The sequence below is a fragment of the Balaenoptera physalus genome, assembly GCF_965194825.1.
Source record: "Balaenoptera physalus genome assembly, chromosome: 4".
Taxonomy (NCBI): domain Eukaryota; kingdom Metazoa; phylum Chordata; class Mammalia; order Artiodactyla; family Balaenopteridae; genus Balaenoptera; species Balaenoptera physalus.
Window position 1 is genome coordinate 60,278,269 of NC_138891.1, and position 72,089 is coordinate 60,350,357.

The 72,089-nt window shown below is 37.7% G+C and overlaps 1 long non-coding RNA gene across 1 annotated transcript; it reads left to right on the forward strand.

The window, feature by feature from the left end:
• The first annotated feature begins 14,651 nt into the window (after positions 1 to 14,651).
• On the forward strand, positions 14,652 to 32,608 carry LOC309660594. Its single transcript, XR_014263492.1, has 2 exons — positions 14,652 to 24,403; positions 24,444 to 32,608. It is a non-coding gene; the product is annotated as an uncharacterized lncRNA (long non-coding RNA).
• The last annotated feature ends 39,481 nt before the right edge of the window (positions 32,609 to 72,089 follow it).

A 72,089-nucleotide genomic window follows, 5' to 3' on the forward strand; every position in this document is an offset into this window, starting at 1 on the left:
AGATCGTATAATCTTGTTCTTCAAAATTCAAAACATATAAAAGATTATAGAGTGAAAACCCTTTGTCTTCCTTGGACCTCCTATCACTTAATTCCTCTTCTAAGAAGCAATAAACTTGATTAATTTCTTCTGTTATCCTTCCAGAGATATTTTATATTTTTCCAAGCAAATTTATATAAATACTTTTTCTTCTCTTTTACATAAATGATAGCATAACATACTCACTGTTGTGCATCTTGCTTTTTCACGTAACACATTTTAGAACCCTTTCTTTATTCATACAAAAAAGGAGTCCCTGTTCTATTTTTATGGTTACATGATATTTCATTGTGAGAATGCACTATAAATTATTTAATCAGTTGAATATCGATAAATGTTTAGGTTGCTTCCAATCTTTTGTTCTTATATAAATGTAAGAAGCCTAGTGCATTGCTGGTCAGAATGTAAAATGGTGCAGCCGCTGTGGAAAACAGTTTAGTGCTTCCTCAAAAAGTCAAACATAGAATTGCCATATGAGCCAGCAATTCTACTTCTAGGTGTATAATCAGAAAAATTGAAAGCAGGGACTCAAACAGATACCTGTCTATTGATGTTCACAGTAGCATTATTCACAATAGCCAAAAGGTGGAAACAACTCAAATGTCCATCAATAGAGGAATGGATAAACAAAATGTGGTATACACATACAATGGAATAATTATTCAGCCTTAAAAAAGGAAGGAAATTCTGATACATGCTACAAGATGAATGAACCTAAAAACATTATTCTAAGTGAAATAAGCTAGACAAAAAAGAACAAATATTGTTTGATTCTACTTAAGTGAGCTCCTAGGTTAGGCAAATTCATAGAGACAGAAAGTAGAATAGTGGTTACCAGGGACAGGGAGGTGGGGATGAGGGAAGTTTAAAAACGTCTGGAAATAGATAGTGGGGTGGTTATACAAAAATGTGATTGTACTTTAAATTGTTTTAATTTAACTTTAAATTGAATTATAATTGACAGATAATATTATAGTAGTTTCAGGTGTACAACATAGTGATTTGATATTTTTGTACATTAAAAAATGATCACCATAATAAGTCTGGTTACCATCTGTCACGATACAGAGTTATTACAGTATTATTGACTATATTCCCTGTGCTGTACATTACATTCCTGTGACATTTATTTTATAGCTGGAAGTTTGTACATCTTTTTTTTTTTTTTTAATTTTTTTTTTTTTTAATGCTATTCTTGTCTGCTTACATTCTTTTTATGTATGTATGTACGTATGTATGGCTGTGTTGGGTCTTCGTTTCTGTGCGAGGGCCTTCTCTAGTTGTGGCAAGCGGGGGCCACTCTTCATCGCGGTGCGCGGGCCTCTCACCATCACGGCCTCTCGTTGGCGAGCACAGGTTCCAGATGCGCAGGCTCAGCAATTGTGGCTCACGGGCCGAGTTGCTCCGCGGCATGTGGGATCTTCCCAGACCAGGGCTCGAACCCGCGTCCCCTGCATTGGCAGGCAGATTCTCAACCACTGCGCCACCAGGGAAGCCCAGTTTGTACATCTTAATTCCCTTCACCTATTTTGCCCTTTCCCCTCTCCTCCCACCCCTCTGGCAATCACCAATTTGTTCTCTGTATCTACCAGTATGTTTCTATTTTTTGTTTGTTTGTTTTGTTTTAGATTCTACATATAAGTGACATCATATGGTATTTGTCTTTCTCTGTCTGACTTATTTCACTTACTGTTATACCCTCTAGATCCATCCATGTTGTTGCAAATGTAAATATTTCATTCCTTTTTATGACTGAATAATATTCCATTGTGTGTGTGTACACACACACACACACACACCACGTCTTTATTCATTCATCTGTTGATGGACACTTAGATTACTTCCATATCTTAGCTATTGTAAATAGTGAACATAGGGGTACATATATCTTTTCAAATTAGTATTTTTGTTTCCTTCAGATAAATATCCAGAAGTGGAATTGCTGGATTGTATGGTAGTTAGTATTTTGAAGAACCTACCTAGTGTTTTCCATAGTGGCTGCACTAATTTATATTCCCACCACCAACTGTGCACAAGGGTTCCCTTTTCTCCACATCCTGGTCAACACTCGCTGTTTCTTGTCTTTTTGATAATAGCCATTCTGACAGGTGTGAGGTGATAGCTCATTGTGGTTTTGATTTGTATTTCCCTGATGATTAGTAAACTTGAGCATCTTTTCATTTGCCTGTTAGCCATCTGTATATCTTCTTTGGAAAAATGTCTACTCAAGTTCTCTGCCCATTTTTAAAAAATGGGTTGTTTGTTTCTTTTGATATTGAGTTGTATGAGTCCTTTATATATTCTGGATATCAACCCCTTATCAGATATATTGTTTGCAAATATTTTCTCCCATTCAGTAGGTTGTCTTTTCATCTTATTGATGGTTTCCTGTGCTGTGCAGAAGCTTTCTAATTTGATATAGTCCCATTTGTTCGTTTTTGCTTTTGTTTCCCTGACCTGAGGAGGCATATCAAAAAAAATATTGCTAAGACAGATGTCAAAGAGTTTACTGCCTGTAATTTCTTCTAGGAGTTTTATGGTTTCAGGTCTTTAATTCATTTTGAGCTAATTTTTGTGTATGGTGTAGGATAGTGGTCCAGTTTCATTCTTCTGCATATGGCTGTCCAGTTTTCCCAACACCATTTATTGAAGAGATTGTTTTTTCCCTGTTATATATTCTTGCCTCCTTTGTCATAGATTAATTGACCATAGAAGCGTGGGTTTTTTTCTGGGCACTCTATTCTGTTCCATTGAGCTATGTGTATGCTTTTGTGCCAGTAACATACTGTTTTGATTACTGTAGCTTTGGTAGTATAGTTTGAAGTTAGGGAACATGATGACTCCAGCTTTGTTCTTCTTTCTCAAGATTGCTTTGGCTATTCAGGGTCTTTTGTAGTTCCATACAAATTTTAGAATTATTTGTTCTAGTTCTGTGAAAAATGCCATTGGTATTTTGATAGGAATTGCATTAAATCTGTAGATTGCTTTGGGTAGTATGGACATTTAAACAATATTGATTATTTCAATCCATTAGCATGATATATCTTTCCATTTGTTTGTGTCATCTTCAGTTTTTTTCTCAATATCTTATAGTTTTCAGAGAACAGGTCTTTCCCCTCTTTGGTTAAATTTATTCCCAGGTATTTTATTATTTTTGATGTAATTGTAAATGGGATTGTTTTCTTAATATGTCTTTTTGATAGTCTGTTATTAATGTATGGAAATACCACAGATTTCTGTATGCATCCTGCAACTTTACTGAATCCATTTATTAGTTTTAATAGTTTTTTTGTTTTTCAATATATAGTATCATGTCATCTGCTAACAGTGACAATTTTACTTCTTCCTTTTCAACTTGCATGTCTTTTATTTATTCTTCTTGCCTAATTGCTGTGGCCAGAACTTCCAATATATGTTGAATAATAGTGGCAACGGTGGGCATCCTTGTCTTGTTCCTGATCTTAAAGGAAAAGTTTTTAGCTTTCCTCTGTTGAGTATGATATTAGTTGTGTGTTTGTCATATAAAACCCTTTATTATGTTGGAGTACATTCCCTCTAAACCACTTTGTTGAGAGTTTTTATCATAAATGGATATTGAATTCTTTCAAATGCTTTTTCTGCATCTATTGCAATGATAGTATGATTTTTATTCTTTATTTTGCTAATGTGGTGTAACATGTTGACTGATTTGTGGATGTTAAACCATCCTGGCATCCCTGAATGAATCCCAGTTGATCATGGTGCATGATCTTTTTAATGTATTGTTGAATTTGGTTTGCTAATATTTCGTTGAGGATTTTTGCATCTGTTTTCATCAGGGATATTGGTCTGCAATTTTCTTTTCCTTCTCTCTTTTTTTTTTTTTTTTGATGTCTCTTTGGTTTTGGATCAGGGTAATGCTGGCTTTGTAAAATGAGTTTGGAAGTGTTCCTTCCCCTTCAATTTTTGGGAATAATTTGAGAAGTATAGGTATTATCTCTTCTTTCAATGTCATGTGGAATTCACTTTTGCGTTTTGGGAGTTTTTTGATTACTAGTTCAATTTCATTGCTAGTAATCAGTCTATTAAGACTTTCTATTTCTTCATGATTCAGTCTTGGAAGAGTGTATGTTTCTAAGAATTCATCCATTTCTTCTTCTAGGTTGTCTAATTTGTTGGCATATATTTGGTCATCTTGTTTTCTTATGATCCTTTGTATTTCTGTGGTATTGGTTGTGATTTCTCCTCTTTCATTTCTGATTTTATTTATTTAAACTGTTTTTTTCTTGAGGAGTCTGGCTAAAAGTTTGTCAGTTTTGTTCGTCTTTTCAAAGAACCAGCTCCTAGTTTCATTGACTTAAAAAAAGTTTTTTTAAGTCTCTATTTCATTTAATTCCTCTCTTATCTTTATTATATCCTTCCTTCTATTAACTTTGGGTTTCACTTGTTCTTTTTCTAGTGTCTTTTGGTGTAAGGTTAGATTGTTTATTCGAGATTTTTCTTGTTTCTTGAGTTAGGGCTGTATTGCTATGGACTTCCCTCTTAGACTGCTTTTGCTTTGTCTAATAGATTTTGGAAAGTTGTGTTTCCATTTTTATTTGTCTCAAGGTATTTTTGACTTGCTCTTTGATTTCTTTGTTGACACATTATTTAATAGCATGTTGTTTAGTCTCCATGTATTTGTGTTTTTTCCAGTTTTCTTCTTGTAATAGATTTCTAGTTTCATACAGTTGTGGTAGGAAAAGATGCTTGATATGATTTCAGTCTTCTTAAATTTATTGAAACTCGTTTGTGGCCTCACATGTGTTCTATCCTGGAGAATGTTCCATGGGCACTTGAGAAGAATGTGTATTCTGCTGCTTTTGGAAGAGTTCTGTGTATGTCTGTTAGGCCCATCTTGTCTAATGTGTCATATAAGGTCAGTGTTTTGTTATTAATTTTCTGCCTGGATATCTATCCATTGATGTAAGTGAGGTATTAACGTCCCCTATTACTATTGTATTGCTGTCGATTTTTCCTTTTATTTCTGTTAATATGTTCTTTGTGTATTTATGTGCTTTTATGTTGGGTGTATAAATGTTTACAAATATTATATTCTCTTCTTGGGTTGACCCCTTTATCATTATATAATGTCCTCCTTTTTCTTTTGTTACAGTCTTTGTTTTAAAGTCAAAGTTGTCTGATATAAATATTTGCTACCCTGTTTTCTTTTAATTTCCATTTGCATGGTATATCTTTTTCCATCCCGCCACTTTCAGTCTATGAGTGTCTTCAGGTTTGAAATGAATCTCTTGTAGGCCACTTATAGAAGGGTCATGTTTTGATCCATTCAGCCATCTTATGTCTTTTGATTGGAGAGTTTAGTCCATTTACATTTGAAGTAATTATTGGTATGTATGTACTAATTTCCATTTTGTTAATTGTTTTCTGGCTGTTTTGTAGTTCCTTTCCCTTTATTCTTCTCTTTCTCTCTTCCCTTGCGGTTTGATTATTTTCTTCAGTGTTACATTTTGATTGCTTTCTCATTTTCCTTTGTGTATTTACTATAAGTTTTTTCTTTGTGGTTACTAAGAAGTTCACTTATAACATTCTATGTATATAACAGTCTCTTTTAAGTTGATAGTAACTTAATTTTGAACACATTCTAAAGTTTAATATTTTCACTCTCCTCCCCACCTTTTATATTTTGGATGACACATTTTATATGTTTTTATTTTATGTATTCCTTCACTAATTATTGTATTTTCAATTAATTTTACATTTGTCTTTTACTCTCTTTACTTGCTTTATAAGTGATTGACCCGCTGCCTTTATTATTTATTTATCTCTTCAGGTGAGATTTTTACTTTCATATGTTTTCTTATTATTAATTAGTGCCTTTCTTTTTTAGCTTAGAGAAGTCCCTTTAACATTTCTTGTAAGGCTGGTTTAGAGGTAATGAACTCCTTTGGCTTTTGCTTATCTGTAGGACTCTTAATCTCTCCTTCAATTCTGAATGATAGCCTTGCCAGGTAGAAAATTCTTGCTTGGCAGTTTTTTCCTTTCCACCCTTTGCCTATGTCATGCTACTCCCTTCTGGCCTGTAAATCTTCTGCCAAAAAAATCTTTGATACCCTTATGGGGTTTCCCATGTACATAATAATTTGCTTTTCTCTTTCTGTCTTTAAGATTCTCTCTTTATCTTTTACCATTTTAATTATAATACGTCTTAGCGTATTTCTCTTTGGGTTCATCTTATTTGGAACTCTCTGGGTTTCCTGGACCTGGATGTCTTTTACGTTCCTCAAATTAGGGGAAATTTTAACCATTGTTGTCTTCAAATAATTTTTCTGGCCCTTTCTCTCTTCTTCTTCTTGGACTCCTATAATGCAAATTTTATTCACTTGATGTTGTCTCAGAGGTCCCTTAAGGTATCCTCACTTTTTATAATTCTTGTTCCATTTTGCTGCTCTCTCTGGGTGTTTGCCATTGCTTTCTCTGATTCATGCTCCTATTTCATCCATTTAGCTGTTGAACCCCTCTGCTGTATATTTCAGTTCAATTATAACTTCAGTTTGGTACTTTCTTACATTTTCTGTCTCTTTGTTCAAGTTCTCTGTGTTCATCCATTTTTCCTTCCTGAGATTGGTGAACATCTTTATGACAATTACTTTAAACCCTTTATCATGTAGGTTGTTTATCATCTCCATTTCACTAAGGTCTTTTTCTGGGGATTTGCCTTGCTCTTTGGTTTGGAACTTATTCCTCTGTCTCCTCATTTTGCCTGTCTCTCTGTGTTTGTCTGTGTGTATTAGGTGTAATGGCTACCTCCCTTAATCTTGAAGGAGTGATCTTGTGATGGCATTGTTTTGTGTAGCCCCAATGCACAATGTCCCCTGGTCACCAGAGCCAGGCACTCTATCAATATTTCTCATGTGGGCTGCATGTGCCAGCTACTGTGATAGCCTTGGGGCTGCTACATGGGGAAGGTGGGGCTCAGGGTACTCACCTGGCCTGTTTGCAGCTCAGCTGCTGAGTGGGTAGGGTGGGGTTTGAGTTGCTTACCTATCCTGGTTGCAGTTTGGTCTCTGGACTGGGTTTTAGGTTGGCTGCCGTGTAGGGATAGTGGGGCTCAGGGTGTTCACCTGGCCCTGTTGTGGCTTGGCTGTTGCATGAGGAAGACAGGTGCTCATCTGTTCTGGTTTTGGCCCAGTCTTTGCATGGTGTGGATGGGGCTTGGGGCACCTGGCCAGGCCAATTATTGCTCTGCTGTCGGGAGGGAAAGGTGGGGCTGACTCATCCCAGCTCTGTGTCAGGTGGCGCCTGATTTATTCTCAGTATGCTGAGAATAAATGCCCCTGTTGCTGAAGGTGTGCCGAGGCCTGTCAGTATTCCAAGGAGAGGAATCTCATTTGGCACCTAGTTTCAGGTGATTGGATGCCAGACCCTCAGGCAGCAGCTGTTTTGTTTTTTGGCCATTCCACATGGCATGCGGGATCTTAGTTCCCCAACCAGAGATCGAACCTGTGCCCCCTGCAGGGGAAGTGTGGTGTCCTAACCACCAGACTGCCAGGGAACTCCCCAGCAGCTTTTAAAGTCTATAGATACATACAGTCCTATGGGGCTGCAATAGTAATCCCTGCTGGCCTCCAGACCAGGAGATCTGGAGGTGTCCTGTGGGTGACAGTTGCAAAAATTGGAGCTCCTGATGAGTGTATAAGCTCCTTTCTGGGAAGTCTTATTGAGCTGTGCAAGGCCAAGGGGATGCACAAGGATGGTGTCTCCCTGTTTACTTTCCCTGGGCATTCCTCCCTATCCTCTAAATGTGTGGGAAGCCTAAAGCTGTTCCTCAGAGTGAAGCTCCAGGTGAGTAAGTAGGCCTTTTTCACAGAAAGACTGGGTTGTATTTCAGTCTGCTGTCTGTGCAGTGCCCTGAGGGTGGTGCCAAAAATTGTCTTTCCATTGTTACAGTCCTATGGAGCTCAGGAATGCCAGCCCCCTTGGCCACCAGGCCAGGTGATCCCGGGGCATTCCCTGTGTGGATTGCACATGCCTACTGGCTTTAGCTAGGAAGCTGGAGAGTGTAGGGTGTAGGGCTTTTTCTCTTGCTTCAGGAAGGCAGTGGGAAAATGACCTGAGTACGTATGCCCAGAGGCTTCAGTAATGCAGCATGAGAGTGCCCTGTCTGTGTGTGCAGCCTTTGACTTTAGGCCAGGAATGGGAAAGTACCTCGACTGTTTGTGCCTGCCTGCTTCAGCAAGGGAGTAGGGGAACACTATAGCTGCAGAGCTCTTTGGCTTCAGCAATGTGGCGGGGTAGGGCTGTGGTTGCTTACCCCCACATCCAAGGTTGCCCACCTGTGCTAGCAAGTTAGGTGGGGAGCACAGCAATGGCATCTGATAGTGCCTCTGTCTCTGGGAAATGTTTCCATCATCCCCTGGCCTTCCAGCCAAATCATGTAGATTTGCAAATTTCCTTCACATGTAGTCTTGGCACTTTCAAACTTGCTGGGTCTTAGGGCGAGTGAGACCACATGTGAGCCCTTTAAGTGGTGAGTCTCGGTCTCCTACGCACTTTGAGACCCTTGGATGTCAACCACATTGGTTTTCTAAGCCAGGCGTTTTGGGACTCATCTCTCTGTGTAGATCCTAGGGGCCGGGGTGCCTGATGTGGGGCACCAACCCCTTGCTCCTCTGGCAGGGTGCCTGTCTGGTGCGATCCCTCCCTATGTGTGCCGCCTTGCCGGGTTTGGCGCTTTGGATGAGAGTGTCTGCCTCTCCTACCCATCTTGATGTAGTCCTTTTCATTCTTTGTGGTAGAGTCCTTTTTATTCTTTGTATTCAGCTAGTTCTCAGGTTCTTTTCAGAAGGAATTAATTCATATGTAGGTGTATATTTATTGTATCCATGGGAGAATGTACATTCAGGCTCTTCGTATGCCAACATCTTGAACGAATAGCCAATGTGAATGTATTTAATGTGACTGAATTGTGTACTTTAAAATGGTTTAAATGGTAAATATTATATTGTGTATATTTTACCTCAATAAAAAATAGCCCCAAAATGCAATAGTGAGCAACCTTGTATACCATATTTTGCATTCATGGAGTATAATCCTCTTGATAAATTTGTAGGGTGTGCAAATGTATGTGCATTTTGATAATTATTTACCTTTCTACCACTTGTGTAGATTGCCTGTTTCCTCACATCTTAACAATGTATTAAATTAAACTTTTCTCTTTCTGGCATCCTGATAGGTGAAAAAAAATCAATTGCTTTTTCTAAGAATAAAAGGGAACTGTATCTGTAAACTTCCTTGAGGGGCTGGAATTGGGATCTCATTGGTCTTATGTATATGAATGGGGAAGATGAGGCACATTAGGACTTTTAACCCATGCTCTAATGAAAGCGGTATTTGAGCTGACAATGTATCACTGACTGAGTGATACATTACTCATTAATTTTTAAATGGCCTCAGCCAGAGGTGGGTTAAAAGGTTTGCCCAAATGACTTATATGGTATTGTTTCAATGTGTATACTTTTTAATTTGGGGGAATTTCAACTTGTTTCCCAGTTATTAACTTATCAAGCACTTAACAATAAGTGAGTCATAATGCCTTCCTTGAGGAGCTTGCAGTGTGATGGAGGAAGCTACCCAAGTAAATAGGCAATTGCAATTGCAATGTGGGGGTGAGTGTGGATTGTTATAGAAATATGAGCAGGTGTGATATTACCCCAGATCTGGGTGGTGAGGGGCAAGGAAAGCTTTCCTGAGAAACTTGCATGTGGACTGAGTCCTTTAGGATAAATAGGAGTTAGGTAGGTGGAAAGGGGGAGGAGAGGGAGGGGTGGACAATTTGAGGAATCTGGAAAAGGAAAAGACACATTCATGGCAAGGTTCTAAGGCAAGAGAATGTGTGGAACCTTGAGAGCATTCCAGGTAGTTCAGGTGGGCTACAGCCTGGAGTGAGAGTTCCTCTGATTAACATGTTTTCTATTCTCTTCGTTAAGTCCAGACCTTACAAGTCTGAGGCTCTTTCTCTTGCCTGTAGAGTTTCTTCTGAACCTGGAGCTTGACAAGGGCTTTTCACTTTCACCCTTGGTTGACAACAATGTTAATGATAATTCTTTTTCATATTTTGAAATTCTCTTGACATCAGGGCCATAGTGTGTGTGACAAGCCTACCTCCCCTTTCCTTGTCGTCTCCCTATTTCCCTGACTTCCGGTTTTTTTTTTAAATTAATTAATTTTATTTGTTTATTTTGGCTGTGTTGGGTCTTCGTTGCTGCGCGTGGGCTTTTTCTAGTTGCGATGAGCGGGAGCTACTCTTCGTTGCGGAGCACGGGCCCTAGGCATGCGGGCTTCAGTAGCTGTGGCTCGCGGGTTCTAGAGCGCAGGCTCAGTAGTTGTGGCGCACAGGCTTAGTTGCTCTGCAGCATGTGGGATCTTCCCAGACCAGGGCTCGAACCCGTGTCCCCTGCGTTGACAGGCGGATTCTTAACCACTGTGCCACCAGGGAAGCCCTGACTCCCGTTTTTTTCTCCTTGACTTGCAACCTCTTACTTTTTTTTTCAGAAATCCCACCTGCATTACCAAGCCTTTCTCCAAAGCATTTCCTAGTTCTGCCCACCTCTTACCTGTAAACCATTTGTTTCTTGTCCAATAATTTATGGAGCATTGCTTTTGTGCTAGACACTGAGTAATATGCTGAGGATACAAGGATGAATGAGACCAGTCCTTGCTCTCAGGTTAATACTCTCTCTGAGTATTTCATTACCTTTGTTATAGTGCTTGTCACAGCCTGCCTTGTATTACAGGGCAACCTACTTAGTCTGAGAGCATTTTGAGTTTTGTGGGTAGTCTTTAGCCATAGCACAGTGCCTAGGACAGAAATGTGTATTGTCCAACCATTTCAGTTAGAGGGGGCAGGGGCGTTTGAGAGAGAGAGAGAGGGAGGAAGGGAGAGAGAGAGAGGAGAAAGTTATTGAGCATTAAGTCTATGCCAGGCACTTGGTTACCTCAGCTATTATCTCATTTAACTTTTCTCCAAACACCATGGAGCAGGAATGATTAATTTCTCCATTTCATGTGGTAGGAAACTGAGAACCAGAGTCCTTAGATAACTTGCCCCAGGTCACAGTGTTAAGAAGTGGCAGAGCCAGGATTCACCCCCATAGAGTCTAATTGCAGGGCTCTTGCTTTTGGCCACTGTGTTATAGTGATTTTCTTCTCGGTCATCATTCCAGTGAACAGATCACACAATCAACAGAATAACTGCAGTCTACTTGTAATTTTGCTTTACTCATTTTGATGTCCCTGAGGTTCAGTGGCCTGTGTTTGTATGCTCTACTAAATGTGAGTCCACAGCTAGGTTGTAGCACCCAGCCAGTGAGCTCTGGACAGCAGGGGTAGCATCTACACATATCTAGTTTTCCATGATGCTTATAGACAGATGTCCACATGTGTGTGAGCTTTTACATGGCATGCAGTGATGATGATGATGAAGCTGATTTATGGCTGCGTACCACATGGCCCCCAGGGCTGCTTGGAAACTGGCATAAAATCAAAGGCAACTTGCAGATAGCTGTGATGGGACAGTTGATCTCCAGGGCTCTGTTTAAGCAAGCTTTTGGTGTGGTTTGGGCCAGGGCTTCACAAACTTGCCCACTGAAGTCTCCCTATAGCAGTTGGCAGTGACACATATATCCCTGCGATCTGGTGGTAAAGCATGGAGTGATCCAGGAATGCCATGCTTTGAATTCTCCAGGCTTTATCTTAAAATTAAGTGCTTATTTTAATAACTAATAATAAATAATAATATAATTAAATAAACTATTCATGCTTATTTTAAAATGACAAATGAGTATTTACTGTCAAATACAATGGGCATTGCAGGACGCGTGGTGTTATATTCTGCAAGCCCGAGGTCTCTCTGGCACACCATCTTGTCAGACTTCACTTGGAGGAGCACTGGCTAAATAAAATCGATGTAGTTTAGAATATTTGAAGGCCACTTAAAACAGTTATTGTCATATCGAGTCATGACAATAATGTCATGAGAGGGTTCACAAGGCAGTCTTTGCCAATCTGCAGTCTAGGGCTGACTACTCTTTCTAACGGCTGCTTTCAGTCAAGGTCGCATGATGTCCCTGTGTGTGGAGACAGATGTGGGCTCTTCTACAAGCAATGAGGACAAATGCAATGCTACTAAGGTGATCAGTGGTATCTCCCTGCCCCTGAGATTCTAAGTTAATATGACTTGGACCCCAGTTCGCAGTGGTTCCCATAATTTCTTTACATTTCTGCAGACTTCTTTTCTTTTTCTTTTTCTTTTTTTGGCCTTGCCGCACAGCCTGTGGGATCTTATTTCCCAGCCCACCCCAACCACCAGGGAACCCGCGCCCCCTTCAGTGGAAGCACGGAATCTTAACCACTGGACCGTCAGGGAAGTCCCAGGCTAATGTTCTTGAGGCTTCCTCTGGTTTAGCATTTTGCATCTGCAAATGTTTTCTGTTTTTTGTCCACCTGGATGCAAAATTCAGTGCCTCCACTAGTTTACTGCCCCAAATCCACTCACACCAAGCATTTCCTGAGTTTGTAACTTGATTGAATATCTGAGGACTTCAGTCTCCCAATTTCACTAGCTCCCCCACTTCCCTCCCTGCCCTGACTTTTTTTTCTTCCACTCCTTCCCTCTTAAAAGCACACAGATTTCTCTCTCTGTCTCATGCCATGTAGTTGGACCCTCTCTTCTGAATCCTTGGCCTCAGGTGACGTTCTGGCCCTGCAGCACTCATCTATTGCAAGTGGGGCTACTAAAGCATTTTCCCAACAAAGGCAGTTCTCTCACTAAGAGGAATCCTCATACCAGCTGCCAAGAGAATAAACTGTTCTTCGTCTAACCCCCCCTAATAATAAAGTAACAAAGGTTGAAAGTGATTTATTTTCTTTTACAAAATAAATTAGAACAGAGTCAAGGTTATCTCAGTAATAATAGCACTCTTTCTCTCCCTTGCATTCCAATATGCTGTCTTGAATGGGAGAGAAAGGCATGAAGTTATACAGCTTGCTCAAAGGGAATTGAGTGTAGGGGTGCTATCTGTGTATTGCAGGGGACAAAAGAGCTTCCCTACTTTGCTTGACTCCTGAAGACTCATTATCTAGCATCTGCTTCTACATCCCCAAAGTTGGATTTACAATTTCCTAGAGCAGCACATAGTTCTTTGGGCAATACTGACAATTTAGAAAATTATTTTTTGTATTGAACTGATATCAGCCTTTTGGAGCTTCCATATTTGTATTCTAACCCTATTTGCATGAATTCAGACCTGACTAATTTGATTTGAGTTACATTAACCCAGTCTTGTATACACTCCAACCTAAAACATATATGTGAGAAACCACTTTTCCTGCTCAGATTGTCTTGGTGGCTCCCATTACCCAGAGAATAAAATCTTATCTCCTTAGCATAGCAGTGAATGTCCTTGGTAAGCTTGTTCAAACATCCCTTTTCATCTTAACCTTCTGCTTTCCCCTTGTCTTGTGTCTCCTGCTGTTTGAGTTCCTCTAATTCCCTAAGTAGATATATCACTTTATTTGGTTTTGTTCTGCTTTCCCACCATTATGAAAAGCTTCCCAAACTGCCCCGTCTCTGCTAGTCAGCATCTTATTTATTTTCCAAGGTACTTTCACCGTGAAGCCTTCCTCGAATTCTCAAGTGCAATGAGTTCTGCTCTCTGGGCTCTTTATTTTTACTTTAGACGTGTGCTGTCCATTACTCTAACCACTAGCCACATGTGATTCTTTCTTTCTTTCTTTCTGGCTGCGTTGGGTCTTCATTGCTGCCCGCGGACTTCCTCTAGTTGCAGCGAGTGGGGGCTACTCTTCGTTGCGGTGCACAGGCATCTCATTGCGGTGGCTTTTCTTTGTTGCAGAGCACGGGCTCCAGGCGCACAGGCTTCGGTAGTTGTGGCATGCAGGCTCAGTAGTTGTGGCACGCGGGCTCTAGAGCGCAGGCCCAATAGTTGTGGCGCACGGGCTCAGCTGCTCTGTGACATGTGGGATCTTTCCGGACCAGGACTCGAACCCATGTCCCTTGCATTGGCAGGTGGATTCCCAACCACTGCACCACCAGGCAAGTCCCCACGTGTGATTCTTGAGCACTTGAAAGGTGGCTAGTCCACATTTTTTGAGATATGTGGCTAGTTCAAATTGAGAGGTACTGTTAAATATAAATGACATACTGGATTCAAAGACTTCTTAGTACAAAAAACAGGATATGAATATTTCATTAGTAATTTTTTACCTTGATTTTATGTTGAAATAAGATTTTGGTTATATTGGTTTATATAAAATATATTATTAAATTAATTTCACCTTAAAAAACTTTCAATGTGGTTACTAGAAAATTTAACATTAAATATGTGGCTCACGTTATAATTCTATTGGACAACCCTGCTTTAGACCATTATATGGGATTCAGTGCTAAACACCTTGCAGGATCACTTTGAGTGCGTTTCAGTCCCTACTGCTAGAGTTTACATTCCCTGAGCTCAGGAACTTGTAACCTCCTATTCCTTACTACTCCCCACTTTCATTCACTGGATGTGCAATATATGCTAATGAAATAAAATAGAAAACGTTTTATCAGAAGAGGTAAGGAGCTCAAATGCCTACAGAAACCAGGCAGGTAGCATAATTATATGAAGTGTGCTGGGTATAACAAGGATCTTGGTGTCAGGGACACAATAGGATTCTGGATTGGTTAGCAGGGACCATGGTCAACTGGAGATTGACCGCTCTGTAAAAGTGGCAGCCACTTCTCCCTATCAGCTGAATTATTACCACATAGGAATGTAGGCCCAGGGTTGCCAAAGTTTCCAATCTTTCAAGAGAAACTGGATATCTGGACTCTCTGGACTTTTATGTGAATTTAACTGATTTTTATATGTTGGCTTAATTCTAAAAGCTTTGTGTGGGCCAACCAAAACAGGTTAGTGGCCTGAATAAAGCCTGAAAGTTACTAGTTTGTGCTTCTCATTTAGAGGGCAAAATGAAATTTACCTGTAGTATCACGGTAGTAGAAGAGTAAAACAAGATTCATTATTGTGGCTTTGATCAAGAAGGGACTAGAATTTGGACCCTTAAATCTGCAGAAAACTATTGGTAGATGGTATTTCCAAACATTCCCAAATACTTGAGATTAAAAAATATACCCCTCTGCAGAATTTCTCAAGACTTAGGCCCTTAAGGAAAAAAAGGGGGAGCTGTAAGTTTATTGACAGGAGAGTAAAACTGTCAACTTAATGCAAAAGGGAATAACATGTCTCTCATTCTTAAGTCTTTACTTGTTTAGGGTTCAGGAAATGGTTAAAGAAAGTATCACTTTCTGAATTTTCAGAGCTCTTGTGACCTGTGTGTTTACAGAGGAAATCTTGTGGTTGAATATTTAGCATACATGAAGTGACAAGGTGAGAAGGGGCTGAATGCTAGTCAGAATAATGTTATTTTTAAATGACAGGGTGCTGCTTCTGAGGTAGATTAGCAGCAGCCTTTCTTTGATTTTCATTTCTTTGAAATCCAAAATCAATAGACCAAGTAATGCAAAGGAACTCTGGCTTAGAATTGTATCACCTGTTGAACTATTAGTAATTTACTTTTTTGGGTCATTTTTTAAATCTCAGTAACCTGCAGTCATAACAATATCAGAATTAGTTTGCCAAAGGGGTCATTATTCTATTGAGTAGGAAAATAAGTGAGGATCTGTATAACTGCACTTCAATTTCAATTTTGTTATTTTGCATGTAAACTGAGCACCTGAAATCAAAGATTATATTTACAGAATAGAATTCTGCAAATTCTCTGGAAGTCATGTATCATGTATAAATGCGTAGTTTAAGAGTTTAAGAACATTTCCTAAGCAAATAGAAAGAAGGAGCATGTTATAAGATATGAAATCATGAATCAAGATAATAGTGTTCCCTTTACTTAGGCAAATTATGCTGTGTGTTAAAAGCTAAGAACAGTTGGTATAGAAACCTGAAGTGTATTTATGTTGTTAGTCAAGTAAGTATCAATGACTTGTAAATTCATTCTGACTTGTGGTTTGCCTTTGAGTAAGTCCCCAAATCTTTCTGTTTCTCAGTTTCCCCATTTCCAAAGTAATTATAATAATCCCATTTATTTCTTAAGCATAATCATATACTAGTATAGAAGATGGTGCTACTCCTGGGAAAATGTCCTGAGATCTGGGCAGATAGATGTGGTTGTTATTTCCACAGTATATTGATATAGCAAACATATTTTATAAGAGCAGCCTGGGTTGCTTTATAGCATCTTATTGTTTACAGAACCAACAAGCAGCTGTTATATTATTATTTAGCTCCCCAAACTTGTTACAAAGAGTTGAATAACCATACAAATTAAGATCATCATATGTCAACTATATATTTGCATAAATGATATAGTAATAACATTAAGGGAAATCTCTTAATGGGAAAAGACACCCAGATTTCCAAATAACAAAAAACTGTCCTATTTCATATTTCCTTCCCTAGTCCCAATGCATTTGACTGTTCCATGTAATTGTAATTATAATACAAATAAAATTTAGTGTTGTCTTTTGTGACAACATACTCTATTTCCCCATATTTCTGAATAGTTTTTAGCACTACCATTTTATATGGCTGTGTAATTATCCATTAAATCTAGGCATCATAATTTACTTAACCATTTTTCTATTGCTGATAGATCTGGCTTTATTAACTGTCTGAAGTAGATATTTCAGAAAGGAATAGTGAAAAGTTAAAAGTATTCCAGCTTAACTGGTGGGAGATAGGTTGATGATGAGGAAAGGCTGTGGGATGTCTGTTACCTCTCTAAGTCCAGGATCACCTGCACAATCCAGTGGTCTTGTACATTCAAGTGTAGCTGAGGACACTGGTGAAGATGCAGATTTGGAAGACTTTCACATATAGATGGTCATTCAAGACATGGGACCCTGATGATGTGAGCCAGGTTTAGTGTGTATAGTTCAAAGAGTAACTGAGGGCAGGACTCTAAAGGACAGTCACATTTAAAGGACAAACAGAGAGAACAAAAGGCAAAGGAAACTAAGAAAGGATAGTTAGAAAAAACCAGTAGTGTCATAGAAACCAAGAGACACTGAGGCCAGCAGTAGCGTTATGACTTGCACAGGGGCGGAGCTGACTCTGGATCTGGGACTGTTGATTTCTCCTTCACACATAGTTCCATCACCCTGTGGACGGGCATAACTGCCTCCTTTAACACTTTGTGTTTTCTGCCTGGGTCCAGTCAAGGACAGGATGCCTCCATGTACCTGGATCTGTTTCGATTGTTTTAAATTGTGTTAAACTAACTCAATCTGAACTCATTAAAATCTAAGAACAGAATAGCTTGGTTTAAAAAAAGTTGTATTGTGTATTTCCACTGCTGTCTTTTAGCAGTGATTTCCAAAGGCTGGTTCAAGGACACCAGAGGATATGTTTCAGTAGATTTGAGGAGGCCTCAAGGGTTTGCACTTTTAATAAGCTCCCAGGTGATTCTGATGTATGTTAAAGTTTGGGAACCCTTGATTTTTTTTTTTTTTTTTTTGGTCACCTCACAGGTGACTTATTAATTTCACAGGAGAATCGTACCTTTATTTATTTATTTTTCCTTCTGCTTTTTTATTTATTTATTTATTTATTTATTTTTGGCTGTGTTGGGTCTTCGTTTCTGTGCGAGGGCTTTCTCTAGTTGCGGCAAGCGGGGGCCACTCTTCATCACGGTGCGCGGGCCTCTCACTATCGCGGCCTCTCTTGTTGCGGAGCACTGGCTCCAGACGCGCAGGCTCAGTAGTTGTGGCTCACGGGCCTACTTGCTCCGCAGCATGTGGGATCTTCCCAGACCAGGGCTCGAACCCGTGTCCCCTGCATTAGCAGGCAGATTCTCAACCACTGCGCCACCAGGGAAGCCCAACCCTTGATTTTTTTAACCAGAAATCATAAAACTTCACAGAGATTTAGAATGGGACATCTAGAGATTTGCCACACCAGGGGTAAATAGATATGTGGCATGGTCCTAGTTTTCATGACAACTTATTCTCATAAAGAATTGGTCCAGAGCACCTATATCTGTTGAACTTTTTCTCTGTTCAGAATATTAGGCAGAATTCTGAGTAAATTAAAAAGAAGATAGCATGAATGAATGATTGAATGCACTCATAATCTACAGAGGGAATGAGATCCTTAGTGGATATTTGTGAAAAGGAATATGCTTCAAAGATAATCACAGCCAATGGGAAAGGGAGAGAGGTATTAGAGGATGCTTCTTTCCAGACTCCCTCACCTGTGTACTGCTTCGTTTCTTGGCCTTCTCCATGGGAACCATGTGTTACATTAGTAGAAAGTGCCTTAGACTTGGCATGACATGCTTTGATTTGGGATCCTTCTCTGCCCCTTGCCAGCTAAGTGACCTTCAGAGAGTTTCTTAACTTTTCTGAGCCTGGGATTCTTATCTATTAAACATGACAAAAGTGGCATGAGAAATGTTTTGACAATGTAAACATGCAATAATATTATTCATGATGAACTCTGAAAGGAGCAATTTCTAGTGTGCCTTCTTTCTATGAATATTTGTGACTTATCAACATTTAAAATGTTTTAAAATGATTCATTTTAAATATTCTTATAATGTTTGGGGGTGGTGTGTATTTAACTTGGTGTCTTATAGCGGTGATTCCTAAAAGCTGCTTTAAGGACACCAGAGGTTCTGGCTTGGTAGATCTGGACGGGGATTTTTTTAATCTATTTTTTTTCTTAATGAATAAAAAATTTCACACTCTAATGTTATATGAAATTTACAGATAAATTTAAATTCATGACTAAATATTAATGATTGGTTTTGGAATATGCATTAAAATTTGCACCTCCCATTATTTGTTCCACTGAAAATTGCTGGACTTTAAATTTGATTTTTTTTTTTGCAGGAATACTTGCCTTTTAAAGTCTTTAATGCCTTTTCATTCTATTAATGGTTTCTTTCACTTTGCAAAAACCATTTAGTTTGATGTAGAAAAGGCAATCTACTGAATGGGAGAAGATATTTGCAAATGATATGTCTGAAAAGGGGTTAATAACCAAAATATATAAAGAACTCAGTGAATTCAATATCAGAAAAACAACCTGATTTAAAAATGGGCAGAGGACCTGAACAGACATTTTTCCAGAGAAGACATACAGATGGCCAACAGGCACATGAAAAGATGTTCAACATCACTAATCATCAGGGAAATGCAAATCAGAATCACAATGAGGTATCACCTCACACCTGTCAGAATGGCTACTATCAAAAGGACAAGAAATAATAAGTGTTGGCTAGAATGTAGAAAAAGGGAATCCTCATACACCATTGGTGGGAATGTAAATTGTTACAACTATGGAAAACAGCATGAAGTTTCCTCAAAAAATTAAAAATAGTGCTACCATACAAACTAGCAATTCCACTTTTGGGTATTTATCTGAAGAAAATGAAAACACTAATTCAAAAAGATATACACACTCCGATGTTTATTGCAGCTTTATTTGCTATAGCAAAGATGCGGAAGCAACCTAAGTGCACATGATAGATGAATGGATAAAGAAGATGTGATATATATGTGCAATGGAGTATTACTGAGCCATAAAAAAGAATGAAGTCTTACCATTTGTGACAACATGGGTAGACCTAGAGAGTATTATGCTAAGTGAAAGAAGTCACTTAGACAAAGACAAATACCATGTAATTTCACTTATATGTAGATCTCAAAACAAAACATTAAAAAACAAAACGAAAACAGACTTAAATGTAGAGAACAATCTGGTGGTTGCTAGAGGGGGATGGTTGAAATGGGGGAAGGGGATTAAGAGGTACAAAATTCCAGTTATAAAATAAATAAGTCACAGGGATGTAAAGTACAGCATAGGGAATATAATCAGTAATGCTGTAATAACTTTGTATGGTGACAGATGGTAACTAGACTTATCGTGGTGATCATTTCATAATGTATAAAAATATTTAATTACTATGTGGTACACCTGAAACTAATATAATATTGTAAGTCAAGTGTACTTCAATAAAAAGTAAAGTTTAATGAATTATTTTCTTTCATTCACGTTTATTCTTTTTAGCTAAGCTAAAAATATGACGTTTTCATTGCTAATATAAATGCCTATCTTTAATTCTTTTGTTCTGAAAGAGATGGTTTTGGTTTTATTATCAAAGCTTGTTTGCTTTTAAAATCTTTCCTTCAGTCTTACTATTCCCTTCATTTTATGTGGCCGCTTAGAAACAACAGGTGTTTCTTTGTGGTGAGATTTGACATAATTAAAACTGAGTGAAAGGAGAGGAGAAGCCTGTTCTGGTAGGTTTGGTGTACTCAGGAGGCTCTTCCGCAAGCATTGTAATGAACCTGTTTCTATTTGCTGAGTGAATGGATCTTATCTTTATTTAGAGACTCCCCTAGATGGGAAGAGTAATACTGAAAGACTTTGCTTTAAACAATATCTTAAAGCTAAAAAGACCAATTTGAGTAACTGATCTTTTCCCATTGACTTAGGATTTAAATTCGTGAATACTCTACCACCATTTTTCATTGCCAGTGATTTCCTGGGGACTCTAGGTGTAAGGCTTAGTTCTGTCATTTGTTTGAGGTCTCTGTCAAGTTGTCTGGTACATGGCTAATGACTTCACAATTTGAAACTTATGGTTTAAGTACATATCTTAAAGTATGAATAATATTCGAATTTTCTTTTGGAAAGCTCAATTCCAGAGCCTTTAGTGGCCCTCACCCGCCTCAGGCTGCAGTGCAGAGGCCTTCTATTTCATCCTGCTTAAAACTACACTTGCTCCTGTCCCTCCAGGTCCCGTTTGCATGTTTGGTGACTCCTGATACATTTGAAAGTTGTTTGCTTACTAGTTTTTTGTCCCTCTCCCTCCACTAGAATGTGAACACTATGAGATCAGAGATTTTATTCACTGCTGTATCCCCGTGCATAAAACAATGGTTGGTACTCAGAAATAATTTGTTGAATGAATAGATGCTTTATTTTATTTTAATAACAAGGTACACCTGTTTCCTGAGTTGTCTGCTTTCTTATGTTTTGAATAGATTTTTTTCTTTTTGTAATCTGGAAATCTTCCTTCATTTTAAAGGGCTTTACCATCTGCTAAGGGTTGCTAAAATTCTGATTTTCACCTGTGTAGAAAGGCCAGCGGGAAGCCCTACTGGGTTGAGTTCACTGCCAAGGGTGCTTTACTCTGGTATGGGCCTTGGTCCTCAGGTGTGTAGCAGCAGAAACATGAGTTGGCTAGCATACTGGCAGCAGATTCATCTTCAGGAGCAAACATTAGCCAAACTGTGACACTGATGAATAAAACTAGAATGCCAATTGTTTGAGTTAAAATGAGAAATATAGAACTAGAATTCAATAAGCCTATCATATCCTTTCTACATTCTACCTCAGCAAACCGTTTTCCCCTCTATCACAGCATTTGTCACATGCTGTATTCTAATCATCTGTCTACTTATCTCAGACCACAGTGCAAGGTTGTTGAAGACAAAGGGCAGGTTTATCCTGTTTGCCATTGAATATCCAGGGTCTGGTACAGTGCCTAACACTCAGTGAAGTGCTGGATAAATAAATGAAGAGGTTAAGGGATTAGAAAGCGAACTGAGACTAAAACAGGACAAACATTCCCCAGTGATCAGTATTGGTTGCTCTTCTGTGTGGTATACTCTTTTAAAAAAAATAAGCATTATGTATGTGTGTGTATGTATGCATACACATATTAAAGTAATACATACTATGAAAAAAATTTTAAGACAAATAGTATAGATGTATATAAAATCAAAATTAAAATTACTACCCAGCACTATTTATTTTCCCTTAGGCCCAATCCCAATTCCCAGAAGTAGTCACTCTTAATAGCAGGGTATATTGTTTTAGATACATTTTGTGCATGTAGAAAGGCATATGTATATATATACATATATACATATATTCATTTTTTTAATACAAAAATATTGTTATAGAACTCTCTTACTTTCACTTAGCACTCTTGTGGCCACATATTGGGCACATATTAGAACATGTAGATTTATGTTATTCTTTCAAATAGTTGCGAAGTATTTCTTTGTATTGATATGACATTTGTTTATTAAAGAATATTTACTAGGCTCTATTATGTACCAGGAACTATAATTATTTAAACAAGTCCCTCATTGATTGATTTATGTTGTTTCTAGTTTCTTATTTTCCACTATTGCAATTAAATATTCACATACATATATTTCTCTATGTATAGTATGAGTAGTTCTGTTTAGTACATTCTCTTAGGAAAACAGGGTGCGTGAATGTGCATATTTTTTTCTTTTTTTCTGAGAAAACCATTGAGCTTCAAACATGAGTTATTTCTAATGGAAAGTGAAGGATGATTCAGGAGGTGGAGCCAAGAGCCTAGAAGGTGGAACCAGGGGCTGAGGAAAATAGTGGGTAATGGGACGGTGTCCAGATGGTAGAGCCAGGCCTAATCAAGGGAAATTCTCTACCTCTAGAGCAAGAGTACCTGAAAACCTGTGTCTGGTTGGATTTCAGAATTAGACCTGTAACTGCTGTGTGCCTTATGTTTCGACATCCCAGTATTCTATCGATCAAAGCAAGGTATGGAGCCAACCCAGATTAAGAGGGTAGAGAAATAGACTTCACCTCTCAATGAAAGGAAATGTCATAATGCAGGAGTGTGGACACAAGGAGCCCTGATTCATTTGAGGGCTCTTATTGTAGTCATCTCTTTTTTCTCTCTCTCTCATATTTATATAATGTAGAATTATTTTTATTTTAAGTAATACATATGTATAGCTAAAAATCAAATAGTAATACTAATGGTCTTGTATCAGAAAACTGTGGCCTTCTCTTTCCTCGTCCCTCTTTACAGGCACACTACCCAGAGCCAGTCACTTTAAACACTTTAAGTATTTCTTCTGGTATTTCTTAATAATGTTCTTATATTGTAATCTCTTGAATTATCAATTAGGCAGTCTACTCACTTCCTGCTTGACAGTTGGGCGTTTGCTCTTCCATTTCTCCTATACCACATTTTTTGCTTAAGTCAATAGTTAGAATTTATAGTATTAAGACTATATGAATATGGTTCACTGCTAAGCTAAGCCAGTGTACTCTAATTATATTCTTCTCATTCAAATTTCAGTTTTTCTTCTAGTTTAGGTATCGGCAAAGTAGGCCAAATCCAGCCGGTCACCTTTTCTTTTTTTAAATAAAATTTTATTTGGACATAGTCATGCTCATTCATTTACATATTTTCTATGGTAGCTTTTGTGCTACAACAGTAGAACTGTGTGACAGAGACCATATGGTCTGCAAAGCTTAAAATATTTACTCTCTGGCCATCTGTAGAAACAGTTTACTGACAGTTACTCTAGTTATTTATTGTCTCACTTTTTTATGTGCTTAGTTTGTATAAAATATTTCAGTTCAAACTATTTTCTATTTTTCCGTGAAATTTATTTGACCTATGATTTATTTATCTGAGTGTGTTGCTTAATTACCCAACATTTGGGGATTTTCTAGTAATTTTTTGGCTGTTGATTTTTTGCTTCATTCCAGTATGGCCAAGAGAATATAATTATATGATTTCTATTCTTAAAAATATATTGAGATGTGCTTTATGGAATGATATATCTGCCATAGTTTGCTTTCCTCTCCTTTTTTGCCTTTATTTAGAGTAATCAAGTGTCTTTTTATTATTGCATTCCTCCCCCAATTACTTCTTAGTAATAAATATTTTCCTATTTTTCTACTGAGTACTCTAACCATGAACACATTTGATATAAATTAATATTTTTATCACTACTCTAATACTTTAACTTCATTTATTCCAATCCTACCTTTTCTGTTATTATTTCATGTATTTTAATTCTGCACATATTTTGGGCACCATGAGACAGTGTTACTTTGTTTTTTATTTAAAATTTCCCACATATTTATCTTTTTTGTTGTTCTTTAGTTCTTCTTGAATTTCTGTGTTTCTGATGATGTAAGATTTCTTCTTCCTGGAGAAATCCGCTTAGTGATTCTCTTAGTATGGGTCTTCTCCTGATAATTCTGTCATTTATGTCTTTCTGGAAATGTCTTTATTTCACCTTCATTTTGAAGGAAATTTTTGCTGGGTGAGGAATTCTAGGTTGGTGTATTAGTCAACTATTTTCTCATAGTTATAGAGGCCAGAAGTCCAAGATCAAGGTGCCCCCAAGGTTAGTTTCTGGTGAGGAATTTCTTCCTGGCTTGCAGATTGTTGCTTTCCTTCTGTGTCCTCTTGGGGTCTTATTTGTGTGTGTGTGTGTGTGTGTGTGTGTGTGTGTGTGTGTGTGTGTGTGTGTGTGTGTGTAGAGAGAGAACTCTCTGGTGTCTCTTCCTTTCCTTATTAGGACACTAGTGCTATTAGATTAGGGTCACCCTTAGGACTTCATTTGACCTTAATTACCTCCATAAAGGCCATTTCTCCAAATACAGTCACACTGAGGGTTAGGACTTCAACATATGATTTGGGGGGGGACACTTCAGTTCATAACAGTTGGCAATTATTTACTTTCAACACTTAACAGTAGTCATTCCATTGTCTTCTGACTTCCATTATTTCTGCAGGAAAGACAATTGTTTCTCTGAGGATAATGTCTGTTTTTGCTCACTGAAATAAGAATATGATTTTCTCTCCGTTTCTTATTTGCAGAGGTTTACTATGATGTCCCCAGGTATGCTAGTCTTTGTATTTATCCTACTTGGAATCATAGTTGACATCTTTTTTCAGTTTTAGAAAATTCTTGATCATAATCTTTTCGAACACTATTTCTTCCCCATTCTCTTTCTCTCCTCTCTGGTACACCAGTTACAGATATAGTAGATATTTTCACCATATCTCATACGTATCTTAAGGCCTTTTCTGTATTTTCCATTATCTTTCTAGTCTAGATATTTTCACTAACTTATTTCCTCGATCACAAATCCCTCTCTTTAGCTATATCTAATCTTGTGATAAACCTATTCAGGGCATTACTAATTTTATTTGTTTTATTATTAAGTTCTATAAATTGCATTTGATTATTTGACATAGATGCCAGTTCTCTAGTAAAATTTTCCATCTTGGCATTTGTTTTCCTAAACATATTAATCACAATTATTTTAAAGTCTGTGTCTGACTGTAATTGCTGGGTAGTGCCTTGTATAACTGTCTACAGTCTGTTCCCCCCACTAGATTCTAAGTGTAATGAATCTCTCTCTCTTTTACTGCAGTTTTCCAGTGTCTGGCATGTAGAGCTTGGTCAATAAATGTTTGTTAAATATGAAAAAAAAAATGTCTGTGTCTGACAATTCTAATACCTGGATTATCTGTGGGTTTGTTTCTGTTTTAAATTTAAAAATTTTGATCCTTACTCTTAGTATTAAAAATCATAGAGTTTCTGGATGATTTCCAGAGGGGATTTTCTTCAGCTTCTGGTAGATATATAGAGTAGGAGCAGATCACTTGGACTATACTAATATTACTATGTTATTGTGATGATTAAGGTTTGGATCGCAGTCTTTGTAGGTCAGGTGATTTCCATTTTATCCTTACTTCTAAGGTGGAATTTTATAGGAGTTCCAGCTGAAAATCTGGGATCTTTACCAAGGTCTTTTCTCTTAGGCAAACCGTGAACTCAAGTTTTCATTTCCCCAGTCCTGTGAGACTAATTAAAACTCTTCTTAGCTTCTCAGAATCTTTGAAACCGTATTTTTTTCTGCTTTTCTGCCTCTTGACCTGTGCCATTTATGAATTGGTGAATGCCTTGGGAAGAAAAATGGCTTAAACTATTGGTCTCATGTCTCTGAGCTTCCTTTCTCTCTGAGACATCATTCCTTTACGTTCTGACTGCCTTTGTAGTTCTGAACCCTAATTTATGTCTCCCCAGCTCCTTGAGGCTACAAAAACCTCTGCTCATCCTTACCTTCTCTTCCACTTAGTTGCTTTTTTCTCCTAGGTTTGTCAACTTCATTGTCTGTGTTGCCTATGAATTCTGGCAGAAGATATGTGATTCCCGGGTCAAAGACAAGGAATGGTTTATTACTTACAGAAATGGCAATAGCTAGAGTATCATCATTTTCTTGTGCCAGTTCCTCAAGCCTCAGTTCCCACAGGGCAATATGACAAGTAGTCAGGTGACACCTGCACACACAGTGGGTTGTATTACAGTAGAGGGATCCTAAGCTTTGGGAATCCAGTCTTTTATAGTGGGTTATGAACAAATTTGTCCTTTGTCCCAAAGGGAGACATGATCTTTATGATAATGGGCAGTAAATAAAGTTGCCCTTTGCTATGGAGGGAGAAAATCTCTCTGCCTTCCAAGACACCTGTCTTCTAGGTGACTTTCTTCTTAAATTTCTATATTGTCCTTTCTACTTAGCCTTAATTCAGGTATAGCAGGTTGTATTAATGATTGCACAGACTCCACTTAGGGATGCAAAGAGGAAGTCTAGGACAATTTTATCACCCATAACAACCTTGGCTAATGAATCGAACCTGATCTGAATACAGAGCCAAGATGATATCACTTGAGCAAAAGTCAAGAATAGCTTTCTAACTGGAAGACTTCCATTATAGAAAAACTGCTTGTTGGGTGAATATAAATAATGAGCCAGTTACCCTTTGGAAGCTCCTCAGAGCAACCAAGGGAAGTCTCATTTTGGCGAGATATTTTCAGTCTTCTGGGGACTACATTGACCTATTAGTTATATTTCTTTAAAGACTTGAAAGTCTTTTGCACCTTTAGATGCAAGTCCCTGTGTGAGAGGCAAGTTAATGTTTGTCTTCCACACAAGAAGTTGCAATTGGAAAACAGTCCTGGGGACACACATGGTACTCTTGGAAAAAAAGGTGTTGTTTACAATTGTTGCTTCAGGTGGCAGAGTGGAGATAAAGTTTCCCCCAGAGGGATAGCTTTTTTTCATGTATAGCTGAGATGCAGCTAAGGCTAGGCCAGCAATAGGCTTCTGTATACCATTTCCATTTGACATGTAAGGCTCGTTTGGCCTTTTGCACCATGTTAGTCGTTAGGTCTGAGTTTACCCAACCTCAGAATGAGAATACCAGGCCAGAGAGTCAGAAGACCTCCATGGGTCAGAAGTTAAATTTTGACAAGGTCCTAATGGCAAGCTAATAGCTGCTTTTCAGAAGGAATGTATCTGGTATCTGCGTTAGGGAAGCAAGGAGTCCAAAACCCCCGAGGCACCTATGAGTGCAGGCTGCCTCCCTTTGCTTGGGCTCCAGTAGGCCAATCATTAGTCACAGACCCTTGTAGCTCAGTAGATTCATTAGGGTGGAAGAGCTCCAAACGTAGAGGGTGTGCCACAGCTTTTTTATTCCTTAGTCTCAGTTTCTAGGTTGAATGGAGAGACAGAGTAAGGATATTTTCCTTTTTCTAGAGGCCTCAGGCCAAGTGATAAGATACAGAGAGCCGAGAGAAAAATGAGACCTTAGACAAGGGCATGATACTGGCAGCTTAGGCCACTTCTGGCTTAGGTCTTAATTTAAAGGTGAAAAATAAATCATTGAGTTTATTTCAAGTCCAGGCCTTCAGGGTTGAGGAAAATATGTGCATGGGGGTCCAATGCTCCAGCCGGGAAGTAGTAAGGTGGTGTCATTTGCCTGAAGTGTCTCCTATTCCTCTCTTTCCTGGTGAGGTTAGAGTGTGACTTCTTTAGAGTGTGACTTTATGTAATAATTTTTTTTAATTGTAAAAATATCTTTGATATATAAGTACACACACACACACACACACACATTTCCAGCAGAGAAGGAACATTCTACAGATTGCATTTTGGAAATGCATTAATGAGCTTCTCACTCATGCTAGACCTTCTAATTTCTTTTAAATGGTATTACAGCTATAAAAGTGCTTTCATCCTTCTTTCTTTGAATTTTTCAGAAGTTTTGTATGATTTAAATGTATTTCAAAAAATATTTTTGGATTATCAACCTTTTCCCCCAGCCAAACAAGTACACACAACCAATTTCTGGACAAGCAATATTATTGCCAATTATTTCCCATGTCACTTATGTCAGAGAGGATCCAGTTTCACCACCAGTCTCCTTGTCCCAGCTTCACTTATCTCCTTTTTGCTGATGTCTGGTGAATCTGTATCCTCAGTTCATGGTTCTCTCTTGAGATCCAGACCATTATATCCAACAACTTACCAGACATCTACATCAGGACATGTATCTCTAAAGTGGCATTAACAAAATAAAAAATTCACTTCTCCACCTCATCCACCTCCAAATCTATTCCCCCTTCATTTTTCCTTCTCATAGGCATCACCCACTTCATTAACCACATCAGAAGTTGGGTGGTAAAAGTACTTCCCATGTCCAAATTGGTCACTGATTCTTGCCAGTCCTGCCTTCTGATAATCTCTCACATCTATCTTCTCCTTGTCATTCCCATGGCCCTTCCTTAATTCACACTCCCATCTGAACTATCTAATAACCGCCATGATTGCTGGGAATTGTCCATTCCATTATCCACCCTGCAACCCAGGTGATCTTTCTAAATATAAGGTTGATCATTTTACTTCCCTACCTAAAATTCCTTAATGATTTTATATCAATGGAAGGATTAGACTTCAACTCCTGGCTTGGAGCTACTGGCCCTTGTTTATCTTTTTTGACTTATATGCTACTATGGTGCCTAATGCTGAATTTTTTCCTATTAACCCAGTATTCCTATTAACCAATATGTGTGAAATGGAGTTTGACATGTGAGAATAGAACACTATTTTATATTTCCACATTTAAAATGGAGAAAATAGAGGTTAATTCATAGATCTTTTGAAATGACTCAAAAGTCTGATAAAAGGAAACTGTGATAAAAATGACTGTATTTTTAGAACTGAATACAGGACATATATTTTGAAAAAGAATTTTTCCCTGTTTTATGTAGACATTTTTATAAAAAGTATTGCTAAGATATAACATTATTGTTTAAAGCAAATATATTTTATTAAAATGGCAAGAAATTGGGATTAATCCTCTGAGGAAATTTAAGATTGATGATTATCAAACCTGAGGAAAGTTTAATGATTTAAGGTGATTGTGTTGTTGGAAGTATAAAAAATGATTTGATAAGGATTTATAAAAAGGATATATCAAAAGAAATGTGTAAAATTCAGATGTTCTAGGATTCCTTAAGTAGGACTTAACTAATTTAGATGTTCCTTATAGCCTAATAAAATCTGTAATTCTGAAGATCATGTGGAATTTTACATGGTTCAAAATTTCAAGATACAATACAGATTTCAATTTAAGAAATAATTTATTCTTTTAAAATGTATTTTAATGTGTGATACACTCACATATTTCAAAATAAAAATATATAAAAACTTGTACAGTGAAGTCTTTCTCTACCCTGGGTTTCATCTGCTCAATCCCCTTTTCCCAGCCTCACAGTCAGGAAACCATGAATATTAGTTTCTTATGCATCTTTCCAGAGTTCCCTTATGTATACACCAGTAAATACAAATATGTATTTTCATTTTTATCCACTTCTAATTCAAATGGTAGTATAATGTATACATGATGTCCTACACCCTGTGTTGACATGTTTTCTGCACAGAAAACTCAGGAACTGATTTATAAATGCAGGATTTCATGGAAATATTAAAGATTTCTGGGATATGTGTTCTTAATATACACTTACCTGCTGAAGGATTACCTGAGGCAAATATTAAGTCTGAGGTTGAACTCCCCCAGCCCCTGAGCAGGCTTCTGAGACTTCTCCCTTCCCACCAACTTGCTTACATTTCTTGAATAGAGATTAAGTCTAATGTTAAGCTACAGAAACAAAATTGAAAAGGTAACGTTACAACTAAGAACAGCAAATGATAACATAAATTTCTGGCATTAAATATGAATGATATTTATATTATCTGGAACAAAGTGCAGCTGTGGACATAATTTAGCATGTTCACATTCTAATCATGTCAGGGTGAGTTTTACAAAAGTAGGCCATAATCACTCCCACCCCTGCCACCCACCCCCAACCTGTGCTGCTGTTGAGGACTTTCATGTGCAGGGGACATGCTCATCCAGATGCCCCAGGTACCCTCCCAGTCATGTGCCCTGAGGCAAGGACCCAGACTAGGTCATATGAATCAGTGCAGGTTGGAAAGAGGGCCGTGGATTTGGAGTCTAAAGTGTGGGTTCTAATCCTGGCTCTGCCTCTTACTAGATAGGTAATCTTGTCAATTCATATAGTTTTTAAAAAGTTTTGTGGGACCCAATATTTCCATCTGTAAACGAGGCTGATAATTTCCATCCTACCTTCCCTAGTAGGTAGTGGGTAATACCAAACATGAAGTGTTAACACGCCTCATGCCCAGCACAGTGCCGTGTGAATGCTGTTGCCGCCGTGACTTCATTGGGATCTCTGAGGAGGAACAGGTTTTCCTAGTAACACTGTAAATGCTTGTGCCCAGCAGTGGGAGAATAAGAAATTTTCAGGAAAATTAACCTGAGGGTTTGCCAATAGAGTTTTATTAGGTTTGTAATATTTGTTTTGTTGTTGTCCTTTAGTTTTTCTCTTAGACATATCCTGTTCACTCTTTAACAATATTTTGGTTGTATTTTGGTGGCAAATTTACCTCTTTTTGTGGGCTTTGACTTAGAATAGCCTTTTAGCAGTTACTCAAAAATGTTTAGGTCGTTTCCAAAGGCCACTCTCCCTTTAAGATATGATGCAAAACCCTGGGCATGCCAATGGGACCTGATATTTACTTCACTGGGATCCTCCCCTCTCTACCTGACTAACGCTATCATCTACGTCAGAGCTTCTCAAACGTGAGTGCATTACTATCACCTGGTGGGCTGTTAAAACACTGATTGCCCCATCTCACTATTTCTGTTTCACTGTCTGGGGTGGAAGTCCAAGAATTTGTTCCTAGGTGATGCTGTTGCTAATACTATGGGTTCAGGAGCCACACTTTAAGAACCACTGATCTAAAACCTAGGGCAGGGTTTCTTTAAGTAGGTTTTAAAAGGACCGCCTTGTTCAGTAACACCTGGAGCTTGGTAAGAAGGCAGATGCTTGGTTCCAACCACAAGTCTGAGGAAGCAGATTCTCTGGGTTTTGGGAGCTCCAGATTCCATCTCATGCATTTTAATGTCTGAGAACCACTGATTTACACATAACAGTTCTCAACCCTGAATGCACATTAGAATTATGTGGAGAGTTAAAAAGCTCCCAATATCCCTCCTCCCACACCCCTAGAAACTCTGTTTCAAGTGGTTTGGGGTGGGACCCAAGCACCAGTATTTTTTAAAAAGCACCCTAGTGATTCTAATGTGCAACCAGGGCTGTGGACTGATGAGAGGACAGGTTGAGCTTATTGTTCTGTGTCTTGGGGTGTTAAGAATCTGTGGGAACTGGCCGGGGTCTTCCTGGTGTTCAAGGTTGTTTGGGAATGCAGCCCAAAGTGATGGCAAACTTCATTTAAGGTTAAGACTGCTAGTGAACAAGTACCATAGGAAAAGTTGAAAACAACTTTGAAGAGAGTGCTTTATTTATCTGTTTGTAACTATAAGTTTATAATTGATATTGCAAGCTATAAATCTGATGTTACTTTGCTAACTATGTTTTGCTTAGTCTGAGATTTAATTAAGTGTATTTGTCTTATTCTATATTAACTGGTGATGTGTCTGGTAGCTCTGTTAAGTATTTTAGGGACTCTCCTGTGAAGACACTTAAATTTATTCCCTACAGCAAGGAAGAGATAGGTGGTCAGATTTCAGTTTAAGATAACAGAGGAGATCTGTGGAGGGAGTTTTAAGCAGAGACTGAATGATTAAGGATGGGAGGAGACTTGGAGAAGTAAAAGCAAATATAGGAAGTGGTCATGTTTAACCCTTTAGAGACAGGATTCTAAGTCCATGGGAATGTAGGGAGCAATGAGGGGTCAGGATAGCTCTGACTGAATTCTCCTGAATTTCCCTGGACATTTAGAACTTGCTCTTAAAGACACTTTGTACTTCTAGCTGCTTCTTTAGCCTTGGAGACCTGGAGCACTTCCAGAGGGTCTTGGGACATGAAGCAAACAGTGCCCAGCCGGGTACCTGGAGTTGAAGCTTCTCAGGACAGTGTCTTGTAACCAATGTGAGTCTTGTCCCTGCCGGGATTTCACTAGGGCTCTAAGTGAAGCTCTGAAGCAGCAATTGTAGACATAGGGCGTTAATGAAGTTCTCTGGCCTATTTATTTTGGAGGTGGCAGTCAGACAGTTCAAGTTATCTTATCTGGGGAAGTCACACTGAGAGCTCAGTGACCTTGTCTTGCAAACATACCGCCAAGTCACAGGCTGTTTGAGGCTGATGAGATTGTGGATGTGAAGGGCTCGTGTAAACATGGGGTGCTCCTCAAGGGTGGGTGTTCCTGTCCCTAACCAATGGTATTCTGGGGCTGCATTTATGGGTGAGCAGTGTTCAGGGCCATTCACAGGGGACAGCAGGCTCTGTGTCCATCACTTCCTTATAGAATCAGTGCAGCAATACATAATGTTTATTTCTCTTCAGTCTGCGGGGATTTTTTTCAGCATAGATTTTACACATCTGGTCCTGAGAGAATCCACACTGTTGCTACTCACCCGGCAGCCCTGACCACAACATTTGCAGTGTTTTTGGAATTCTAACAGACGAAATCAACTTTTTTCAATAGACATTTTCCTACCTGCTTTGCATGTTGGCTCTAGCTGCACCCCATGCTCACTTGACAGATGCTGCTTTCTCTGCATCACTGGACTTTTCCAGGCCTCTTCTCTTTACACTGACCCTTTAAGCAGACATTTAAAGCAATTGTTCTCTTCAGTTTCATTACTCCGCTCTCACAGCTATTGCAGTAGTTCACTTGAAAGAGAGCCTGGTTGCATTCAATTTTGTGTCTGCTTCCTAGTTCCTGGAGTGACACCTCCACCCCCTCTCATCTCTGCTCCTACTACTATTCACCTAAGCTCTCTTTCTGTTGCAGGAAAGCAAATGGAGCACCCAAGGCCAGGTTTGCCAGGTACAGTCAGTCTGTTCAGTACGATAATTTTTCGATTAATGGTCTACTATTTTTAAATATCATTGAGACCATTCATTTTCTCTAAAACATCTTTTGTGCTCTAACAAACATTTTCCATTTCTTAGTACTTTATAATTCTGATTGATTTTGATTACATATTTGTAGAGGTTTTTTTTTTTCCCCCCTGAAGAGACATAAAAAGCCCTTAAACATTTTCTTCTTTCTTCTTCTTTTTTGTTCAGGGAGTCTCTGAGGTAGTCACACTCACACATAAATGAATGAATAACTGAGAATGATTGTCCCAGATGGGAGGCTACTAGAATTTTCTTGCTCTTCCAACTGCCTCTACTTGGTAGTGTCCTTCCCATCGACCACTGTAGACCCCAAAGCTTCTTGTGGACTTTCCCCACCCTGTGGAAGGCCAGCTTTTGCTTCCTGATCTAACTTTAATGCAATCCAGGGCAAGGTTTGGTGCGGGGATGGGGGGGCGGTGTGGAAGCGTGGTCAGCTTGAGAGTAGCAAGGAAAAAGGGAAGAGGAAGCACCTGGGCTTACCTGCTCCTTTGGTCCCAGGACAGTCTTATTCTGGCCTCTCCTTCCACAAAGCCCTCTTCCTGGAATCCCCTACTCCAGCACTTGCCATAACAAGGGACAGCTGGTGCTTTGTGGACTCCCTTTGCAATGTAGAAACTCTTACTCCATTCATGGTATCCCACGTGGCCTACTGATGACACCTAAGTAGTCTATATATCCTTGTGGGTTTAAGTCTCCATGCATGGTCTTCTGGAAGTCCAGAGACCCACTGAAACTGTACATAAGAATTTGTTTAAATGTGTATACATATATACATTCCTGTGAATATATATTTTCCTGGGGAGAGAGTCCATAGCTTTTTATCAGATTCTCAATGAGTAATATGACCCAAAGATATTTTAAAAGGTCAAGGAATAACCACTGATGTGGCAGTGGATGGCCTGGAGGCAGTGTTTAGTTCAACAACAAATATTTATTGAGTACCTATAAAGTGCCAGGTACTGTTCTAGGCTCTTGATACATCAGTGAACAAAAAACTCCCCCTAATCCTTACCTCACGAAGTTGACATTTCAGCTGGGGGAGACAGACAGCAGGCAGTACACATAACACATTCTAAAATATCTTAGAGGGTGTAAAGTGCCATGGGAAAATAAAGCAGAGTAAGAGAGATCAGGGATGTGGCAGGGTGAGAAGGGTTGCTATGATTTCAGGGTAGGCCTCGTTGAGAAAGTGATATTTTAGGGAAGTCTTGAAGAGGGCAGGAATCATGTGGTTATTGAGGGAAGAGTTTGCCAGGCATAGGCAACAGCCAGTGAGTGACTCTAGGATGGGAGTAAACGTGGTGTGCTCAGAGTGGTGGAGTGGAGCAGGTGAGGGAGCGTGGCAGTGAGTCAAAGGGTAATGCGGGGGGGCTGTGTGCATGTATTTTTTGGATGGGTTGGGAATGCATTATTATTTTTTTCATTTAAGACAATGAAATGTAGTCTACTATTATTTGATTGTTAGTTACTAAAGATGCTTTCAGCAGTGGCTAGGTTTTGGATAATAAGGGATGCCGGAATTGGGAATTCAACAATTGAGGGAGGCGTGAGTTTGAATTATTTGGGTTATAAGGATACATCCTGTTTCCTTGATTCAAAGACCCTCACTCCCAGCCATTTAATGTTTCTGAGATTAGAGTGTGTTTTATAACCATTATATACATTTAATATGATAATATTATTAGGGTTTTTGATATATTTCAATAAATGGTGCCCCTCTTCTTTATCCGTATTCAAAACCAGTTGAAAAGTAAGACAATAGAATATGCAGATGGAGAGCAAATCTGTCAGTTTTTTTGGTGATAGACTGGAGGACATAGCTTACTTTTGAATATTCTAAGCAGTAACACTTTCCTAGGTTGATATCTCCCACTGAGCTGGCTCGAGAAAAAAGGAGGCTGAGATCCAGTGCCCCCTGCCTGGGGCTTTGGCTTAAATTAGCTTCACTAAACTGAGAAATATTGTCCAATTGCTCTGGTCCTCCAAGTGACTAACTCACCCAACCTCTAGGGTGAGATGTGAGGGGGTCACAATCCAAAATTTTCCTCTCTAGCATTGTGGGTGCCAGAGCCACTCTGAGTGTCCTTAAGAGAATAAGATAGCAACTCCCTTTTGATGGGAAAATGATTCAGTGCCTCCTGGAGGCCCTAAGGTTAGCCAATTTTTGGCAGAAGGGGTAGTTAGGGGCCCTTATTATCCAGGAAAAGAGATGTAATTCCTAACTTTAATGTTTTGAGTATCTAAAAGGGGATATTATCTAAGGAGGCTTTGGGAGAGAAGGTGGGAATAGGTGAGTATCTGATTGTCCTTGCTGCCTTTTTGAAAACTAGTCTCAGTGCCAGAATATATTTATTAGGAAATCATAGGCTCCTGTGTATGTGCATGTTTGGGGAGGGGTTGGTGATTGAAGGGAGAGATAGGGAGAAATACAAAGATATTTTATTACTATTTTTTTTATTTAAAATGAACTTCTAAATAAGTGTGGCTTTAATTATTTTTAATTCATTTTAAAATAGGAAATAAACACACATTACAAAAGAGAATAAAAATAAGTTCTCCCTACTTTTCTCTCAAAGTTCCCCTCTCAGAGGTAACCACCATTGCCAGGTTTTTGTGAATCCTTCCAGAGATATTTCCGCATAATAAATATTTTGTTTGTTTTACATAAATGATTAATGTTAAAGATGCTTCCAGAGAAATACACTGGATAGTTTTAATTAACCTTAGATGCATTTGTGATATATAACCTCAGTATGTGATACCTGACTATAAAGAAAAACCCTTTTCATTAGGCATACAGTTACATACAATTGATGACTTAAAATCTGTTAAAGAGAAAAGAATCCAGGTATAATGGTTATTGAAAGGGGAATCATTTGTACCTAAGTGTTTCAAAGTGTATATTTTAGATTTGTTTTTCCTGCAGTGTCTGTGATATATGCTTCCATGGTTACCAGGTAATAGACATAATGGAAATAAAAATGTATAGAGAACTGAAATGGAAGTATTATAGCAGATTTCCTCCACAGAGGACATTCATTGTCACCACTGTTTCCTTCGGGCAATTTGGAAACTTACAGGTCCTGGAAATAAAAGGTAGACATATACTTATTGGGTAGCTGGTACTTTTCTCTAAGTATGTCTTCACTTACTTAGGAATTACATTATATTGTCTCTAAAAGCTGAATTTGCAGTAAGCAGTGGAGTTAATTTGTAAGTAAAAACGTTTATTGCATCTCCAAAAGTACAAATTCAGGCAGAAGTGCTGTGAGAATGAGATACAAAGGACGTCACAAAAAAAAATTTTAGATTCTGTGCTTAAAAGCAAGTCGAGACAAAAGTTGCACACCTTCCTACTTTCAATATTCTGAGGTTTAAAAAAAAAAGATTTCCCAACCATAACAACTGAAAGCAGGTAAGGTGGGGAAGTAGCTTTGACAAATGGAAAATGCTCTGCCGTAGAAATAGTTGTGAGTTATTTTCCCAGCTTTGCTGTCACATGTATTACCTTAATCTTGACCAGATATTCGGCCACTCCTGGTGTCAAGTTTTCCATCTGTCAGACTGAGTAAGTAATCTCTCATGTTTCTTCCAAATCCAACATTGTATCCTGTTAGGAAAGGACTTCAAATATTCCATCCTCTCAATTCTACATTGAGATTTTTGTCTGATAATTTAAACTACTGCATCTCAAAATACTTAACAGCTGGGTAGTCCTGCTAGTAGTAGGTCTTACCTAGTTATTCCTCAGCAGCACAATTAGATAATCACAACTAGTAGCAACTGAAAGTTTTTGGTTAGCTGCTGAAATCATGGCGACAACTGTATGAATTTCTCATGTATTATATATTTTCTTTATCTTTTTTACTTACTGCTTCCCTCACAAGCCACAGATGGAGATTAAACTGAGACTTTAGGAATTAGTTTAGGAATTTATTATTGTTGCTGAGTACCTTTTAAAAAATGACTTAAGTACATTAAAAATTTATTAAACTATAACACAATATAGAAAAAAGCACAAATCAAGAATTTAGAGCTCAATGAATTATCATTAGGTGACCATGGCCATGTAATCACTACCCAGGTCAAGAGCTAGAACACTGCCAGTGCCCCAAAAACTTTCCTCATGCCCCCTCTATACCCTTTGATCTTTTAAACAAGACTAAACTCTCTTAGGAGGACTAAACCCATAGAGTAGTCTTGCCTGTTTTTGAAATTTATGTATGTGAAGTCATATACAATGTATCTTGTATCTAACTTCTTTCCCTCAGCATTATGAGATTGTTCATGCTGTTGCATGTATTTGTAGTTCTTTCATTTTAATAGTTGGCATTCTGTTGTATGTCACAACAATTTATACATTGATTCTACTGTCAATAGACATTAGGGTTTGTTTTAGTTTGGTAATATTAAGTATAGTGCTTCTGTGCACATTTTTGGGCATGTACTTGGGGCACATGTGCACAGTTTTATACTGAGCATATACCTAAGTATGAGGTTGCTGGATCATAGTATACATGTATGTTCAAATTTAGTAGAATGTCAGTCAGTTTTCCAAAGTGGTTGTTTTAGTCAGTTTGGGCTGCTATAACAAAGTACCCTAGACTGGGTGGCTTATAAACAACGGAAATTTATTTCTCACAGTTCTGGAGGCTGGCAGTCTGAGATTAGGTTGCCAGCATGGTTAGGTTCTGGTGAGGTTCCTCTTCCGGGTTACAGACTGCCACTGTCTGCTATACCCTTATGTGGCAGAAAGAGAGCAAAGGAGCTCTTTAGAGTCCCTTTTATAAAGGCACGAATCCCATCATGAGGGCTCCAGCATCATGACCTAATTACCTCCCAAAGGCCCCACCTTCTACTACCATCTCACTGGGGGTTAGGATGTAACATATGAATTGGGGGGGGGGGGACACAAATGTTCAGTCCATTGTAGTGATTTCGCTAATTTACATAATCATAGGTGGTATATGGGAATTTTCATTGCTCCAAATTCTTGACGACATTTAGGATTGATAGTCTTACATTTTAGATATTCCCATGAATGTGTAGATCCTGTGGTTTTAATTTTCATTTCCCTGATTACTGGCAAGGTTAATGTACTAGTCAGGGTTCTCTAGAGAAACAGAACCAGTAGGGCATACATAATAAGATTTATATTTATATATTTTTATTTTATAATATATTATATTTATGAATATACACTTATTTATTTATTGTGAAGAACTGGCTCATGCGATTATGAAGGCTAAGATGTCCCATGATCTGCCGTCTATAAACTGGAGACTTGGAAAAGCCGATGGCATAATTCAGTTTAACCTGAAGGCCTGAAAACCAGAGGAGTTTACGGTGTAAATCCAGTCTTAAGGCCAGAGAAGAGACGAAATGTCCCAGCTGAAGTGGTGAGGCAGGAAAAAGGGGACAAATTCCTCCTTCCTCCCCCACTTCTATTCAAACCGGAAAGGGATTGGATGATGCCCACCCACACTGGGGAGGGCAATCTACTGAGCCCACCAATTCAAATGCTAATATCATCCGGAAACACCCTCACAGTCATACCCGGAAATAATATTTAATCTGGTTTTAGTGTGGCCAGTCAAGTTGATGCATAAAATTAATCATTACACTTAAGTCAATTTTCAGAAGTTTATGGGCCATTTATTTTGAATTAAATTTCTTTATAATCTGATGACATAAACATCAGGTTCTGTGATACTTTCATTTAATATACCAATATTGGGTCTAAATGGTATTCTGTAAATGCTTAAATTGGTATTAGCCATGATCATTCTAACATCTATGATAAATACTAAGTAAATAAGGTCATATATTTAAAAAAATTATTGGCCATTTATATTTTCATTTTTGTGAAGTACTTGGTCAAATTTCTTCCTATTTTTCATTTTCTTTTTGTCAGTTTTATGTTTTACAGATATCCTTTCCCATAACTTGACTTTTCACTCTTGTGTGTGTTTCGATGAGTAGAAATTCTTAATTTTAATGAGGTCCAATTTTTGAAATTTCCTTTTATTGTTAGTGCTTTTTGTAACCTAAGAAACCTTTCTCTACCCAAAGCTCAGGAATATACTACTAATCTATTGCTTCTAGTAGTTTCATTGTTTACTTTTCATATTTAGAGCTTTAAACCACCCAAAACTGAATTTTTCTGTTAAGTGTGAAGAAGGGGTCAAATTTCTTTTTTTTCTATATGGATAGCCAGTTGACCCTGCATAATTTTTTGAAAAGTTGATCATTTTTCCCACTGCTCTAAGTATTGTATTTGATATCATTCAAGTATTCACATGTATATGGATCTGTTTTTCTATTCTGTTACTTTGGTTTGTATGTCTATGCTTATACCAGTTCTACCCTGTCCTAATCAACATAGCTTTACAATAAGCTATGTATGTCATCTGGTAGAGTAAGGTCTCCCACATCAAGAATTTCTTGGTTATTTTGACCATTTTTATTTTCATGTGATTTTAAAGTCAACTTGTCAATTTCCATACAATAAACTGTCAGGATTTTGAATGGGATTTTACTGAACCTATGGATGAATTTTGGGAGAAATGTCATTCTAATGATATTGAATCTTCCAATTTTGAACATAGTCTATCAATCAATTTATTTAGAGTTTAAAAACTTTCTCCCAATAAAATTTAGTTTTTTGTTTACAGATATCTTTTGTTAAGGTGATTCCTAGGTATTTGTTTTTTTTTTTTTAACACTATGAAAGTGGGTGTAGTTCCTTGATTTTTTTTTTTTAAGAGTATTAGTCATTTTATTTTTATTTATTTATTTATTTATTTATGGCTGTGTTGGGTCTTCTTTTCTGTGCGAGAGCTTTCTCTAGTTGTGGCAAGTGGGGGCCACTCTTCATCGCGGTGCACGGGCCTCTCACTGTCGTGGCCTCTCTTGTTGTGGAGCGCAGGCTCAGTAGTTGTGGCTCACGGGCCTAGATGCTCCGCGGCATGTGGGATCTTCCCAGACCAGGGCTCGAACCCGTGTCCCCTGCATTGGCAGGCAGATTCTCAACCACTGTGCCACCAGGGAAGCCCTGATTTTTTTTTTATATAATTGCAAATAGTGTCTTTTAAAAATTTTCACATACTACTTGTAGCTAATATATATAAAACAATTTTCATATATATACTTTATATCTGGCAATCTTATTTATTCTGATTCTAATAATTTATCTGTAGATTCATTTGTATTTTCTGTCTATACCTATATTGTTTGTAAATAATGATTTTTTATTTCTTCTTTTAGAATACTATGTCTCATTTCTTTTGCTTGCTTTTTTGTTCCATGTGTACTTGAAAAAATGTGTATTCTTTCAATTTTGCATTCATTATTAAAAATACTAATTAGGTCAAAAAATATATATGTAAAATATACAGTTGACCCCTGAGCAACATGGGAGTTGAGGTGCTGACCCTTTCTCTGTGCAGTTGAAAATCTGAGTATAACTTATGTTCAGCCCTCCATATACGTGGTTCCTCAGTAGCCATGATTCTTCTGTATCCATGATACTACATCCATGGATTCAACCAATCATAGATTGTGTAGTACTGTAGAGTTTACTGTTTTTAAAAATCTACATATAAGTGGACCCACGCAGTTCAAACCTGTGTTATTCAAGGGGCAACTGCATATGATAGGTGTATATATATATATGCTAAGCTTATTTTTATATATTAATATCATATATAATTTCTAGTAATAATATTTGCATTAAGGCCTACTTTATTGACTCATTTACTCATATAATAATATATAAACTTTATAAATTTTCTTTTGGCTAGTGTTTGCATGGTAGGTATATTTCCACCCCTTTACTTTCATTGTTTCTATATTCTTATGTATAAGATATATCTTTTGTAACAAAAAATATATGTGTTTTTCAGAAGTCTAGAGTGATATTTTTTGTCTTTCAATTGAATGATTTAGTGCATTTACATTATTATAATCACTGATATAAAAGTGTTTAAATCTACTGTCTTAATATGTATTTTCTATTTGTACCATTTATGCTAAGTTCCTTTTAACTCTTTTTGTGCTTCCTTTTGTATTGAGTATTTTTTATTACTTTATTTTTTTCCTTATTATCTTAGTAGTTCTATAACTCTTTTTTTAAGCTTGATAGTTTAAATCACTTTTTAATTTGCATATAGTAAAAAATTACACTTTGGGTGTACAATTCTATGAGTTTAGGCAAATATATAATCATAAAATCACAACTGTGATCAAAATAGAGAATATTTCCATCATCTAAAAAAATTCCCTCATATAATCATTTTAAATAAACTGCTCCTCCCACCACCAACCCCAGGAAACCACTGACCTGTTTTCTATTCCTATAATTTTGCCTGTTCCAGAATGGAACCATACATTTAGTAGTTATATATTCTTTTACTCTTCTTTTACTGGTAAATATAGGTATTATAACATGAATATTTGATTTAAATTCTAATTTAAATTTATGCTATTACCACTTCCTGGACAATTCAAAGATCTTAGTATACTTTAACACCATTAGTCCCCCTCTCAATTTACCCATTTATTTACCCCTTTCAGTGTTATGTCTGAATCTCTGCACATCCATCTGAGATTTTTCTCTCTAAAGAATACCTTTTAGCATTTCTTTTAAAAAAAAGTTTGCTGGTGATAACTCAGTTTTTATTTGTCTGTTAATATCTATATTTCACTTTCATTCTTAAAGGATATTTTACTAGCTATAGACTTCTTGGTTGGTGTTTAATATTCTCAGTTTTCACAAAGTTTGGGACAAAAGGTGCTTGTTTAAGTTGTAATGGGGAGGTTAAGGAAAGATGTTTGATTTAAAAAAATTATTGATCATGATGTAGCATGTCTTACAGTATATTCTGCAGACTGCTAATTCCATGGGCTTCCCTAACAGAAAAGAGGACTTCATGACCTCAGAATTTTGTGAAAACACGCTCCTCTATCACTTTTGTTGAAATTCACAGTGCATTTTTAGATCCTGAAGAGGCTGCTGTGATGAAGTCCATTTAATTTTGTTAATTCAACATTACCCAAAAATATTTGATCAGGAAACCATTGTTCTGGGTGATCTCTAATAAACATTTCAAGTACTTGGTGATATGAAGCTTGCATTTTGGGAGAGCCTCTTTAAGGGCTCCATAGGCCTGGGATACAAATAAAACATTTCTGTGTGGGATTTTGTTTTTTTAAGATTAGGATATTCTGTGCCTTGAAATACTCTTAAAATCTGTTGTTCCAATTTCTGGCTATGGACAAAGTCTACCATGCAACTGAATTTCATAACTGTAGTCACAACATAATGTAACATAGTAAATAGAAGGAGCTCTAGTGCAAGTGCGTAAAGCCCCTATAAACTGAGATTTGTACTGGGTTAGAGATATCCATAATCTGTGCAGAGAGGGGCATTCTGATAACCCTTATGTTACACTTTTTGTAAAATAAGGAAACAGGCAGTTATTCATTGCACTCTGAGGACTTCAGAAATTCAGGAAGGGCATGCAGGAAGCAGTAAGTCAATCTTATCTGGAGATCTGGTGAGATTTATTTATAGAGCAGTATATTGTGTCTCTTTTTTTCCCCCCAAGGACCTGTGACCCTTTCATTTAAGTCTCTGTGCAGAACAGGACATTTTTTCTATCATCTTCAAGCCCAACTGGCATTAAGATCTGATACTAGAAATTACCAATAAAAACACCCCGAAGTTGATATATCCGTAGATCCCACAGAGGAAGCAGAGGCTGTCACACTGGGTGTACATGGACAATGTTGTTGGTGACCTTGAGTGATTAGAGGACCAAGGGAATGGCTTCCAGCAACTCAGCCAACAAAAGAGCTGCTTCATGTGTCATCACGTGTCTGTACGGCAGCCACCAGCTTCCATGCTCTCTGCTTTCCTTGTAAATTTTCAAGGAACTCAAGAAGCAAACCCTTGTTGCAATCCCCTTCTTATCTTTGATGCTGCACACATGCAGCTCTGACACGCATTATATTATTAGTTCCTACTTTCTCAATTTTAATTAAAAAAAGAAATGAATTATTTTAATCTACCATTTTTGAGAGTCAGCATTATTGCATGTGATTATCCACTGAAATGGGGTTGGCACAGAAAATTAATGATATTTAAAATATTATCTCTACTATTTTAGTTTGCTCTTCCAGCAAATCTTAATTTAGTGCAAAAATCTTCTCTTTACACATGATCCTAAGTAAATAGGCATTTATCCAGTGGATTGAGAATCTAAATGTTAACCGTTCAAGTGTTATTTGAACTGTCTTCTGTCATTAAAAACCTCAGAATCTTTTGGCATGTGTAACTGTACAGTATATAAAAAAATCTTAAATACAAACTATATAGTTAAAAAATAATCCAGTAACTCTTCTATGAGTAGAGTGACCATTAGGTCCTCTGTTTTGCCCAGGACAGTTCTGGTTTACCCTTATTGTCCTAGGTCAATCACAAATAGTAACTAACTCCTTTCACTTTCAAAACTGTTGTGGCTTAGAGAATGAATTATATGGTCACTTATCATAAGCCAATTTAATTCAATATAGAAATTATTAGGAAAGGATTATTCATTTTGATATTTAAGGAAAATTGAAGTTTTTGATTGATCAATAAATATCCTCTGGTAAGTTAGTAGTTCTGATTGCATATCAGAATCACATTTAAATCACCCATAAAGTAATTAAATAAAGGTCTCTGGAGGTGGAGCACAGGTATCAGTATGTTTAAAGTCTTCACAGATAACTTTAACATGAGGTCAAGGTTGAGAACCACTGGATTATATAGATGGTGCATTTAAAATTGATTCCCCTTTCAGTATTATTCAAAGATGTTTTAAATAATTTTTTTAGCCAGCATGCCTAGCTAGTGTTCTAATTCATTCAGTTTGAAACTTGTTAAGTATATACAATAGACCATATCAGTGAATGCTTTTTGAACCAACCACCATAAGCAAATGATCAGATAACTCACTGGCCAATTCAATCATGCAGATAACTCTAGTAATTGGGTCAATTTTTGGTCTCTCGTTCTTTCTGCTACCTTAAGAATTAGATAAATTTTTGAGTGGTGAAAGTGTAGCTTGGAACTTAGCTTATAAATAGCTGGTGCAGTTGATCTTATATAGAGAGATAAAAGGCAATTCTTGAGGTGAATATTGTCTTGGGAATTACTGGAGTCATTCATAAGGAATTCAGGGGTACCTGGTGGTTTAGAAGATTACTTAGAGAAATATACAGTCATATATTCTGGAAATGCACCTGAATATTCATAATAGCATGAGAATTGTTATCTCATAGGAATGAGATCTACAAAATTACAAAGGGTTTGGGGGTTTCTGACTCTTGGGAACAAAAAAATAGCATGATGACTTTCATCCAGATATTTCCTATAAGATACCAAGTTCTGAGCTCCCCTCAGGAGACACCCTGCAATGAGTTGGGACAGGGGTAATTCTGTGCTTCTGTTTGGTCTCCCTCCATACAAACTTGTTACATACTTCAGAAGAAAAGTGAGAGTCTTCAATATTAACAAAATACTTAAATAAGTTTTTATTGTTTGAAAATCATTTTATTGAATTTATGATTACTTTACAACCCCTGTAAATGACTATTTTTATTCTGGGTATCTGTAACATATTACTGCTTCATCTTATTTTGGTTTAAAGATAGAAATCTTCTAACACTACCCGATTATTATACTTTGAAGGAACTGACACCTTACATGAAGTTCGCCATAAAGAAGCCACAGTCAATTTGTTCTACAGTTTTTTAGAGTAGTTGATGTTCTATTATAAAATATCCTCTGAGTCTTTAAGGTGAAAATATTTAGCTGTATTAAGATTACATGACTTCAAAAAGACACAGAATAAGCATTTGAAAGATCTCAAAACTCAAGATAATGTACCATATGTTAGAAAGAATTTATCTCAATTCAAATATGCTTTAAAAAAGATAGAAATGAACTTCTTTGAAGAATTTATTTTAGCAAAAAATACTTTTGGTTAATCAGTTTTACCTAAAGCATTTTTGGGAATAAGCTGACTTTAACCTCTTTCACATGTGACCTGCTATTCATATAATCAAATACATAGGCCTAAGGATGACTTACTGGACTCTGAGATTCTGAAAATGAATGTGTGTTGAAAAATGAATATTCTAGATCAGAGGCTCTCAGAGTGTGGTCCCTGGGCCAGCAGCATCAGGATTACCTGGAACTTACGACAAATGCGAATCCTTGATTCCTACCCAAGACCTACCGAATAAGATCTCTGAAATGACACCCAGCAATCTGTGTTTTATCAAGCCCTCCAGGTGATTCAGATGCACCCTAAAGTTTGACATTTCTAGGGATTAAAGTATGAGGTCAGTGAGGTAAGGATGAAATTGATTTGGCATAGCTAGATGATATGGAAACTTGACTAGTTTTACTGTGTTCCTTTAAGAATTCATTAGTACAGTACATTTTAAATATTGTATATACCTGTGGTTGATTATAATTCCTTGTTGTTATAGAACAATAGGGTAATTTTTGTGAGCAAATTTATATGTACCTTGTGTGCACCTGCTTCCTCTTGCTTAATTTCTTTTTTTATTTCAATGAATAAATACAATTCACATTTTAACCATAAATATATAGCTAAGAACTGATCCTTTGAACATCTCTTTTCCTTCTACTTAAGTAATATAGATATTTATGTTTTTTTTAATGTAAAGATTTATTGAATAGTTCATGTTTCTTAGATGAACCTTCACAAGACTGGGCTGTAGATTTTCTGTGATTTTTTTCCATCTCTAATATCAGTTTTTCTTAGATATAGTAATACATAATAAATGAAAAATAGACAGTCTAGCACATAGGAAGTGTATCACCAAACAAAATAGACAAGGATTCCTGCCCTTGTAGACCTACTTTTTAGCAAGTATCATATAATATAAATCCAATTTAAAAACAAAATTCATAGGAAATACTTGAATTGATGGCCTTTATTCTATTGATATTATGATAGTTCCTTTTAGAATGAAAAGGTTTCCATGTGTCAGCCTGGGGTTATTTTCAGAGATGACAATATTGTCAATGCTCTGTCTTTGATTTGAGAATCTGAGGCTTTCAGCTCAGAGTTCCTATCTTTAGTCATTGGCCTCATGTATCCAGTGGATGTCTCCTGCTTCTTTGGTCAGTACTCTTAACTATGAGCTCAGTAGTGGTCTACTCAAAAGGAATCAAATGGTTTACAATAGAATTGTCACCTGAGACCAGCCATCTTTGATCAGAGTTTCTCTGGGATGCAAGTGTCAGGACCAGGGAGGAAGGTAGTCAATAAATATGCGGATGTGCTCCATACTGTGAGATGAAGGGAGGATCTACAGCTCTTCATAACTTCATTTTCTCAAGGATGGACCCTTTGTCCATTCTGGAATTGTGATTTTTATGGCCTTTAAAATTCCTGCGTTCATATTATGAAAATGATCATGTGGTTTTATCTTCATAGAATACTTGCTGCCCATCCTGGAGTTCCCTGTGACTGTTTGTGTATGGTAGGTCCAGTGAGGACCTTATAATCTTTATAGGTCCAGGAGGCCCCAACCCATCGGTTTTCAGCACCTCCTGACTATTCTTCCAGAGGCAGTCTAACACTGATTGCTGGATATGGAGGAATTCTTCCATTTTTACTGAATTTGAGATCATTATTTCAGTCAATTCTGGATAGTTTGGTTACACCCTCTCTCCCCTACAATCCTAGCATTATGAATATTTATTGTGTACACTGTTTTTGATCAGTATATTTATGTTACATAGTTGTCTTCAGAGAAGTTTAACAGAGAACTGTGTGGGTGAGAGCTGTACAGAGAGATTGTAGAACTGGGTGAAGGGCCCTCCTGACAAAAAAAAGTGCCTGAGCAGGCCTTTGTGGAGGATGGTGGATGGAAGGAATTTCCTTAACTGGAATGTCCCAAAGTAAAGGGAAATGTTTTCCAGAAATACAGCTCACATGGAAGGGAAAATTGGGTTAGCCTGTCCAGGTCAATCCTGTAGACAACCTCAAGCATCTGGGACATGCAGGAGGCTAGTGCTAGACAGTGCCTCAACCAGGCAGACAGGAGAAGCTCTTCCCGCAGGTTTCCAGTGAAGTAACCCAACAAAGAGGAATGCAAGAACCACAGGAGTTAAGGACTCAATTCATTTTCCAGCTGAGTGTGCACATGTGGAGGAAAGAGGCTCTCAACGATTTAGTGAAAGTGGTGAGACCACATTTTACACGAACTCTCTTAAATGGTCTTTTGGGTGTTGAATTTGGATAAGCAACATCTGAGTCTTCACAGGATGGAACTTCCTTTCAGTAGCAGTGTCCTTAAACTTGTAGGTACTTGGAGTTGGCCCCTTCGCATGGCAACTGCACTCCAGGGTAGGGGACTACTTTAGGCAGACCAATTTCCCACTCCTGCTCCAGGCTTCTATGTATCCTTGGAAAAGGAAGTGGTAAGGATGGGCGGTGAGGACAATATCGAGTTAATAATTCAGGGGGGTCCTAATGTCTGCCCCTGGGGAGGGACAGGAGAAGGGATGCCTCCCTCAGCTCCCTTAGTCCCTTGGGATAACATGGTGTTGGTTGGTGGGCCTTTTGCTGACAGCTTCTTCCTGCCATATCTATGTTCTACTCCATCCCTCTTCCAAGATTTTCACCTGCCTGCAAGAACCATGATTAGGGATTTTATAATATTTTGTAGTTATAAGGGGTTGGAATCCTTTACAACATGTCTATTGTTTGATTTTCAGAGATTCAACTTTTAAACATTTTCCTAGGAATATATATACAAACCTATACGACTGCCTATATAATAAATAACAGACATTCAAACATCAAACAAGATAGCTTTGAGAAGGACCAAAATTCATTTTATATTAATACAATTAATAGGAGGACTATTTTCTAATTACTTGCCTAATAGAAAAAAGAATCTGTAAATAAGGAGTGATGCATTGGAGAAGATAATTTTATTTTGTGCCCTGACACTGTAGACAATATTGAATTATAAAGTAGTTTCTGTGAGTTGTGTGAAGTTGTGACAGAGATTCTAAGTATTGCCGAATTGTAGGATATTTTGAGACCTAGATGTAAACTCAGAGGTCTCCTAAGCCAATCATCTCATCTTTCATATTAGGAATCTTAGCTGTGATTTATAGCTTTCTAAATACTGGTAAGAACATTACTCGAAAAAGAACATATAGCTTATCAGTTCAATTGTATACCTACTCTCAAAATATTCACCTAGTAACTTTTTCTCTAATTCTTCCTGAACAAGCCAAGTTTTATTATCCCCATTTTACAGACCAATCTTTGAGCCATACTTGTTTAGATATCTTTGGAAGCAACTTACTCTTTTTTATGATGTACCAAATTGGAATTATATGTAGTCCCTACATAAAAGGGTCATAATTCAAAACTATTTGAATTCAGAATGTCATTCCTTAAAGGAACAATGTTAAAAGTGGCAATTAAATTCTCGGATTAGCCTACAGAATTCCAAATTCTCCCATCTGTGTCCTAGCTGTGGTCATGCTCATTTACAATGAGAAAGCAACCTGCTGCCATTCTAGTACTTAGAGATTTTTTGTTTTACAGTTTGGTACTTGAGTTAATTGAGTAAATTAGGAGATGAAGAGGCAGTAGAGGAAATGTCTGGTGAAACTTCTGTTAAGACTGTTTCTTCATGTCTTCCATCTCATGGCTTTTCTTTGATACTGATACTTGGATATATAACTAGTATTCTCTTATGCTTATTTGCCATGATTAGGTTAGTGTGCTTATTTATTTATTTTTCTGACAAATTGAACATAGAACAGAGAAGGTAGGAAGAGGAACATATTAGATAACAGGGCAAAAATTGGAAAAGAGGAAGGCAAGGGAAGTGTAAAAATGTTGCTGCCTGAGATAGATAACTTGAAGAGACGTGGCCTTTAACAGATTTGTAAACTAGCCACCAGGTGGCGCCATCATCTAAGGACAGCTTAGTTGCTTTTCAGGAATTACTGAAAGCTTGCTCTGGGAGCAAGAGTTACCACAGGGTGGAAAGAATAAGGTAGGGACCCTACAGCTTTCTGTTCATGTGTAAGATGTGAAAATCTTACAAAGAGAAGCTTAGTGAATATTTATTAAATTAATAAGTGATGGCTTATCAGCAAGTACCTTTATTTCACAAACTTCAAATAGTCTTTTATGCTTCTTCCCTTTGAAAGGGGCTTCATTGTTTTAATTATCAATATATGAGTAAGATTAAAAATTGATAGCTTAAATATCTGTAATTCTTTTAATTGGATTGTTATTTTTATGTGACTTTATGCCCAGCTTTTAAAAGTAAAGTAGCTTCATATCTAGAGAATAATTTTGTGAAAGTCTGGGACACCATGCAAAAAGGGGTAGGCAAAAAGAGCAAGGAAGAAAACTAGGTAAAGATTAGAGATCACAAGGAGATACAATTCTTGAAACGCAGTCAGTTGGAAAACCAGTAGAGAGTTTTAGGGATGAGAGGATGTATTATAGTTAAAACATAATTGTTGGTGGTACCATTTGTGCTTAAAGCTACTGAGACTTGGGAAAGACATGAGAAGATGTTTGCAAACTATTAAAGTGGCAAACAGTAATTTTTCTAATGTGAAAAAGTAGACTGGTTAGATCTTGACTCTGGTTTGGAAGGAAAATATAAGTACCTCTTTGTTAGTCTGTAACTCTTTTTGCATGTCAGAATATTTAAAATGTATGTAAGTTTATTTTCACTGTAACTGTTGTGAGACATGGACATTTAATGCAGATATAAAACTATTTCTGTTCAGAATTTTGTGATGCAGAGTTTAAATTAGGAGAATTTAACTTCTAGCATTAGTCCAACACTGAATCCTGTTTTTCAAGTCAGTGAGTAAATAGCAATTATAATTAGAAAATGATGACAAAGAAAATAAAAGCCTTCATTAGCATAAAGAACTAAGTTTGCCGCTACTTGCCCAAAGGATGAGCCCTCATTTAGGTTTCAGTTGATTGCAGAGTAGACCATCAATAAAAGAAGGCCTTCTAAGACAAAATAATTCAACAGCCGGAAGAATATAATTTTATGCCTCTAACCTCAAACTTCTTCCACGTTAGTGGCAATTCTTTAAAATACCATGAAGTATTCTCATTGCCTTCAAAAATGTATTTTTTAAGAGTATTGTGAGGAAGAAAAATGCCACTGTAGATATGAGAAAGCTATGTGTCTAAACATGACCTTTCTCTTGGGTCTCAGGCTCATATATGCTTCTGTCTACTAGATGTCCCCACTTAGATGTTGTACGTGCATTTCAAACTTATGTCTGAGGCATTTCTCAACACTAAGGAGTTTTCCACTGAAAATTCTGGTTACATTGTTTTATTTTTCAGTTCCTTGCTTGGAATATGTTTTCTCTCTTCTTTGTGACTCCGTACACTCCCTCCTCTCTGAATTATCACTCCCCCCAACACCCTGCCCTGCCCACCCTGGGGCTTCCATTTTCTAGGTTTATAGTACCCTGTATTTCTGCCTTTAGAGCTCTTATAACACCATTCACTTGTCAATATCACCCAAAGCTCTGTGATGGGAGACCAAATTTACTTTAACCACTACTATATCATCAGCAATTACCTATGCCTGCCATATGTTAAATCAATAATATTTGTTGAATGAAAGAGAACTCAAGTTTCATATGTATTGCAAAAAATCAGCATAAACAGCACAGCACATACAAAAGGCAGGTTGGATTAACCTGCTGAACCACCAGCCCCTCATTACTGATGGAAAAGTGGAGTAGGGTGGGTGCACACAGATGAGTGAGAGGTGGGTGGTGATGGTGGTGTAGAGACAATTGACATAGAAAACCAGCTTCTTCCTGGTGGGTGTTGGAGCTCTCTCCAGCTGCTGCCCCCCTCCATACTCTCTAGTTCTAATTATCACCAGCTGGAGCCACTTAATCCTAGCAGTTTACATATTACTAAAGTGTCTGTGAGAATGCAGTGTGTAAGCTTCAGATAGCACCAAGGCAAACAATTCTTTTTCTTTATTTATCTTGCTATACCTTTACCTTTTAGAACTGATTACTCTGAAGGATGGGAAGAATGACACAGATCAGATTATTTATTAGGATGTAAGAATCTACCTCCTTGTGTCACATGCTAGGAACCGACCACTTCTGGACTCATCCTGAATTGCATTTGTTATAGCACCATTACTTAATTTATGGATTTAAATTCTAAAAACTTAAGGACAAAAACATATGTATATATGCATAAGATATCTATGGATCTTCCTGGAGGAAACCCAAAGGGGTGTTTATGAGGACCTAATTCATGCTGAAAAACCTTTTTATGAGTTAGAGAAATAGTGTTCACCTTACAGCTTTGGACATAGGATATTTAAGATTTTAGAATATATTAGAAATTAGTTGATTTGTCCATTGTCTTTGAAAGTATTGACCTGCTTTTTTGTCTACTCAGCCCTTTCTCTTGGTAAAGGGATGCCCTGGAATGCCTCCCCATGTCCTTTGCATGAGTAACTTCTGTGTGGCCTGTCAGGCTTACCTCAGCCATCACCTGATTGCTCCATTCCTGCTCTCTCTAGACATTTGTTTAGCATTGTGTCTACCACTATTCCCCTTGCTTTGTTTTCATGGTATTGTATGAATCCTCAACCAATTGTCTTCAGAGACTCTTGACTTTTTCAGAAAACAGCCCCCAAATTCTGCTCTACTGGAACAGTCAGGCGGTGTTCACCCTTCCACAGAATATGTCATTTATGTCCAGAAAGACTAGAGCTTGGTCTACTCTCTTCTGGTCTATCTGCTCTAGATACCTTCTAAATGTTACCCCATCCCCATCCCACTTTAGTATTGAGATGTTGTATACTGAGCACAGCCTGTCACAGGGAGTGAGTTTATGGTATTTCCTTTGGAGAGAGGAACATGGAAGCTGTTAGGGACTGAATGTTTGTGCCCCCCCAGTTTCATAGGTTGAAGCCTTAACCCCCAATGCAATGGCATTCAGAGGTGGATCTTTGGGAGGTAATTACGTTTAGATGAGGTCATGAGGGCGGGGTCTCCATGATAGAATTAGTGTCCTTGTAAGAAGATGAAGATTCTGGAACTTGCTATCTCTCCGCCATTTGGAAAATAGCAAGAAGGTGACTATCTATCTGCAAACCAGGAAGAAACCCTTACAAGACACCAGATCTGCCGGCAACTTGTTCTTGTGCTTCCCAGTCTCCAGAAATGTGAGAAACAAATGTTGTTTAAGTCACCCAGTCTATGGTGTTTTGTTACAGCAGCTTGAGCTGACTAAGACATAAGCCAAAGCTCACTTTTAGTGTCATGGTAGCACTGCCTCAAGGGCCAGAATGGCCTAGGTTAGAATGCCAGTGCCTCTAGTTACTAGCTGTGAGACCTTGGGCAAGTTTCCTAACTTTTATGTGTCTCAGTTTCCTCATCTGTAAAATGGGATTGATAATGGTGTCTACTTATAGGGTTGTCATGAGGAGTAAATTAATTAATGCATGTAAAGCACTCAAAACGGTACCTAGTACATAGAGTTCAACCCATGTTAGCTGTCATTATACATGTCCTACAGCTGAACATGGAACACTAATTCCGATGAATGTGACTGGTGCTGCACTCCAGGCCCGTGGTTCCTATACTATGTCTGGCACAAACCTGTCTGTCCTTCCCACTGGGAGGTGGCTGAGCGCCCCTGCATGGCTGGCGTTCCTGCATCCTGGGACACAGAATACAGCCTCAACATAAACCTTACAAACCTGTTGCACCATGGAGGAGCTGCTGCAGCACAGCTCCGGGGACAGTCTGATCTCTCTCCAGCCCACGTCTCTCTGCACGCTTCTTTCCTTAGCATCCTCACACAGGCCCACAACCTAAAAATTCTTATTTCTCCCAATACAGGAAAAAATGGTTGATAGTACACATGTCCCAGTTATTGTTCTAAAATATATATCTGAGAATGCTAATCACCTTGTTTGAAAAACATTGAATAATTCCTTATCTCCCATGGGATAAAATGCAAACATCCTAGAATGACTTTCATAGTTCTTTACTTATCTTATGTTCCTGACATCTCACCTTTCCTTCCTATTACCCTTCGTTCTCATACCTGCATACTCCATGCCTTCTTTCATACCTCTATGCCTTGTGCACCTCTCTATCAAGAAAGTGTTTTTTGGCTTGGTGAACTCCTACCAGCCTTGAAGACTTAGCTCAAATGTCCCCTTTTATGCTTTCTTGACTCTGTGGGCAAAGCTAGCTATTCTCTTTTCTGATACAGTCTTTTTTTTTTTTTAACATCTTTATTGGAGTATAATTGCTTTACAATGGTGTGTTAGTTTCTGCTGTATAACAAAGTGAATCAAAAAAAAAAGAAAAAGAAAAAAAAAGAAAGGAAAGAAAGAAGAGAGCAACCAAACCAAAAAACAAATCCACCAATGATAACAAGGGCTAAAAACCATACAAAGAAAAAAAAAAAACAAAATGGACAGACAGAACTCTAGGACAAATTGTAAAAGCAAAGCTATACAGACAAAATCACACAAAGAAGCATACACATATACACTCACAAAAAGAGAAAAAGGAAAAAAAAAAATATATATATAAAAGAGAGCAACCAAATCAATAAACAAATCTACCTGTGATAATAAGCTCTAAATACTAAACTAAGATAAACATAAAACCAGAAACAAATTAGATGCAGAAGCAAACTCCAAGTTTACTGTTGCTCCCAAAGTCCACCACCTCAATTTTGGGATGATTCTTTGTCTATTCAGGTATTCCACAGATGCAGGGTACATCAAGTTGATTGTGGAGATTTAATCCACTGCTCCTGAGGCTGCTGGGAGAGATTTCCCTTTCTCTTCTTTGTTCGCACAGCTCCTGGGGTTCAGCTTTGGATTTGGCCCCCCGTCTCTGCGTGTAGGTCGCCTGAGGGCATCTGCCAGTGTTGGAGGGTCTCCTGCAGAGGTGGGGGGGTGGCTGTGGCTCACCACAGGGACAAGGACACTGGCAGCAGAAGTTCTAGGAAGTACTCCTTGGCATGAGCCCTCCCGGAGTCCGTCACTTTTGAACTGGTCTTTTTGCAACTACTTTGTTCTTCATCCAGAAAAATTTCTACTCAGCAACCAAAGAGAATTTTTTCTATAGGCAGATGAGATCATGTCTTTCAAACTTAAAATGCTTAAATACATTCCCATCACCCTTAGGGTAAGACCAAATTCTTAACATAGCCCACAAGTTCCTCTGCACTGTGGCCCTACTACCTTCCCAGGTGTGTTCAGCTTTTACTCCTAATCTTTCTTTGGATTTCTGCTGGGTCTCTGTTTCTTCAGGCAAGTCTTTCTTGCCTTTCTGCCCATTCCTCTTCTGTTGCACCATGTGTCTTGGTTTTGTAGCTTTTATTATAGTTGAAAAGGTGCATTTGTTTATTTATTTATTTATTTATTTATTTATGGCTGTGGTGGGTCTTCGTTTCTGTGCGAGGGCTTTCTCTAGTTGCGGCAAGCGGGGGCCACTCTTCATCGCAGTGCGCGGACCTCTCACTATCGCGGCCTCTCTTGTTGCGGAGCACAGGCTCCAGACGCGCAGGCTCTGTAATTGTGGCTCACGGGCCTAGTTGCTCCGCGGCATGTGGGATCTTCCCAGACCAGGGCTTGAACCCATGTCCCCTGCACTGGCAGGCAGACTCCCAACCACTGCACCACCAGGGAAGCCTGGTGCATTTGTTTATTTTGTTTGGTTATTAGCACTTGTCTTTTCCACGGATTGTGAACTCTATAAGGGTAGAGTCTGTCTTAGTTAGCTCAGGCTGCTATAACAAAAATGCTATAGATTGGGTGGCTTAAACAACAGATGTTTATTTCTCACAGTTCTGGAAGGTGAGGAGTCCAAGATCAAGGTGTGGGCAGATTTGGTGTCTGATGAGGACCCACTAACGTCCTGGGTTGTAGATGGCTACCTTCTTGCTGTGTCCTCAGATCATCTTTCCTTGGTGCATGCACATGAAGAGAGAGGTCTCATGCCTCTTTCTCGTCTTATAAGGGTATAAATCCCTTCAAGAGGGCACACTCTCATTACCTTATCTAAATATAATTACCTCCCAAAGGCCCCATCTCCTCAGAGCCATCACATTGGGGGTAAGGGCTTCAGCCTGTGAATTTTGAGAATATACAAACATTCAGCCCACACAGAGTCTGTTCAATATTGAATTTCCGGTGGTTAGTACAGCAACCAGTGGCCAGTTAATGAAAGATTATTAATTATATGTATGTATATGTACGTAAATATATATCCATGGCACCACCAGACTATGTACGTATGTGTGTATATGTATTATATTTACACACACACATTGTATAATACACACACACACACACACACACACACACACACACACACACACATACACATAGTCTGGTGAAAGCATGGAGCCTGAACAGGTAAACAGTTTTATGAGGAGCTGGAGACTATTAGAATGTTCCAATCATGAAGTAACAAGATCCTGAACTGCCTCTGTGGCAATGACAAGAAAAATCTTAGATGTATGATGTATTATGAGGAAAGAGTTGATGGGAGAGGCAAGAACAGCACAGTGAACCCAATTTTCTGAATATAGAGATAATTTCTGGACATGTGCAAGAGAATTAATGTGGTATAGATGATGGCCACCATCTCTCTCCTGCACACACAGACTCAGGGAAGCCTCCAGCATGTGGGTGTTCAGGTGGGACTGATAAAACTGATGTGGAAACAGGTACATCCACACAGCTTATATTAAGACTGCCCTTTGATTTGCAGCTGTGGCATATATTTGCAGAGTTTGACTAATTTTTCGTTTTAGATTCATGTTCTTCCCATTGTTTTAGCTAAGAAATAAACAGCGTGCTCAGAGTCATCAGTGAGAAAGGGGCTGAAAATCCCACTTTCAGTCCTTTTGAACTGATTGAAGTCAGGGTTCATCCTCATGGATTTACTGCTGAAGGATATCAATTACACAAAATGCAAAGCACACCTTTATTGCTCTGCAATACAGAGGTCACAATCCAATTCTTGTGAAGGACACAAGGGATATCCTTGGAAATTAATTAAACAGATATTCCCCCTAACTTTTAAAAATCATAAAAACAAAAAAAATCATACAAATCATTTGTATATTTTTATTTTACATATTTTCTTCTAGTCTTTGAGCTTTCACATCTATGTCTCACAGTTATACTCATGCTTCCAATTTTACTTGCTATTTTTCATTTAATATACATAATATTTCTGCATGTTTCTGTATATTCTTTCTAAATATCCTTTTTCACAAAGACATGATATCTCATAGATTTAGCTACCTTGCTTTATTTTATTATTCTTTTACTTGAATATTTTAGATTTATTTTCAAATTTTCACTCTTAGAAGATGTTGCAGTGAATATGCCTTTTTCCCCCGTTAATTTATTTACCCAGTATAAATTCCTCAAGATGGGAATAGTAAGTTAAACAGTAAGAGCCTTTTGAACTCTCAATACATATCACTAAATTGCTTTCCTAAGTGGTTATAGCAATTATATAACAAAAATATATGAATGCAAACATAGTTGCATACTTACCACGTACAATGTCCTGTTTAGGTATTGTTGAAGCAAGTGATATCTTTGGGAGTGAAAGAAATGGCATTATAAGGTTATGACTTGGAATTATGCTGTGGTTGGAAAAACAGAAACATAAACAGGAAACAAGTCTTAGGTGGATATAAAATTGTGGTGTGAGAAATGTAGGAAGCCCAGGGCATATTGAGAGAATATCAGGCATATTAAAGATGGAAAACTGGAGTTCTTAAACAGGTGAGGTTGAGTGAGAGAGCTGCAGGAGAAGGAGGAAGTGCTTTAGGATGAGCCCTGTATTAATTTCCTGGGGCTACAGTAACAAAGTTCCACAAACTGTGTAGCTTATACAACAGAAATTTATTGTCTCACAGTTTTGGTGGCTGGAAGTTCGAGATGAAGATGTTGGCAAAGTTTGTTCCTTCTGAGGGAGAATCTGTTTCATTTCCCTCTCCTAGCTTCTGGTAGCCTCTCTCTGGCATTCCTTGGCTTGTAGGTGACGTTCTCCCTGTGTCTTGCTTCACATTGTCTTCCCTCTATATCTCTGTGTCCAAATTTCCCCTCTTTCATAAGGACACAATTATATTGGATTAGGGCCCACCCTAAAAGCCTCATCTTAACTTGATCATGTGCAAAGACCCGATTTCCAAACAAGGATACGTTCACAGGTACTTGGGGACTACGGATTCCAGCATCCTTCTGGGAGACTCAATTCAACCCATAACAAGCCCCAAATGCAAATTTATGAGCAGATAAGGATGGATTAAGTGCAGTACAAAGCATGAGCTTTGAAGTCAGGCAGGGCTCAAACCCCAAATTGGGTTTGAGTCCCAATTTGGCTGCTTATTGCCTCTGTAATCTTGAATAAATTATTTATGTCTCTGAGCCTCCAGTTGCCTCATCTTAAAATTAAATGAATTATACTTATTTTGCTATGTTATGATGAGGATTGGCGCTAATGAAAGCTAAATATCATAGCACAGCACCTAACACTTCATAACTTTAATAAATGATAGCTTAAAAAAATGTCCCTCTTCAGGAAAAAAATGTTCCACCTTCAGAGGTGGTGGGTTTTCCCCAAAACTAATGGGTCAGGGAATCCTTTCTGAATGGGGATCTGATCACCATAGTTAATCTCTGTTTAAGAAAGATTTTTCCCAATGAAGCTTTAGGATCCCAAGTAGTGGACATAGGACAACTGACCTGGATAGATTCAGACTGGGTTGGGAACAATCACTGAAGCCTTTTTCTTTCTTTTATTCTAATTTCCTTTGGCTGCTTCTGTTTTCAGATATACAGATACTTCAAAGTTTATGACTAAAAATGACATGGCAGGTCAAGATGGTAAGCCAAGGTGGAGTTTTACAATTTGGTGATGTTTTGGTTTTGATACTAATTTTCCTGGTGTGGAACTGATATTATTCAGCATTCCTAATAGTCCTCAAAAGGTTGTTTAAAAAAGGTCAAGCCAGGGATTAGGCACCATTTTCTACGTTAACCTGAGGTTGAGGAAAAACTCAGCCGAGGAGGTATCAGATCACTGTCTAGTTTGATGGATAACCCTGCTCCAATCTAATGGATTACATTCCAAGTAGGGGGTCAAGAAGAACTCAGCATTTGATCAGAATCATGAATAATCTTTCTTCTGCTGAATTGAGCTGAATAGGACAAAAATTGAGGAGGAGACATTACATATAAGTACTTAATCTTTTGGTTTTAATCTGTAGACACAAGGAACGGCCAATATAGTCTGAAGTGATTATGGAAGAGAATATGTTTTATTTGGCAGGTGGAATAGGGATAATTTTAGCATATTCTAAATGAAGATAAAGTAACTGGAGTAATAAATGAACTACTTGTGGCATACCCAAATAGGAATAGGTCTTTACTCAGGGAGAAAGTGGGGCTACTTATTCTGTTCGCTGAACCTGGGCTTTGAAATCATTTAATTGTCATTTGAATTCACTTGGTTCAGATATGTGTCTTTTAAAAATGATTTTTACCTGGGACTTTTAAAATAAAGTTACTAGAAAGAAATAATTGAGAATGGTTGAAATGATGCAATGAAAAAACTGTGTAAGGTTTATTAAAGTTGTAATAAGCAACACACTACTCCTAAGATTCTAAATGCCTTTTTCTAGTTTGGGAATTAGTGAAATCCTTAGATTGGTGTAGATATGGAGATATGTCTGCCAGATCTAGAGTGCATTTCCTTTGTACTTGTGTACAAAGTGTAGTTGTAGCTGCGCATTGTCTAGTCATCCTCATTTGCAGTCCATGCTGCTTCACATTTCCTATATCTTCTGTACTGGTCTAGTCATTGGCTTGAATCAGAGTCTAAATACTCCTTGCCTAGAGCTCTTAGCCTTACTAATTGCTCCAAGTTAGAACCTTAGGAACAAAATTTTGGCATGTGGAATGAAGCCCGTGGAACTTGTGCTGTTTTCTATGTGTTGCATCTAGAGGAATGGAGAGGCAGTTTCTGGTTTGATAGGTGGTGCAATATTCAGAGTGTAGGTAGGACAGGCCATGTTCTGAAGTTAGCAGGTATACTATAGGAGATACCCAGGAAATTTTTTTCTGTATATTGATTTTTCTCAGAAGTCCTGTGAGTTTTTATCACTATCCTGATGGTTCTAGGAGTCCAGTAGTCCGCTGTAGGTTTTAATTGCGCTCTGGAGACTTGAGCTTAGCCTCCCGGGTATTAAGTAACTAGGCCCTCATCTGAATTGTGGGTCTACTGGAAGGTCTAACATTTCAGCAATAGCAGTATGTCATCTGTTGTCCCACTGTAATTCTCTAATGGTCAACAAACCATAAAAAACACTTAGAAACCCTGGGCTTTTAAAGCAAGGGTGTAGGCAAGGAAGCAACGCTTGTCTTCTCCCTCCCAGCCCTGGATCTCACGGAAAGATACTCTCAAAGTCTTGGCATCCTTTTGTAGGACGTAAATGGTTGGCATCAGAAAATGGAGGGCAGGATCTTCCTGAACCATAGTTCCTGTTTGAAAAGCCTAAGGGGAAGGGGTGAGGCTTAGGGTGTATACAATAGTATAGATGGAGAAAGCTAGTACTGGCAGTCCGAGCCTGAGGCCAAGGCTCAGTGTTTTCTTTTTTTTTTAATATTTATTTGTTCATTTATTTATTATTTGATTGCGCCAGGTAGGCTCCTTAGTTTTAGCTTGCCAGCTCCTTAGTTGTGGCATACGAACTCTCAGTTGCGGCATGCATGTGGGATCTAGTTCCCTGGCCAGGGATCGAACCCAGGCCCCTTGCACTGGGAACGCGGAGTCTCATCCACTGAGCCACCAGGGAAGTCCCAAGGCTCAGTGTTTTCATTGCACTTCTCAGGTTACCTGTCTTGGCCCAAGTGAGGATCTGTCTCTTGCACAGAGCTTCCCAAGAATTAGTCCGTTAGAATGAGGGGTTCCCCTTAAGTAGCTCAATTGCTTTATCTTGCTTATAAAAGAAAAGTTTAATGCCACTGAAAACTATAACATTTTTGTGATAAAAATCAACTAAAAATATAAAGATGTTTTCCTCATATATTCACTCAAATGATGCATTACAAACTAAAACCTGCTTAAGGTAGAAACAAACATATTCAGTGTGACCATTGCTTTTTCTTTACACAAGACAGGAAAATCATGACAATGTTATTTTTTCAAATGTATTAGTTGTTTACTTATTATTTTTTTATTGAAGTACAGTTGACTTACATATTATATTAGTTTCAGATGTACAACATACTGATTCAATATTTTTATAGATTATGCACCATGCAAAGTTATTATAATATTATTGACTACATTCTCTGTGTTGTACATTACATCCCTATGACTTATTTATTTTATGATTGGTGGTTTGTACCTCTTAATCCCATTCGCCTATTTGGCCCATCTCTCTACCACGCTCCCCCTCTAGCAACCACTAATTTGTATCTATGAGGCTGTTTCTGTTTTGTTATATTTGTTCATTTGTTTTGCTTTTTAGATTCCACATATAAATGAACACTTACAGTATTTGTCTTTCTCTGTCTGACTTAGTTCACTTAGCATAATACCTGCCAGATTTACCCATGTCATCTCAAATAGTAAGATTTCATTCTTTTTTATAGCTGAGTAATATTTCTGTGTGTGTGTATCTTCTTTATACATTCATCTCTTGATGGACACTCAGGTTGCTTCCATATCTTGGCTATTATAAATGCTGCTGCCGTGAACACTGGGGTGCATATGTCTCTTTGAATTAGTGTTTTCATTTTCTTTGGATAAATATTCAGAAGTGGAATTGCTGGGTCTTATGGTGGATCTATTTTAAATTTTTTGAAGAACCCCTATACTGTTTTCCATAGCAACTGTACCAATTTACATTCCCATCAACAGTACACAAGTGTTCCCTTTTTTCCTCATCCTCACCAACACTTATTTATTGTCTTTTTGATAACAACCATTTTGACAGATGTGAGGTGATATCTCATTGTGGTTTTGATTTGTACTTCCCTGATGATTTGTGATGTTGAGCATCTTTTCATGTACCTGTTGGCCATCTGTATGTCTTCTTTGGAAAAATGTCTATTCATATCTTCTGCCAATTTTAATTGGGTTGTTTGTTCTTTGATGTTGAGTTGTATGATTTTTTAAGATATACTTTGGATATTAACCCCTTATCAGACATATCATTTGCAAATATGTTCTCACATTCAGTAGGTTACCTAAGCTTTTTGGTTTGATATGGTCTCATATGTTTATTTTTGCTTTTGGTGCCCTTGCCAGATAAGACATATACAAAAATATTGCCTAACACTGATTTCAAAGAGCATACTGCCTATGCTTTCTGGCAGGAGTTTTATGGTTTGAGGTCTTATATTTAACTTTTTAATCAATTTTGAGTTTATTTTTGCATAATGGTATGAGGAAATGGTCTAGTTTCAATTTTTTAAAAGTAACTGTTCAGTTTTACCAACACCACGTATTGAAGAGACTGTCTTGTCCCCATTGTATGTTCTTGCCTCCTTTGTCATAGATTAATTGACCCTGTGTGTGTGAATTTATGTTTGGGCTCTCTATTCTGTCCCTATGATCAAGGTGTAGGTTTTGTGCCAGTACCACACTGTTTTGATGACTATAGCATTGTAGTATAGTTTGAAGTCAGGGTGTGTGATAGCTCTACATTTGCTCTTTCTCAAGATTTCTTTGGCTATTCAAGGTCTTTTGTAGTTCCATACAAATTTAAAAATTATTTGTTCTAGTTCTGTGAAAAATGCCATTGGCATTTTGATAGGGATTGCATTGAATTTGTAGACTGCTTTGGATAATATGGACATTTTAACAATTTTAATTCTTCAGTCCATGAGCACATAATACCTTTCCATTTATTTATGTTGTCTTCAATTTCTTTTATCAACTTCTTATAATTTTCAGAGTACAGGTCTTTTACCTCCTTGGCTAAACTAAAAGTGAGTTTTACTTCTTTCCTTCCAATTTGGATGTCTTTTATTTCTTTTTCTTGTCAGATTGCCATGGCTAGGACTTCCAATACCACCTTGAAAAAGTGGTGAGAGTGGGCATCCTTATCTTTTTCCTGATCTTAGATAAAAAACTTTTAGCCTTTCACCATTAAGTATTTATGGGTTTGTCATAAATGTCACTTATTATGTTCAGGTATGTTTCCTCTAAACCCACTTTCTTAAGAGTTTTTTATCATGAATAGATGTTGAATTTTTTCAAATGCTTTTTCTGCATCTATTGAGAAGATCGTATGACTTCTTTCCTTCATTTTGTGATGTGATGTATCACATTGATTGATTTGCTGATATTGAATGAACCTTGCATCCCTGGAATAAATTGCACTTGATCATTATGTATGATCCTTTTAATGTATTATTGACTTCAGTTGTTAATATTTTGTTGAGGATATTTGTATGTATGTTCATCAGGGATACTGGCCTGTAATTTTTCTTTTTGTAGTCTTTTTCTGGTTTTGGTGTCAGGGTAATGGTATCCTCATAGAAGGAGTTTGAGAGAGTTCCCTCCTCTTCAGTTTTTTTGAATAGTTTGCAAAGAATAAGTATCAACTCTTCTTTAAATGTTTGGTAGAATTCTCCTGTGAAGCCATCTGGTCCTGAGATTTTGTTTGGTTGGAGTTTTTTGATTACTAATTCATTACTAGTAATCAGTCTGTTCAGATTCTCTATTTCTTCCTGATTCAGTCTTAGAAGGTTGTATTTTTCTAGAAATTTACCCATTTCTTCTAGGTTGTCCAATTTGTTGGCATGTAATTGTTTGTAGTATTATTTTTTGATTGTTTATATTTCTGTGATATTGGTTGTAACTTCTCTTTCGTTTCTGCTGTAACTTCTTTTTCACTTCTGACTTTATTTTGGCTCTTTCTCTTTTTTTCTTGATGAATCTGGCTAAAGGTTTATCAATTCTGCTTATCTTTTCAAAAACAAGCTGTTAGTTTCATTGATTTTTTTTTCTTTTTTTTGGTCTCTATTTCATTTATTTCCACTGTGATCTTTATTATTCCTTCCTTCTACTAATTTTAGGCTTTGTTTGTTCTTCTTTTCCTAAATCCTTTGGGTGTAAAGTTAGGTTATTTGAGATTCTTCTTGTTTCTTGATGTATGACTGTATTACTGTAAACTTCCCTCTTAGAATTGCTTTGCTGAGTCCCATAGATTTTGGAAAGCTGTGTTTCTGTTTTCATTTGCCTTGAGGTATTTTTTTATTTCCACTTTGATTTCTTCATTGACCCATTTGTATTTTAGTAGCATGTTGTTTAGTTTCCACATGTTTGTGTTTTTCCAGTTTTCTTCTCATAAATGATTTCTAGTTCCATATGGTTGTGGTTGTAAAAGATGCTCAATATTATTTTAATCTTCTTAAATTTATTGAAACTTGTTTTGTGGCCAACATATGCTTTATCCTGGAGAATGTTCCATGTGCACTTGAAAATAATGTGTATTCTCCTGGAAAATAATGTGTATTCTCCTGGTAAAATTATCTATTATTATTATTATTTATTTATTTATTTTTGGGTGTGTTGGGTCTTCATTTCTGTGCGAGGGCTTTCTCCAGTTCTGGTGAGCGGGGGCCACTCTTCATCGCGGTGCACGGGCCTCTCACTGTCGCGGCCTCTCCCATTGCGGAGCACAGGCTCCAGACGCGCAGGCTCAGTAGTCGTGGCTCACGGGCCTAGCCGCTCTGCGGCATGTGGGATCTTCCCAGACCAGGGCTCGAACCTGTGTCCCCTGCATTGGCAGGCAGATTCTTAACCACTGCGCCACCAGGGAAGCCCCTATTATTTATTTAACTTTAACTTTTTTAAAAACATCTTTATTGGAGTATAATTGCTGTACATTGTTGTGTTAGTTGCTGCTGTATAACAAAGTGAATGAGCTATTTGTATACATATATCCCCATATCCCCTCCCTTTTGTGTCTCCCTCCAACCCTCCCTATCCCACCCTTCTAGGGGGTCACAAAGCACAAGCTGATCTCCCTGTGCTATGTGGCTCCTTCCCACTAGCTATCTATTTTATATTTGATAGTGTATATGTGTCCATGCCACTCTCTCACTTTGTCTCAGCTCACCCATCCCCCTCCCCATGTCCTCAAGTCAATTCTCTACATCTGTGGTTTATTCCTGTCCTGCCCTTAGGTTCTTCAGAACATTTTTTTCTTTTTTTCTTTATTTTTTAGATTCCATATATATGTGTTAGCATACAGTATTTGTTTTTCTCTTTCTGGCTTACCTCACTCTGTATGACAGACTCTAGGTCCATCCACCTCACTACAAATAACTCAATTTCGTTTCTTTTTATGGCTGAGTAATATTCCATTGTATATATGTGCCACATCTTCTTTATCCATTCATCTGTCAGTGGACACTTAGGTTGCTTCCATGTCCTGGCAATTGTAAATAGTGCGGCAATGAACATTGTGGTACGTGACTCTTTTTGTTTTCTTTGTTTTTTTTTAACGTTTTTATTGGAGTATAATTGCTTCACAATGGTGTGTTAGTTTCTGCTTTGTAACGAAGTGAATCAGTTATACATATACATATATCCCCATATCTCTTCCCTCTTGCATCGCCCTCCCTTTCCCACCCTTCTAGCTGGTCACAAAGCACCCAGCTGATCTCCTTGTGCTATGCGACTGCTACCACTAGCTATCTATTTTACATTTGGTAGCGTATATGTGTCCATATATACACTGCCACTCTCTCACTTTGTACATGACTCTTTTTGAATTATTTTTGAGGGTATATGCCCAGTAGTGGGATTGCTGGGTCATATGGTAGTTCTGTTTTCAGCTTTTTAAGGAACCTCCATAGTGTTCTCCATAGTGGCTGTATCAATATACATTCCCACCAACAGTGCAAGAGGGTTCCCTTTTCTCCACACCCTCTCCAGCATTTATTGTTTTTAGATTTTTTTGATGATGGCCATTCTGACTGGTATGAGGTGATACCTCATTGTAGTTTTGATTTGCATTTCTCTAATGATTTGTGATGTTGAGCATCCTTTTACGTGCTTGTTGGCAATCCGTATACCTTCTTTGGAGAAATGTCTATTTAGGTCTTCTGCCCATTTTTGGATTGGGTTGTTTGTTTTTTTGTTATTGAGCTGCATGAGCTGCTTCTATATTTTGCATATTAATCCTTTGTCAGTTGCTTCATTTGCAAATATTTTCTCCCATTCTGAGGGTTGTCTTTTCGTCTTGTTTATGGTTTCCTTTGCTGTGCAAAAGCTTTTAAGTTTCATTAAGTCACATATGTTTATTTTTGTTTTTTTTTCCATTTCTCTAGGAGGTGGGTCAAAAAGGATCTTGTTGTGATTTATGTCATAGAGTGTCCTGCCTATGTTTTCATCTAAGAGTTTTATAATGTCTGGCCTTACATTTAGGTCTTTAATCCATTTTGAGTTTATTTTTGTGTATGGTGTTAGGGAGTGTTCTAATTTCATTCTTTTACATGTACCTGTACAGTTTTCCCAGCACCACTTATTGAAGAAGCTGTCTTTTCTCCATTGTATATTCTTGCCTCCTTTATCAAAGATAAGGTGACCATATGTGCATGGGTTTATCTCTGGGATTCTGATATTGTTCCACTGATCTATATTTCAGTTTTTGTGCCAGTACCATACTGTCTTGATTACTGTAGCTTGTAGTATAGTCTGAAGTCAGGGAGCCTGATTCCTCCAGGTCCATTGTTCTTTCTCAAGATTGCTTTTGTTATTCGGGGTCTTTTCTGTTTCCATACAAATTTTGAAATTTTTTGTTCTAGTTCTGGGAAAAATGCCAGTGGCAGTTTGATAGGGATTGCATTGAATCTGTAGATTGCTTTGGGTAGTAGAGTCATTTTCACAATGTTGATTCTTCCAAGCCAAGAACATGGTATATCTCTCCATTTGTCTGTAACATCTGTAATTTCTTTCATCAGTGTCTTATAGTTTTCTGCATACACGTCTTTTGTTTCCTTAGGTAGGTTTATTCCTAGGTATTTTATTCTTTTTGTTACAATGGTAAATGGGAGTGTTTCTTTAAATTCTCTGTCAGATTTTTCATCATTAGTGTATAGGAATGCAAGAGATTTCTGTGCATTAATTTTGTATCCTGCTACTTTACCAAATTAATGGATTAGCTCTAGTAGTTTTCTGGTAGCATCTTTAGGATTCTCTATGTATAGTATCATGTCATCTGCAAACAGTGACAGTTTTAATTCTTCTTTTCCGATTTGGATTCCTTTTATTTTTTTTTTCTTCTCTGATTGCTGTGGCTAACACTTCCAAAACTATGTTGAATAATAGTGGTGAGAGTGGGCAACTTTGTCTTGTTCCTGATCTTAATGGAAATGGTTTCAGTTTTTCACCATTGAGAACGATGTTGGCTGTGGGTTCGTCATATGTGGCCTTTATTATGTTGAGGTATGTTCCCTCTATGCCTACTTTCTTTTTTTTTTTTTTTTTTTTTTGTTTTTTTATACTGCAGGTTCTTATTAGGCATCAATTTTATACATATCAGTGTATACATGTCAATCCCAATCGCCCAATTCAGCACACCACCATCCCCACCTCACCGCAGTTTTCCCCCCTTGGTGTCCATATGTCCATTCTCTACATCTGTGTCTCAACTTCTGCCCTGCAAACTGGCTCATCTGTATCATTTTTCTAGGTTCCACATACATGCATTAATATATGATATTTGTTTTTCTCTTTCTGACTTACTTCACTCTGTATGACAGTCTCTAGATCCATCCACGTCTCAACAAATGACTCAATTTCGTTCCTTTTTATGGCTGAGTAATATTCCATTGTATATATGTACCATTTCTTCTTTATCCATTCGTCTGTTGATGGGCATTTAGGTTGCTTCCATGACCTGGCTATTGTAAATAGTGCTGCAATGAACATTCGGGTGCATGTGTCTTTTTGAATTACGGTTTTCTCTGGGTATATGCCCAGTAGTGGGATTGCTGGGTCATATGGTAATTCTATTTTTAGTTTTTTAAGGAACCTCCATATTGTTCTCCAGAGTGGCTGTATCAATTTACATTCCCACCAACAGTGCAAGAGGGTTCCCTTTTCTCCACACCCTCTCCAGCATTTGTTGTCTGTAGATTTTCTGATGATCCCCATTCTAACAGGAGTGAGGTGATACCTCATTGTAGTTTTGATTTGCATTTCTCTAATAATTAGTGATGTTGAGCAGCTTTTCATGTGCTTTGTGGCCGTCTGTATGTCTTCTTTGGAGAAATGTCTATTTAGGTCTTCTGCCCATTTTTGGATTGGGGTGTTTGTTTCTTTGATATTGAGCTGAATGAGCTGTTTATATATTTCGGAGATTAATCCTTTGTCCGTTGATTCATTTGCAAATATTTTCTCCCATTCTGAGGGTTGTCTTTTCGTCTTGTTTATGGTTTCCTTTGCTGTGCAAAAGCTTTGAAGTTTCATTAGGTCCCACTTGTTTATTTTTGTTTTTATTTCCATTACTCTAGGAGGTGGATCAAAAAAGATCTTGCTGTGATTTATGTCAAAGAGTGTTCTTCCTATGTTTTCCTCTAAGAGTTTTATAGTGTCCAGTCTTATATTTAGGTCTCTAATCCATTTTGAGTTTATTTTTGTGTATGGTGTTAGGGAGTATTCTAATTTCATTCTTTTACATGTAGCTGTCCAGTTTTCCCAGCACCACTTATTGAAGAGACTGTCTTTTCTCCATTGTATATCTTTGCCTCCTTTGTCATAGATTAGTTGACCATAGGTGCGTGGGTTAATCTCTGGGCTTTCTATCTTGTTCCATTGATCTATGTTTCTGTTTTTGTGCCAGTACCATATTGTCTTGATTACTGTAGCTTTGTAGTATAGTCTGAAGTCAGGGAGTCTGATTCCTCCAGCTCCATTTTTTTGCCTCAAGACTGCTTTGGCTATTCGGGGTCTTTTGTGTCTCCATACAAATTTTAAGATGATTTGTTCTAGCTCCGTAAAAAATGCCATTGGTAATTTGATAGGGATTGCATTGAATCTGTAGATTGCTTTGGGTAGTATAGTCATTTTCACAATGTTGATTCTTCCAATCCAAGAACATGGTATATCTCTCCATCTGTTGGTATCATCTTTAATTTCTTTCATCAGTGTCTTATAGTTTTCTGCATACAGGTCTTTTGTCTCCCTAGGTAGGTTTATTCCTAGGTATTTTATTCTTTTTGTTGCAATGGTAAATGGGAGTGTTTCCATAATTTCTCTTTCAGATTTTTCATCATTAGTGTATAGGAATGCAAGAGATTTCTGTGCATTAATTTTGTATCCTGCAACTTTACCATATTCATTAATTAGCTCTAGCAGTTTTCTGGTGGCAGTTTTAGGATTCTCTATGTATAGTATCATGTCATCTGCAAACAGTGACAGTTTTACTTCCTCTTTTCCAATTTGTATTCCTTTTATTTCTTTTTCTTCTCTGATTGCCGTGGCTAGGACTTCCAGAACTATGTTGAATAATAGTGGTGAGAGTGGACATCCTTGTCTCGTTCCTGATCTTAGAGGAAATGCTTTCAGTTTTTCACCATTGAAAATGATGTTTGTTGTGGGTTTGTCATATATGACCTTTATTATGTTGAGGTAGGTTCCCTCTATGCCCACTTTCTGGAGAGTTTTTATCAGAAATGGGTGTTGAATTTTGTCAAAAGCTTTTTCTGCATCTATTGAGATGATCATATGGTTTTTATTCTTCAGTTTGTTAATATGGTGTATCACATTGATTGATTTGCGTATATTGAAGAATCCTTGCATCCCTGGGATAAATCCCACTTGATCGTGGTGTATGATCCTTTTAATGTGTTGTTGGATTCTGTTTGCTAGTATTTTGTTGAGGATTTTTGCATCTATATTCATCAGTGATATTGGTCTGTAATTTTCTTTTTTTGTAGTGTCTTTGTCTGGTTTTGGTATCAGGGTGATGGTGGCCTCATAGAATGAGTTTGGGAGTGTTCCTTCCTCTGCAATTTTTTGGAAGAGTTTGAGAAGGATGGGTGTTAGCTCTTCTCTAAATGTTTGATAGAATTCACCTGTGAAGCCATCTGGTCCTGGACTTTTGTTTGTTGGAAGATTTTTAATCACAGTTTCAATTTCATTACTTGTGATTGGTCTGTTCATATTTTCTGTTTCTTCCTGATTCAGTCTTGGAAGGTTATACCTTTCTAAGAATTTGTCCATTTCTTCCAGGTTGTCCATTTTATTGGCATAAAGTTGCTTATAGTAGTCTCTTAGGATGTTTTGTATTTCTGCAGTGTCTGTTGTAACTTCTCCTTTTTCATTTCTGATTTTATTGATTTGAGTCCTCTCCCTCTTTTTCTTGATGAGTCTGGCTAATGGCTTATCAATTTTGTTTATCTTCTCAAAGAACCAACTTTTAGTTTTATTGATCTTTGCTATTGTTTTCTTTGTTTCTATCTCATTTATTTCTGCTCTGATCTTTATGATTTCTTTCCTTCTGCTAACTTTGGGTTTTGTTTGTTCTTCTTTCTCTAGTTTCTTTAGGTGTAAGGTTAGATTGTTTACTTGAGATTTTTCTTGTTTCTTTAGGTAGGCTTGTATAGCTATAAACTTCCCTCTTAGAACCGCTTTTGCTGCATCCCATAGGTTTTGGGTCGTCGTGTTTTCATTGTCATTTGTCTCTAGGTATTTTTTTATTTCCTCTTTGATTTCTTCAGTGATCTTTTGGTTATTTAGTAACGTATTGTTTAGCCTCCATGTGTTTGTCTTTTTTACGTTTTTTTCCCTGTAATTCATTTCTAATCTCATAGCGTTGTGGTCAGAAAAGATGCTTGGTATGATTTCAATTTTCTTAAATTTACTGAGGCTTGATTTGTGACCCAAGATGTGATCTATCCTGGAGAATGTTCCGTGCGCACTTGAGAAGAATGTGTAATCTGCTGTTTTTGGATGGAATGTCCTATATATATCAATTAAATCTATCTGGTCTATTGTGTCATTTAAAGCTTCTGTTTCCTTATTTATTTTCATTTTGGATGATCTGTCCATTGGTGTAAGTGAGGTGTTAAAGTCCCCCACTATTATTGTGTTACTGTCGATTTCCTCTTTTATAGCTGTTAGCAGTTGCCTTATGTATTGAGGTGCTCCTATGTTGGGTGCATATATATTTATAATTGTTATATCTTCTTCTTGGATTGATCCCTGGATCCTTATGTAGTGTCCTTCCTTGTCTCTTGTAACATTCTTTATTTTAAAGTCTATTTTATCTGATATGAGTATAGCTACTCCAGCTTTCTTTTGATTTCCATTTGCATGGAATATCTTTTTCCATCCCCTAACTTTCAGTCTGTATGTGTCCCTAGGTCTAAAGTGGGTCTCTTTTAGACAGCATATATATGGGTCCTGTTTTTGTATCCATTCAGCCAGTCTATGTCTTTTGGTTGGGGCGTTTAATCCATTCACGTTTAAGGTAATTATCGATATGTATGTTCCTATGACCATTTTCTTAATTGTTTTGGGTTTGTTTTTGTAGGTCCTTTTCTTCTCTTGTGTTTCCCACTTAGAGAAGTTCCTTTAGCATTTGTTGTAGAGCTGGTTTGGTGGTGCTGAATTCTCTTAGCTTTTGCTTGTCTGTAAAGCTTTTGATTTCTCCATCAAATCTAAATGAGATCCTTGCCGGGTAGAGTAATCTTGGTTGTAGGTTCTTCCCTTTCATCACTTTAAGTATATCATGCCACTCCCTTCTGGCTTGCAGAGTTTCTGCTGAGAAATCAGCTGTTAACCTTATGGGAGTTCCCTTGTATGTTATTTGTCGTTTTTCCCTTGCTGCTTTCAATAATTTTTCTTTGTCTTTAATTTTTGCCACTTTGATTACTATGTGTCTCGGCGTGTTTCTCCTTGGGTTTATTCTGTATGGGACTCTCTGCGCTTCCTGGACTTGGGTGGCTATCTCCTTTCCCATGTTAGGGAAGTTTTCGACTATAATCTCTTCAAATATTTTCTCTGGTCCTTTCTCTCTCTCTTCTCCTTCTGGGACCCCTATAATGCGAATGTTGTTGCGTTTAATGTTGTCCCAGAGGTCTCTTAGGCTGTCTTCATTTCTTTTCATTCTTTTTTCTTTAGTCTGTTCCGCAGCAGTGAATTCCACCATTCTGTCTTCCAGGTCACTTATCCGTTCTTCTGCCTCAGTTATTCTGCTATTGATTCCTTCTAGTGTAGTTTTCATTTCAGTTATTGTATTGGTCATCTCTGTTTGTTTGTTCTTTAATTCTTCTAGGTCTTTGTTAATCATTTCTTGCATCTTCTCAATCTTTGCCTCCATTCTTATTCCGAGGTCCTGGATCATCTTCACTATCATTATTCTGAATTCTTTCTCTGGAAGGTTGCCTATCTCCACTTCATTTAGTTGTTTTTCTGGGGTTTTTTCTTGTTCCTTCATCTGGTATATAGCCCTCTGCCTTTTCATCTTCTCTATCTTTCTGTAACTGTGGTTTTTGGTCCGCAGGCTGCAGGATTGTAGTTTTTCTTGCTTCTGCTGTCTGCCCTCTGGTGGTTGAGGCTATCTAAGAGGCTTGATGGTAGGCTCTGGTGGTGGGTAGAGCTGACTTATGCCTACTTTCTGGAGAGTTTTTATCATAAGTAGATATTGAAATTTGTCAAAAGCTTTTTCTGCATCTATTAAGATGATCATATGGTTTTTCTCCTTCAATTTGTTAATATGGTGTATCA